General features: G+C 45.3%; 3 protein-coding genes and 1 long non-coding RNA gene across 7 annotated transcripts in view; 1 reads left to right on the forward strand and 3 right to left on the reverse strand.

The window, feature by feature from the left end:
* LOC133273104 (L-threonine 3-dehydrogenase, mitochondrial-like) overlaps window positions 1-4,782 on the reverse strand; it is a 17,949-nt gene extending 13,167 nt beyond the window's left edge. The window contains exons 1-2 of one of the 3 annotated variants that reach the window (XM_061461058.1): window positions 4,648-4,782; window positions 2,446-2,557 (exon numbers count right to left, since the gene is read on the reverse strand). Coding sequence is in view for 2 of the 3 variants with exons in the window: in XM_061461056.1 (XP_061317040.1) it covers window positions 2,446-2,557; window positions 3,281-3,351 (183 nt within the window). In the remaining variant the exon portion in view is untranslated. The other 2 variants (XM_061461057.1, XM_061461056.1) reach the window with 2 other exon arrangements.
* Window positions 4,783-18,173: 13,391 nt separating this feature from the next.
* Window positions 18,174-19,154, reverse strand: LOC133273484 (uncharacterized). The gene is made up of 2 exons (XR_009744836.1): window positions 18,713-19,154; window positions 18,174-18,400 (listed from the first exon to the last, which is right to left on the reverse strand). It is a non-coding gene; the product is annotated as an uncharacterized LOC133273484 (long non-coding RNA).
* Window positions 19,155-26,411: 7,257 nt separating this feature from the next.
* Window positions 26,412-51,244, reverse strand: MTMR9 (myotubularin related protein 9). Its single transcript, XM_061461126.1, has 11 exons — window positions 51,177-51,244; window positions 50,469-50,658; window positions 47,478-47,586; window positions 45,675-45,800; window positions 36,282-36,455; window positions 34,500-34,717; window positions 33,541-33,702; window positions 30,887-31,028; window positions 30,067-30,287; window positions 27,700-27,851; window positions 26,412-26,981 (listed from the first exon to the last, which is right to left on the reverse strand). The coding sequence occupies exons 2-11, from the start codon at window positions 50,651-50,653 to the stop codon at window positions 26,830-26,832; spliced, it is 1,641 nt and encodes a 546-aa protein (XP_061317110.1). The 5' UTR covers window positions 50,654-50,658; window positions 51,177-51,244; the 3' UTR covers window positions 26,412-26,829.
* A 14,390-nt stretch (window positions 51,245-65,634) lies between these two features.
* Window positions 65,635-67,825, forward strand: LOC133273485 (cygnin). 2 transcript variants are annotated; one of them, XM_061461828.1, is made up of 3 exons: window positions 65,635-65,756; window positions 66,431-66,518; window positions 67,615-67,825. In XM_061461828.1, exons 2-3 carry the CDS (start codon window positions 66,461-66,463, stop codon window positions 67,746-67,748), a joined length of 192 nt encoding a protein of 63 aa, XP_061317812.1. In that variant the 5' UTR covers window positions 65,635-65,756; window positions 66,431-66,460; the 3' UTR covers window positions 67,749-67,825. The 2 variants fall into 2 exon arrangements, with proteins under 2 accessions (XP_061317812.1, XP_061317811.1); XM_061461827.1 differs by lacking the exon at window positions 65,635-65,756 and having other exon boundaries at window positions 66,281-66,518.
* The last annotated feature ends 3,107 nt before the right edge of the window (window positions 67,826-70,932 follow it).

The following is a 70,932-nucleotide window of genomic DNA, read 5'->3' on the forward strand; positions in this document are numbered from 1 at the left end:
GCAACGAAGATGATTAAGGGAGTGGAGCATCTCCCTTATGAGGAAAGACTGAGGGAGCTGGGTCTCTATAGTTTGGAGAAGAGGAGACTGAGGGGTGACCTTATTAGTGTATGTAAATATATAAAGGGGGAGTGTCACGAGCATGGAGCCAGGCTCTACTCAGTGGCAAACAATGATAGGACAAGGGGTAATGGGTACAAACTGGAACACAAGAGGTTCCACTTAAACTTGAGAAGAAACTTCTTCTCAGTGAGGGTGACGGAACACTAGAACAGGCTGCCCAGGGAGGTTGTGGAGTCTCCTTCTCTGGAGACATTCAAAACCCACCTGGACACATCCCTGTGTAACCTTATCTAGGTGTTCCTGCTCCGGCAGGGGGATTGGGCTAGATGATCTTTTGAGGTCCCTTCCAATCTCTAACATACTGTGATACTGTGAGTCAGTCTCCCTGATTATAGGCTTGATCTATTAAAGCCATATCTCTCCTGTCACAGTGCCACAGAAGCAATCACTCTATCTTTGCTAGGCTTTGCACAAGTCTCTAGCAATTCCTTGCTACACACCAACCCTATATACCTGCATCTAACTCCACCTATAAAATAGAGCAAGCAAGCTATTCCTTGAGTGCTGAAAGTGAGAAAGCTCCATTTCCTGAGGGCTCAGTCTCAGAGGTTATGACATCTTTCTCCTATCTTGATCCTCTACCACTCATTAGTACAGTTCAGTTTATATTTCTGATGGACCACCAAGATGATGGACAGCAACATCTCTCCTATGAAAAGAGGCTGAGGACTGCTCAGCCTGGAGAACAGAAGGTTGCAAGGAAATACCAATGTATATAAATACGTGAAGGGATGGTGCAAAGGAGGAATCCAGGCTCTTTTCAGTGGTGTCCATTGCGAGGACCAGAGGCCATGGGCACAAACTGAAACACAGCAGATTCCTCTGAACATCAGGAAACACTTTTTTACTGTGAGGGTGACCAAGCATAGGCACAAGTTGCCCAAAGAGCTGATGGAGTCTCCATTCTTTGAGATCTTCAACAGCCATCTGGAGATGGTCCTGAGCAACCAGCTCTGGGTGGCCCTGCTTAAGCAGGGGGGGATGGATCAGATGATCTCCAGAGGTCCCCTCCAACCACAACCATCCTCTAATGCTCAGCCAAGGCACTAATGAGATTTCCTTCCCCTGCAAACCCATCTTCACAAAACAGATGTGTTTGAGACCCAGTCTCTGTCAAGCTTACTTGAAATTAGCCAATAGGTGCAAAAATAGTTATGTGTGCAGGGGCCGAAAGCAGCAGGCAGACATATCCAGACAATTCAACCTCATAAAACAAGTTTCTTCCTAGGAAACCCATGTGAAAGCGTTAAAGGGCAGTGAGAGCCTTTTAAAGAGCCATGATAAACCCTTCTTCTTTCAGAATGGGACAATAAACAGCTCTTACGGCAATAAGAGAGCCTCTCTGGCCTCTGCTGCAGAGAATTTCTGCTTGAAGTACCTGAAAAGGCATTTTGAGCTCTATAAACAAAGTACAAACTGAAGTTAGGTGTTACTGAAAATGCCACACTCATGGCTAGCTGTTTTCCCACCTACTGAACTGGTTTCTGCAAACATACCTGGAGTGAAATTCCCAGGCTTAAGCTGAGAATTTACGTGTAAGCCTAGGCTGACTCTAAAGAACAGTAAACACACTTTATACCAGATACTGAAAACCCCCCTCTCTCACCCAGCAGCACAACTGCATGCAAAAATCACCACCTACGACATGCATTTATTTCTATTTCAAATATGAAGGGGAGGGTGGGTGGGAAATGCTGTAACTACCTCTGAAATTCTAAAGTTGCCAACCAATGCACAGATCCATTAAGAAATTAACAACATGCCTTAAAAACATTCCCCCAAACCAACCATGAGATAAAGCTGGCCCCAACACAGTGATTAGCTCACAAAAGTAACTTGGACAGAAAAGCCCCTTCTGTTAGATCAGTTTCCCACTTAACTTCAAGGAGTTATTAACAGCTCTAAACACAAAAAGTATTCATTTAACTGATGTAAAAAAGAACATTCTTTTTTTTTTTTTTAATAGGTTTCTCTTTCTTGCTATCCCAAACTATAGGTTTCTTTATCCTACGTTACAGAGGAGTACTTCTGTACTGTTAGGAACTGGGGAGAGAACAATCATACCTATTTTCAAACACACTCTTCCCCCCCCCCCCCCCCCCCCCCTTATCTTCTGACTACTTTCTCAGACACTGGGTTTACTCACTGACAAAACCTGATATTCGAAACAAGCTCTTTCATTTCCTAGATCAAGGAAAATGAGCCATTTTTCTCCTGAAACATGGAATTTATTTCCCCTACCCCACTAATTTCAATTAACCACCAATGCTAATGTCAAGGATTAAGCGATACAGGCTGGAATCTTTCCTTTTCTGTACTCACCTGTCTGTAAGCTGGTGATAGAGCAGAAGCAGGTTGGCGAGGGCAATTTATAGGACACTGCCTCTTCTGAAAGCCAATCAAAACCAGACAGAAAGTAGGAGTTGTCCCACACCTTAAAAAAAAGAGAAGAAAAAAGAGCTTGCTCATGAGAGCAGCAGCCAGGGATATCACTCTGTTCACATTTGTTTGGCTCTGAAATGTCTGCACATTTGTGATAGGCAGAGGACACCAAAGCTATGCAACCAGCTCCTTTAACTAACAGCATCACACAACCTAGCGCCATCTCTGAAAGACAGGTCTGAAACTGATCGGTTGCTGCACAAAGGATTAGCATGAAGCAAACATATCTTGGAATGTAAAGCAATTATCTCCATTGATAGCAGGGAATTTCTGAGTTTTGTGAGAAGATTAAAGCACGGAGATAGAGAAAAGAGGGGAAAGAAAGAAACAAGCTCATAAAATGACATTTAGCGAGTTAAGTGCCAGCTACTGTTCCTTTGCAGGATTTCCAATGTGTTCTACAAGCAGCAATCACCTGCTGCTCATGCAAAAGACAAAAACATGTTTATTTAAGCTAGTAGTTTCTTATGTATTAGCTATTGATAGAACACTACAGTGACAAGAAAAATAAACTCATGGGTTAGGTCTGGGAAATCCCACAACAGTAAATGTCAAAGAAAATGGGTAAGAGGGAAGAGAGAGAGCTCAGAACCAAAACCCAAATCTCCCACTGTGTTCCAGGGGCTGCATAGCTGCTGAGATCCCATGGGATGCTCCTCCACAGAGCTAAGCAAAGAAGTCCAGAGCTTGCTTCTTTCAAAGAAAGTTAAGATACTCGCTGGGCACAGGATCCTGCAGATTCTCAACCATTGGTACTTCCAAAACAGCAAACAGCCGTGGGCACATGGCCCACACCAAGCACTGAACTCTCAGCTATTGTTCTCCACTCATGTCTCTCTCCAAAACCAGTTTCTGCTTTGACCCTAAAGAAGAAGGGCTTATGTGCTGGAAAGCTCCTCTGCTTCTTCCATCTGTATCAAGAACAGCTTGAGTGGCAAGATACCACCTGCCATGGGCATCCAGAAGACAAAGCACATGCCACCTTGTGTGTCCCATGGGAAAGCCTTACTCCCTGGTGCTGCCAACTGGGAAGTCCATCGGATCACCACATTTAGAGTGTTCAAGCTGCAACAACCGGGAGATCCTCTCAGCTCAACCAACAGTTGATGCAGCCTGGAAGGACATCACACACCCTTTGCTGGCATTTTCTCTGGCTTGGAAAGCCCCAGATTGACGTAAGGGAACACTGCATCCTTCCCTGTGTCCCCTGGCATGGTGGATGTGCCAGGGCAGAGGGATGGCCGTGCTTGTTCTGTTCTGTCTGGCAGGCAGGTGTTGGCTAACCTCAGTTAAAATAACCTTCACACACACACAACCTCCGCCGCTTGCTTTATAGAGGTGATGCAAGACCGTGGGACGACGCCGTATCCCTTGCACAGCCCGCCAAGAGATGATGTCAGCCTGAAACACCAAGGGAACAACTAGAAATCTGACCTCAGCAACCCCAAAATTATATACATCAGCTACTGAGCAGCATGGAATCACAGAACAGAATCATAGAACAGTTTGGGTTGGAAGTGACCTTCAAAGGTCATCTAGTCCAACCCCCCTGCAATGAGCAGGGACCTCTTCAATTAGATCAGGTTGCCCAGAACCACTTCCAGCCTGGCCTTGAATGTCTCCAGGGCTGGTATGTCTACCACACCTGGACAACATGTTCCAGTATTTAACCACCCACATTGCAAAGAATTTTTTCCTCACATCCAGCCTGAATCTGCCCTCTTTTAGAGAGAGGGACCATGATGCTCCTGGAGTGCATAAGAAAAGATCTACTTTACATGAGGCCTCCACAGATGAAGAAGAGGCGGGTGTGTGTCAGGCGCATGAAGAAAGCCGTATCAGGCCCCTGCCGAGAAGCCAAAGGGCCAGGAAAGGGATGGAAGAGCAACGCGACACTCCCGCCACCGGCCCCAAATGGCAGCAGCACCTCACGCCGTTACCCCGGGCAGGGTGGCGGAGGGAAGCCGGCGCAGAGCCCGCTGCCGGCGCTGCGGTGATGCAGGACGGCCAGCGCCGCTCCGGCCGCCCGCAGCCCTTCCACACCTCATTCATTCGGGCACAGCCCCGCAGCCCCGCGCTCACCGGCGGGCCCCGCCGAGCTCAGGCCGCCCTGCATCACCTCCCGCGGCGCTGGGTACCGCTCCCCGTCCCTGGGTACCGCTCTCCCGGCGACGGATACCGCTCCAGGGTAACCCCGGGGCTCTGGGGGAGGCGGGGCTGCAGCCTGATGTACCCGCCTGCCGGGGAGGGGCGTGATGTGACGTTAGAGTGATGCCACTCAGCCATGATGTCATGTCTTGCGAGGCTCACCCGTGTAAGGGGGGTGAGCATCCCACAGACCTGAGCCCAGCCTTGCGCTGCAGGTGGATGCTCCCTATCATCGGTGGGTCAGAGAGAACGCTGGAGAAGCACAAAGACACAAGGTCAGCAGTCATCAGCTGTGACTGCTGTCGTACCACAAGCTATGGCATGATAACACAGTGCAGGATGAGGCTCGGTTTGCAAAGAGGAATTCAGGACATGCTGCAGTCCGGAAGCTCTGAGGCAAGCGGAGCTGTGGGGGCAGGTGAAAGACTGCTGAGGCCCTGGCACAGGTTGCCCAGAGAAGCTGTGGCTGCCTCATCCCTGTCAGTGTTCAAGGACAGGCTGGATGGGGCTTGGAGCAACCTGGTCTAGTGGAAGTTGTCAGGGGATTGGTATTAGGTGATCTTAAGGTCCTTGCAACCCAACCCATTCCATGATACTGTGATTCTATGATTCTGCCCTGCCCTAGGGTCACCCCTTTGCAAATGCCAAAGGAAACAAATTTCTAACCAATAAGCATCCTCTATATTGGGCTGCAAGGTCAGAATGTCACAAAGCCTGCCTGGCTGTGAAAAATCAAGGTACGGTTAAGGAACAAATTCAAGATACGGTGAGTAAATCTCTCAGGACAGGGAGACCTGCTGCTCAACTGCTTGAGCAGGATGGGTGCTGGTGGTGGTGATCCCTCTGGGTGAGAAGGAGGACCATAAACCAGCACATTTTGCCAAAGGAAACCTTTTGATTTAACAGCTGTTGAAGATGGCCGGGCAAAATGGTGAGTTCTGCAGGATTGGTACACTTGGGAATAAGACTCTTCAATGATCAGCAATAGGCTGAAAATTCTTCTACCTCCAAGAAGGAATCCATACAGAGGTTCAAGAGCAGATACATTTATCAGAGTTAAAGTCACCAAAAGGCTTTTGAGTATTCCAACAGCAACAAAAAAAAGAAGAATCAGGAACTCCATCATGAAGAAGATGGAAGGGGATGATCTCTGAGACCATGGTAAGTGTCTTCTGTGGTGCTTAATGGCAGAACACTGGTGGCGAGACTTCAGGAATAAATAAACTATTAGACATTTGCCTTTCTACGTGGAGGAAGACAAAAAAAGCAAAAGCTTGAAGGTGTTTTAACTCTGCACTGTGAACGGTTTGAGACCTGTTTATGGGCAGAAGTTTGGCAAGATGGAAAGCCTGTCATCCACAAAACACTGAAATACCACAGACTTGGGAAAAAAATGCAATGTTTCCAAGTGAGATGTTTAAATGTGAAATCCAGGTCAAATGAGGAGCATGGTTTGCCTTCAGGAACGCCTTCAAACACAAGTAAGTGCTGCTGAGAGTGAAGATATACACGAGCCAACACTAATCATTTTTAAAACAGTAACTGAAAAGCTCAATCCCCCACAAAAAAGACACCATTGTATGAATAACAATCAAGTGGATCCAGCAGACAGAAATGACCCATACTTAACAAATGTAATTACTGCACTAAGCTTCCTTATGCCTCAATGTTCTGCTTATAATAAATTACCTTGAAAAACAGCATTTTTATATAAAATGAGCAGTTTTCAAAGCTCTGCGAGGTCCTTGTTTGCTCCTCATGGTGGTTAGGCAGGTATTGCTTATCACAAAGTGAACTGAACTAAGACGTAAAAGCAACCACATCAAATCAAGCAAAGACCATCCTAGTCCATTTTTTTCTCTCTAGCAGCAGCTCTTTCCCCACAATATTCTCACAGACCTCTGTGATTGACATCTGAAGGACTTTACGAACCAGACATGGTATCTGTACATTCAGTATATCTACAGTCACTCAACATGTTTTTCTCCTCCACAAACTCACCCATGTGCTTTTCAAATTCAGGTAAGCTTGTAGTATTCACACTGGATAATGTATCTGCTTCACACGTAATTTTGTTCCCTCTAATTATATGTAGCTAAGCTGTTACAGAACAATCCTCAACCTGTCTGCCAAGGGGTGAAATTCGTAAGCAGGAGGGAAGGGGAAAAAAAAGGCTTATAAATATCTCTGTGGCAAGCTAATCTTTTTTCCAAGACCTTGTTCTTCAGGATTGCTTAGGGAGTTAAAGTTCTTTAAGGTTGTGAAAGCTAGAAGTGCTTGGAATAAGCAGAGGGGGTAAAGTAGTGATGTTGACTGCTGGAAGTACATCTTAACAGAAGAAAGGAGAAGAGTCTTTGTACAAATGCTGCTGGCAACAAGAAGACTCGTGACAATCAGCTCAGTGAAAGGAGGATTCAGTTAACTTCTGTTGGAAAGCAGGCACTGCTGGCTGCATCTCTGTTTAAGACTTGCCATGGTCCATCAAGTCAATGATCTATCAAACACAGTGTCCTCCAGTAGCTTGTATCCTTTGTCCTTCAGAGGGCATCCTCCTGGTCCACTTAAAATGCTCCCCTATAAAGGGGAACGATACACAATCTTCCCCTGCTGGCAGCACCTTTTGCTGTCAGAAGCCACCTCCTTCCTCAGCCAAAAACAGGTGAAGAACCTTGATTTAGGAGTGGGTTTCCCATACCAAGCCCTGCTTCCTTGGCTGCAGGAACATCTAGCACACCAGGACTAAGAGTTTTAGGAAGTGTGACCCAGGATCAGATTTAAGCCCAAATATTTGCATAAGCTGCTCCAGTCTCTGTAACACATCTTGGCTGCTCATTAGGAAATTCCTGCTACATGCAGCTTTCCCAGTTGTCTAGGAAATGATGAGTGTCTGGACTGAACCATGACATAGAAACACAGAATCATAGAACAGTTTGGGTTGGAAGGGACCTTAAATCTCATATAGTTCCATGTTACAGGGTTTTTGCAGTTCTTGCCAACTGAGGCCCATTTCTAGAGGGGTGTTTGGCCAGTACCCCCCAGGAAAGGTGCAGCATTGTCTTCACTGCCCCATGTATCATCTCATCAGTTTGGGGAGTGTCTGCGTGTCAGCCCCAACAAATGGGATTGCCTTTCAGTGGGATGACTTGGAGACAAGAACAAACAGTTCAGGACATCTGCTCTAAGTAAACCATGCAGAGGCGGGCTGAGGAGGAGATGTACAAAAGATGGGGGAACAAATGGCACGTGATGGGCTGAGAAACAGAAGAGATGAGACTCACAGCCCTGGGGCAGGCAGAGGAGTGCAGAGCAGCTCTGGAGAGAAGGAGTTAAGGAGATCATTGGAGAAAATGCGCAGAACTAGTGTACTGAGGTCCCTGATGACTCTGTGAGCTGGCTGCTGTGTGCAGTTACTTCTTATGGGAGACTCAGCAGCCTTTCCAGAAGAGTTCACTGTAGGCTTTGCTCCATGGTTTTGCAGTCAGAGAAGTGCCAGCAGGGATCCTGGTGCCTCAGGTAACACACCTCCTGTGCAATCTGAGGTTCTCACATGGAATCCTTTTGGGCTCTCATTTTACCCCCAAGGGAGCCCTTTGCTCTAGCTACCTGCTCACCTCCCAGTCATGTGGGAAGAAGAAAAAACACCAGTGCAAAAATGCAACGGACATCAGCACTGCATGATGCAAACTGTAACCTGAGGCAACAGAGACAGTCCAGAACCCGTGCACACAGATGGCTATCAGTGTGGGACCAACTTGCATCACAGAATGGTTTGGATTGGAAAGGACCTTAAAGCTCATTCAGTTCCACCCCTCTGCCATGGGCAGGGACAACTTTCACTAGACCAGGTTGCTCCATGCCCTGTCCAACCTGGCCTTGAACACTGCCAGGGATGGGGCTTCCTCTGGAAGTTCTGGAACTTCTCTGATTAGGAGGGCATTTGACACCCCAGAGCCCACTTCACAGTGATTGAGGATAAGAAAAAGATGTGTAGGAGTTGTTTTCTTTGCCATTTGTGTGAAACACCTGGGCAGGTGCTTCAAACGAAGCTCATTTCCCCAGAAAAGAAACTGAAGGGGCAGAATTAGTAAACAAGAAGCACAGCTCCAGATCCTCAGCACAAATAGCTTTGGAAGACATGGGAAGGGAAGATGTAGAACTGCATTTTCTTCAAAGGGCTTGTCAGCTCACAGGGCACATCCCTGTGGTTGAGATCCAAGAATGCTGAACCTAGATTAATAACCAGGGAAGCGTGCAGTCTTGCACTCTTGTCCTGTATAGAAATCTACCAGTTGTGTTCCAAAACAGCATAAAATGTCTCCAATGAAGAGTGCTGTCCTGTCCCAGCTCAATGTACCTAATATCAAGCGAATTCTCTTCTTCAGACTGTTTTAGTTTTTACATGTAGAGTCTAACAATATATGAATGTTTGATTAATAGTAAGAATTATAATTGTTTAGCCTTAGCACAGTCTTAACACCCAATGGGATCCTTGCTGTGGACCTGAAGTTCCATTAACCTTACTCTCTACACAGACTCCTACTTAGAAGAGCATGTTGATAGGATGAATTTTCTTCTTGGAATAGCTATCCCCATCTCCTGACAAAATCAGCAGCAGACTCTCTCGCATGATATGCTGAAAGCTGCACAAGAGATTGCTGAACAGCTGTCAGCTGGGGCTCTAAATGTGAGTGTGTACTGATAGGGTGTATCTGCAGCTTTGAGCGTGGTGTCACAACCGTCAGGCTGTGCAGATAGCACAAACACAACAATTCCTACAGTCTCTGTTCCAGCAAAGATTCTCTTGACTTAACAAAGTCCCTCCTACATTGGTTTCTGTACCTAAGACCAACCAGGTGACTCATTCTACTGGGCTGTGGCTTCAGTGAGTGAAGCCAATGCATATACGTGAGACACTGGCCTTGATTGGGGAAGAGGGAGCTATTGTTCTTTCAGGAAGCATAACCTTGCTCAAAATGCTATAGAACCTAAGGGCCCTATCCTGTCACTGAGCTGGTGACTTCAGTAAGAGTGGGAACACTGGAAACCACAGTCTAGTGAAGAGAGAATAACTCTTAGCAGCTGTTCATGCAGACGAGCCACTGGAAGGATGCAAAGGTAGGAAAGACAGCAAAGACAGTTTGAAATATGAAGGTGACAATTAGAAACTGAAAGATCATTTATGTACTACAGACATCTCCAATGTCTGGGCAGTCAAGGACCTGGTGATATAGCCTGGGAGAACTAGTATCAATAATCAACTGCAGTCCTGACCAGGAATGCAGATGGTGTGGGACAGCCCATGAGCACATGGACTGAGCCAGGCAAAGCTCATGGGAAGCAGAAAGAACAAGATGCAGCCTTTCAGCAATCACAATATAGATGCTAGCAGATTCTTCCATGATTAAGTCACTCACTTGGATAAACCTAGGGAGCTATACTGATCTACGCTCACTGGGCAGGTGATTCACCATGTTTATTGGTGAATACTGATTTGGACTTTTGCCTTGATTTTATGTGTTCCTATGCCCCTCAGACTGTAGCAGCCAGTCCTACTGAGTGAATTGTCAATTCTAGAGTTGTTCCTGTTGTGTCCAAACATGCCAATGTAGCCACAAAGAGTCACCAAGGAGGGAGACTGAACTTCACTTTGATGACAGCTCAGCCACACAGAATGTGAGAAGAAGAAACATCTTTACCCTGTGGCACTGAACTGGTTTAACCCTGATGTTTATCATCCCCAACAGATCTGACATGGGCTGTGCTTGTGCACAAGAAGGTGTCACATTGTGTTGGCAGGCAAAGGAGAACCTCATCCCGATCAAAGTCAGTTGTACTCTTCCCTCTGTGAGTGATTGGCATTGCTTTTGCACCCAAACCTGTGTGTCACCATTTCTTTGGAAGAGAATAAATGGGGAAGGTGTTATTCAGAAGTCATTCTTCTAATTGAAAGAATAAGCTTGATGCTCTGGTTCAATTAGATGTGACTTGTCTTTTTTTCTTTTTCTTTAGGTGAGAGGGGAAGCACTGGGTGAACCACGGATGCCTTGTTTTCAAGATCTTTCACCTGCAAAGTTCCAGTTCTTGTGAGTTCCCACAAAGTGAAAACACAGATGTCAGCCCTTGATACAGGCTGAGGAGGTGCACACTGGCTGTTCAACGCCCTGTGTGAGATCACTGCCTGAAAGGTAATGTTTTATCCAGGCAGAGAAAGCCACAGTCTCTGCAGCAGGTTTAGCTCCAGCAGTGGGTGCACATGTCTTAGTGATTGCAGTCACATTTCTCTGCCTAAGAGGGGTGTACAGCATCTTGCACTGTAACTTACCAGGGTAAGCCCTTCACTGCTCCCCAGATGATTTGTGCTGCTGCCTTCTTACAGTCAACATCTTTTTGGGACACCGGATAGCAATCCCACAAGAGCAGCTCCTGTTAGAGACAGGTATTCCTCCACCACAATGCAAGACACATGAATACTGCTAATGCACTGATGGCAGATACTTTGCATGGTTTCTGTTATATCCATGATGCTAATTTCCCCCTTCATGGTGAGGGGTTTTACAAGAGAGATGAGACACCATTATCGCAGAAGCACAGAATGGTTTGAGTCATAAGGGACCTTAAATCTCATCTAGTTCTAACCCTGTAAAAGATGACTTGCAGAAGGAGCAGAGGTTCAGTTGCTAAGCAGGTTAGGTAAGCCCCATCAACACAGATGTACCTTTAGTGGATCCTGTCTCAGGGCAAAAAGAGAGGCTTAAAGACCTCCTCTCTTCATACTTCGCATCTGAATCTCTCCCCATTACTTGCTACTTCTACAGCTCTGAAGCCTTTGCCGTTTAGCTCTGTTTACTTATAAAGCTATCCTCCAGTTCTGGCGTTACCCACAGACCGGTTTGTGATTAAATATCCAAGAAACAGTAAGGGAACAGTTATTGATCCTCAAAATGTATCAATAAGGTCATTGATTCAAGTTTTGAATATTACATAATCCTCAAGGAGCCCTGCCCTGCACTGCAAGCAGCCCGGAGGAATTCCTAGATCTAGGAAAGAGATGTGCTTGTTATTTTGGGGAAGGAAACAGCTTCATTTGTTCCCTGAAGGCTTTCCTATACGGGCCCATTTACCCACTGTCCTGCGGCTTCACATCCAAGCAAACAAATGGATGAAGGATACATCACAGGTATAAGAACAATGATTTGAGATATATTTGCATGTATAGGTAACAATCCAGGCAGGGAAAAATCAGGGGCCCAGACATACCCTTCATGGATATTTGCCTGTACAAAGGCCATAATGTTGCTAAGAAACCCACATCAACCTGACTGCCCTTAAGCAGGGTTTTCACACCTCGGAGCGGATATGCAGAGATCTCAGGGGCCGGCAGGTGCACTAATTCAAAGTGACTTGCTTCTCTTTTGCTGACGTTCCTGGTTTTCCAGTCGAGCTCACATGGAAGGTTCAGGACACAAACAGTAAGCCCCAACCAATCTCCCTGCTCTTCACAGCTTCTGTAAAGGCCTAATGCATTCATCCTGTAACAAACGTGGGTGACCACAGCCAAAACCAAAGGCAGAATGGAAATGTTATATACCCTCCACAGCTGGTTTTGCAGAACTCAACCCACTGACAGTATCTGGGGTGCATGCAGCATCCAACAGTCTTCTTCCCTTACTGGTCTTGACAGTGCATTTCAAGTAGGCTATAGAAACAAGATGCAAAAATAGTGCAGTTCATGACAACTTTCCAGTCTAAACAGGAGCAGCACACCAAACAACGATCAGGCAAGTAGAAGAGAGTTTGTTCACAGTAAATCTTCTTTGTCCAGCAAATCATGGTCTGCTTTTCTAAAACCCACACAACCTGGTATGAAAACAAGCTCACGCAGGTCTCTGAGGTGAGCAGATGTTGCAATACAGTGTAAGGAATGTGCCCAGTGAGACATGAAAACCAGACTATCTTAAAAATTCAGACAAAGCCTCACACCAAATTTATCGCACAGCACAAAAAACAATGGTCATTCATGCCATGAATGCAATTGTTCTTTTCTATCAAGGTTCATCTGGACCTGGTCTTCCAGGGTAATAGCTGGGCTGTTCAGTGTGTACCTGAGGTAAAGCATACTGAAAAACACAGCAAGGTTTTAAGCCCCATCAGAAAGGGAAGGCTTCATTGGAAAGGACTTTCCAAACCAAACAGGGTCCATCTGAAGCTGGCAGCATCTGCTGTACCAATCTGAAATAACCACTGCAGTTGATGGGACATTCAGCTAAGCAAAAGCAATCTACCATTCATTGGGCTCATTTTCCGTAAGAAAGCAAAGCAGAGGAGAAAACCCGTGTAACCAAGTTGAAGGCACTTTCCCAATTCTATTTATTGAGAACATTCAGAGAATAAATAGTGGGTTTATGAAAAGCACTTGGGTTTTAACTGATAATGTAATGTAAAGCTTCCCTGACAGGGACTCAGATGCTCCAAAATCTGTGACTTGCCAGATCTGGAAGTAGTGGCACAACTGCGCAACATAGCTCACCAAAGTCCAGGGAACCACTGGGTTTCATTGGTCTTGCAGAGCGCAACCTCCATGAACTGACCTGCAAAAAGCCTGCTAAAAACATCAGTGGATTATCAGCACTGTTCTCAGACTGAAGTCAAAAACACAGCACTGCCTCAGCCACTACGAAGGAGAGAAAAAACTGTTACATCTGAACCCAGCACACCGTAGCAGTGCGTTTAATGAAATCTGCAAGGTCTACGACTTAAATCTCTTAAATCCCGCACCTCCGAAGCGCGGCTCAGTTAACCTCGAAACTTTCACTCTAAAACAAAGCTGACTTTTGGCTGAAGACCTTGGAGGGAAACTTCAGGGCAGACAAGTTGAAATGCATTTCAGATGGAATCTAAACCAGCCATCTCTGCAGAATGGAGCCACTACCACAGCTGCAGAATCATTTATCAAGTGCTAGGAGCGTGTTTGATTCATCTGAAGACAGGCAGACACCTTTCCCACAGACTCACCAACCTCTTGCAGCTGTTCAGACCGAGCAGAGCAGCCAGCAGCATGCAGATTGTCAGTGAAAAATCAGCTTAAGAACTTCTTGCCTTTGCTGGAGGGTAACGAGGCGCCGTGTTACGAGCGAGGGAGAGGCAAAAGGCATTTAAGAAACCCATTTTCCATAAAGAGCTATTAGATAATCTTTATAATCTAGCATGATGAGTCTAAAACCTTTGCTCTTGAAGATTAACAGTCCTTTGATTGAAAAAGAGGCTTTTCATTCCTTCTCAATTGATGTTTCTCAGGCAATGAGTGCTGTAGATCAACTTTTGGGGATCTTTCTGCGTTTACAGTAAAGTCCCCTCTAGGGTAGGTGATGGAGTTGGAATTACATCTTCATATTTTAATTAGTATAATTTTGTTGTCATTCCTGCAGGCTGAGCTAGAACTGACAACTTTCCACCCCCCTAAACTGGCAATATGGGGACTGTTGGAAGGGAGAAGGGAACTGCATGCTGCCTTCAGCTCTGTATTTATCCTCAGCTTTTTTTTCAAGGAAGATACAAATGTACGTCAGCATATGCTTTCGCTAAAAACAAGAGCTTGCCAACTCCAGCAGGTTGGGAATTTTCCATCCACAAAAAGAGCAATCTCAGCAAAAAAAAAAAGAAAAAAAGAAACAGAAATTAAAAAAGCAAAAAAGCATTAAAATTGTCCTGGGGTCAAAAAGGGGCTTTTGCCTAAATCATTCAACTTATTTTTTTTCATTCCCCTTAAATCAAAAGTCAGCATTTTCTTGAGCTAGATCCAAAGTGTTCAAGTCATGTCAGTGTTAAGCTGCATGACTTCAGGCCGCTGTTTGCCTGCTGGGACTGCAGCTTTGGGTGCTGTACACTTGTAGCCTTTCCAAATTAAACAAGAAAGCCAAGTGCTTGATCACCAAGCCCCAAAGGGAACATGGATTCAAGAAGCAATTTGCAGAGGATAGCTCCATAGTGAGTATTAAACGTGACAATCCAGATACAACTTCTGCCTCAAGCAGTCATTGAACTGCTTCTGACGGGAGTCTGGCAAACATCCCATTTCCTATATTCCCTCCTTACATATCCACTGATGCTGGTTGCTGGAGACCAAGCTTGGAGATGCTCATACCTCCACTCTGAGCAGCACGGTCATTCTTACATCCTTGCATTAAGCCAACTCAGCTGTTTCCCATGGCAGTAACCTGCTCTTGGGAGACATTGTCTGGGCAGGAGTCCAGAGCATGAAAATACAACATATAAAGTATCCCAGGCCCCTCTGAGCATATGGCTCACTGAGCTGGAACCTTTAGCTCAGCAGCCCAAAGAGAAATCCTGATACATTAAAATGCTTTTGTTAAAGGTACCTAAAGGAAATACTCTGTCAGGCTGAACTAAATGAAGGAAAAAAGGTGTCACACAAAACTATGTGTGTATGCTTTATTTTCAGGTCTTAATTTTCAGCCAGGACAAAGACCAGCATTAAAGTATCAGAAACAATTTCCTGAGAGAAAAACCTTTCACAGAGCTCTGCGAGCAAAAGAAAACCCTCCACTGCACACAGAGATCTCCCCAGCCTAGAGATCAGAGGCAGGCTCAACCACATGCAACAGCCATTAATCACATCATTGAATGCCTGGCTAGGCTGTACGTGGGCACAGCTACGGGGCATGAGCAGAAGACCCTACACAAAACACAGTACCCTGGTACACACTTGTAATAGAAGGAAAAAGCAGTGTATTTTCATTGTCCAGCCATTTCAAATAGGTGTTGTCAAGCCTGCCAAAAATGGTATTTGTTATAGATACAAGATTTAAGTGAGTTCAGGGGTGGGACAGAGCCTGAGTTTATTAATTCCACCCCCCTCCAAAGGGAAGTGATGAATGAAATTATTTCAGAGCATCACAAAGTTAGGAGAGCAAACAAAGCAGGACTGGCCACTCATTTCAAGGCCTTCATGCACTAAAAAATGGCCAGTTTTAAAAGCTTACCTCACAAAGCATAGAGGTCTTGGGAAAATAGTGTAACAGAGGCTGCAGGTGGGGAAAATCCTTTGCTGGGTATAGAAGCTGAGTGCTCACAACTCCTGGCTCCCAAGTGCCTAATTGAGTTTGAAAGAACTGTTAAATACCATTCACAAAACCAGCTGTCTCTAAAAGAGGGAAAGCAGCAGTAAGAAAATAAACACAAAGAGCTCTGTTGTTGGACTGCAGAGCCTCAAAAAAGGCATTGAAAGCCCTTGGGGAAGCAAAACTATGGGTATTTCAGCAGTATCACTCCACCTGCTGTAGACTGAGTGGTATTTTCAACAAACTAAAGGGTCATCTGATGCCTACATGCTGCTCAAAGGCCAGCAGCAGCCAGCCAGGGCACAGTACACCGAGGAAAACCTAAGAGTTGTGCTTCCCTGGCATCCTGATGCCGTATTGCTCCACGACTTCGGGTCACAGCTGATGTCTTTGTGTTAAATAACCCTTGATAGGTTTTTCTTTCCCTTGTTTAGCTCCTTTTTGAACCCATGTCATGCTTGGCATCTGCCACGTCCAATGGACATGAGCTCCCCAGCTGAACCACACACCCTGCCAAATGGCACCAGTGGTTGTTTCAAGTGCCACCTGTTAATTTCCTCTGGCGCACCTTAATTCTTGTGTGAGGCAAACTGTTGTCCTTTATTTGCTTCATGGCAACATATCTTAGACCTCCATACCGTCACCTCAACAATCACTTTTCCAGGCTAAAGAGTCTGCTACCAAATCAAAGGAGAGGGAAGAGCAAAGCTTCTAGCATGACTCCATGGCTGCTCTCAGGAAGGGCACCATGGATCCAGCCTTGCAGTGAGGGCAAACAGACCTCACCTTGCATGCTGGAGAGGTAAAAAGGAAAGATCCTGTTGTCCCCAAGGCCCTGATCTACACATGCAGTTGAGCCAAATGGCCTTATCCACTAAGGAAGGATAATGCATGGAGCAGTGGTGGGTTTGCTCTATCTGCTAGCCTGGCTCTATAAATTCCTCTTCTTGACCAGTATCATGCCAGGATGGTAGATCCATCAGACTGACAAAGAAGCAGGAATGATTTAATAACCCAGTTACCTCCTCCAGCACCGAGGCAACCATTTGGAGCATTAAACTGGGACAAACACAAGCTAGATAGAGCTTCCAGCAAGCTGGCCCTGAAACCACCCTGTCCTCCAGGTTCAGCTGTGTTCCAAGGCCTCCCTGATACAGCCCAGCTGGGTAACCTTGCCTCTGAGAACCGAGAAGACTGCCAGCTTGTGAGAAAGAGCACAGAGCCCTGCAAGATAACAAAGGTAAAACCGAGGACAGAGGTAGGATTGTCATAGATCTGATAGGTAGCAGCTCCAAGGTGCAAGAGGAAAAACCTCAACATGGGAAGGCAGAAAAGCCTGAAGGGGTGACTACGCAACCCCAGACAGATGATGGCATCTCAGCAGCATGGATATTCCATTCCAGCAAGCAGCTGAGGCTAACCCTCCTGCCTGATGAGCACCCATCAGCACAGCAAAGACACTTTGGGTGTCTTTCTCAGTGGTCAGCACAGCCTTGTAGCTCACTAGTCCTCACCTGCGCTGTATCCTGCTCACAGTCTCTGTTCATGATAAAAGATGCTGGTCGATGAGAAAATGAACATGAACCGGCTTCAGTGTGCACTCGCAGCCCAGAAAGCCAACCGTATCCTGGGCTGCATCAAAAGGAGCGTGGGCAGCAGGTCGAAGGAGGTGATCCTGCCCCTCTACTCTGCTCTTGTGAGACCTCACCTGGAGTATTGTGTGCAGTTCTGGTGTCCTCAACATAAAAAGTACACGGAACTGTTGGAACAAGTCCAGAGAAGGGCCACGAGGATGATCAGGGGACTGGAGCACCTCCTGTATGAAGATAGGCTGAGGAAGTTGGGGCTGTTCAGCCTGGAGAAGAGAAGGCTGCGTGGAGACCTCATAGCAGCCTTCCAGTATCTGAAGGGGGCCTATAGGGATGCTGGATAGGGACTCTTCATTAGGGACTGTAGTGATAGGACAAGGGGTAACAGGTTCAAACTTAAACAGGGGAAGTTTAGATTGGATATAAGGAGGAAATTCTTTCCTGTTAGGGTGGTGAGGGACTGGAATGGGTTGCCCAGGGAAGTTGTGAATGCTCCATCCCTGGCAGTGTTCAAGGCCAGGGTGGTTGAAGCCTTGGGTGATATGTTTTAGTGTGAGGTGTCCCTGCCCATGGCAGGGGGGTTGGAACTAGGTGATCTTAAGTTCCCTTCCAACCCTAACTATTCTATGATTCTATGTCCCAAAAGAACTCAAAGGAGAGAGGGAGAGTTACAAACTACTGAGACGCTTGTATGTTTTACATTTTTCATGGTACCTGGGTTTTTAGGTTTTGTGGGTTTGGGTTTTCTTGTTGGTTTTTTGTTTGGGGTTTGTGTTTATTTGTTGGTTTGGGGTTTTTAATCCATGTCCCTAAGACTGCCAACAAGAAAAGCCAGTCTGAAGTTCAGAAACATGAGAAAGGAGGAATATTGGAAATGCAAATTAAAAGACCCAAGGGGAAGAGAGTAGGACATGTTCCAAAAAGCTGCTCTGCCTCTCAAGGCCGTGATGACAGGGAAGGGAAAGTCAGATCAGGGCCAGGTGTTGAGGCAACATTCTCATTAGGAAGAAATTCATGGAGCTGAAGAAAGGGAGAGAGGACAGCAAAAGGTCGATTTTAACTTGGGAAGGGGGACAGCTTGGTCCTCATAGCACAGCACCCTGTCTTCCTCACTCATACAGGAGGTGCCATCCTGTAATGGCAGCTGAGTTACAGATTTAAGAATGCTTCCAATTTGGAGAACAATACACACACCAGCCCCATAAGGATCTGCTTCTTCAGTAGTTAATCCTACTTCTTTTCTTTCCCCCTTCAAGCTGTTCCAAAACAGAAACAATTTGAGCATGGTGTCACTCAGATACAATAAAAGCACAGCAATTGCAGCATACAAACCATTGCCTTCTTCTAGGGGAGCAGATTATTAAAACACAGAAGCTGGCAAGCTCTGGAGCATCCTTCGCACATTGTGTGGGGAGGCACTCCTCTGAGGTGGGACTGCCAAAAGGGCCAGGGCAAGGATCAGAGAATGACTTCTGCTGTTGGGAGTCTCCAGCAGCAAAAAACCATCCATCTTCTCCTAGGCAGCACAGTGCCATGGAACCAATGGCTCCACTAGTGCTCTTTTAACTCTCCCTGTTCTATTCTACCACAACCCGCTGTGCCTGGATAGCTGAGCACAGGAGCTTTTCCTGGCCTTGCAGGACACCCAGAGACGCAGTGGAGCTCTTGCTTTGGAGTCGTGCTATCCCTTTGGTTTGCTGCTCTGCATGATACAAAGCTTATGCCCACAGAGTATGGTAGTTCTGCAGACCAGATATCTTTAGTGCTGTTGACAATCATAAACACATGGCTTTCTGTAAGATGAGCAGTGAGCAAGGATGGAGGTATGCTCTCTCTTCTCCCCCCTTAGCTCTACCTTGGCTTTACTGAATGACTGATAGTGCAGAGGTGGGGCAGTGCCTAGAGCTTTGATCAAAACTATACAATAGCCAAGCAGTTTCTGTCCCAAAGAGTAAACAGAAAAGAGGCACATGAAAACAGGGAATTTTGCCTGCACTCAACTCAGAAAGTGCACTTCTTCAGCTAAGACTGATGCAGATAATGGTTCAAATGACACCAGCAATCTGTGGCAGTGGTAGGACCAGGACTTGGGTCTCACAAACCCCAGTCAAATGTCTAAGAAACTATAAAAAGAATAATAAAAGAAATAAAAATCAATCACCCTTCCAGTCTACATGAGGACACAGTTGCAGTGACAGAGCCTTAGATGACTGCTCATTAAGGCCCATTACACATCTTTCCTATGACTCAACTACTAAAAGCATCTAAATTGCAGTGTTTAACACTGCAGATGCTGACTCAGGCCGCAGGGCTTTTCCCTTTGGCTGGGCTCCTTACCAGTTTCTCCAATCCAATGTACCATGTGGAATCACAAACAGATGAACTGGCACAAGTGAGGAGGAAAAAGAGGTGGAGGAGAACAGCAGCATTTGAACTCAGCATTGCAAAAGCCTTTCCCATGGTGAAATGACAGCCTCGCCAATTGCTGGCAGGGCAGCCAGGGTACTTTGTGTATTTGATGTTGCGCAAGTATCCATTGAGAATCTGTGGAAGAAAGCCTTTTTCCCAGGAAGGCCTTTTATTTATTTATTTTCCTTCCCAAACGTAGGGAAATGTAGGAAGCAGAGCCTGCTGAAGTCTGGATTGCTGTTCTCTCCCTGAAACAACTGATTAAATAAGAAGTAGAGGTGTTGGTCAGTAAGAAGCTCACCATGACCCAGTAGTGTGCACCTGAGCACAGAAACCGACCATGTCCTGGGCTGCATCACCAACAGTGTGACCAGCAGGTTAAGGGAGGGGATTCTTCCCCTCTGCTCCACTCTGGTAAGACCCCTCCCTGCAGTCCTGTGTCCAGCTCTGGAGGCCCCAGCATAAGAAGGATGTGGAGCTGCTGGACTGACTCCAGAGAAGGCCACTAGGATGCTCTGAGGGCTGCAGCACCTCTGCTATGGAACCAGGCTGAGAGAGCTGGGCTTGTTCAGCCTGGAGAAGAGAACGCTCCGCGGAGACCTTAGAGCAGCTTCCAGTGCATAAAGGGACCAAAAAAATGCAGGAGAGGGGCTTTTGACAAGGGCCTGCAGGGACAGGACAAGGGGGAATGGCTTTAACCTGACAGAGGGGAGACTAGGATGAGCTTTTAGGCAGAAGTTCTTCCCTGTGAGGGTGCTGAGGCCCTGGCCCAGGTTGCCCAGAGAAGCTGTGGCTGCCCCATCCCTGGCAGTGTTCAAGGCCAGGTTGGACGGGGCTTGGAGAAACCTGGTCTAGTGGAAGGTGTCCCTGCCCATGGCAGGGGCTGGAAGTAGGTAAGCTTTAAAGTCCCTTCAAATGCAAACCATTCTGTGATTCTGTGCATTCTACCACAGTAAGTCAAGCAGTCCATTCAATGGACATTTTTCTTACAGCATCCCACATTTGCAGAGATCTCCTGCACACTGCACAGCAACAGAAAAACATTTAGCATTTGCAGCGGAGTGCTATGACAGCACAGCTATGACCCACAATGCTCAATATCTGGTAAAAGGTAAACAGCAGTATGAAAGAACTTCAACTCCTTTTGTGTAAACAAGAACAGAAGTACGTTCTGCCTAAAAACCAGCAGAAGCAAACACTGAATTTATGCAACCAACCCAGTGAATTCACAACAACTTTGTGTCTTTTTGTTCCCCCTAATTGTTTTATCCCAAGCAAGTTTTGCTTACTAGATTAGCAGCCAAAAATTGTCCAAACCCCCCAATATTTACAGCAGAAAGAAGTTTCCTTCTCTTCTGTGCAGGCTGTCTGCCAGTACTTTAAGATACTGAGGGAGCAGATTTTGAGCTTTAAGAGTAAGCCCCTCAGTTAGCATGACCTGCAGCATCAGATAAAATAATCTAAAGCCATCAGCAACACTCTTGCAACAGCGCATCAAAAGATCAGCATCTCAAGCTCTAACACACAAATGCCACAGGCTTGTCTTGACATTTACACAGCAGGAGAAACTGTGAGCAACCCAACATAGTCTGGCATCCTTGAGTTACGTTTAATGCACAACAGTAGTTTATTCTTACTGTTTACTTTCCTGCTTGGGTGAACAATTGGCAGCATGGAAGAGAGCCCTACAGCGGCATTAAGCAAAAACACCTGGGTTTTCAGTGGCCTCAGTCTGCTGAGTTTTAGCTTCCTCCAGATGTACTTGTGCCACAGCACGTACAAGATACTGTGATTTAGATGCTGCAAAGTCACCACCAGCCAGAAGAACACAGCACTTCACAAAATGAGCTCATGGACATTTCATCCACATGAAATGCGGACATGTGGGCATGGGTTCCCTGCCAGGCTGCTTTGTAGGAAGGTAATTATGTCCCTTACCCTGTAAAGCCTTGTCAAAGGTGGCAAACAAGTTACAAAGGGGGAAGATGGGGCAGAGCCAGTGCCAGATGACATAAGAAAGAAAGGCTTGGAAAGCCAGGCTAGAGCTCAAGTCAGTCACCGACCGGTCACCAAGCAGAGTCTGCCTCTGTCTTCCCCACTCCTTCCCATCAGGTGTTTCCATACATTGAATCAAAACATGGTGTTTTACAGGCAGATAATATGGGCTGAATAAATCCACCGCAGCTGCCCTGAGCCGCCTGTTTACACATACAAGCTCTCAAAGCCATTGTGTTTTCATGAGTGTCATCTCAACTGTAGTCTGAATCCAGCACATGGCTTTACATCCTTTTAAATATTCCAGAGCCTTTCTGTATTTGTTTTTAAACTGTTGGACTAGTGATGCCTTCTGACCCATGCTCAAATAAAAACATAAGAAGGAATGTTAAATTGAAAGAAATATCAACATGTGGGTCCATGACTTTCTTTCTTCTAAAAAGCACGATTACACGAAATCAGGCTGCTCTTAATAGTAGATAAAAATGTTTTAAAATAAACCCACTCTGTTTCAGCATGGACTTTTGCAAGCACTTTGCTGAAGTAGGGACTGAAATCAATCTTTTTACATCTAAACTTTCAGTATCCCTCACTGTGTTATTATAGAGGACTGCACATGTGCAGGGCAGCGCAAACGCACACATTTCCATCTGCTGAAATACCAAAACCCACAAGAATTCTTCACCTTCCAGAGGAGCTGCAGAGACCAAGAATGATGCCACAGGCAAACAGACAGCCCAGAGGTACACAGCCCCTGAGTCACCAGCCAGGAGAGATCCAGGAGATTCCACAGTTCACAGCCTCTGCTTCCCAAGAGCTGTTTGTCCTTTTTTTCACTCCTTCGCCTAGCAATTACACTAAAGCACCCCACCTCCCTTAAAAAAGCCATCGATAACCATGACCCCCTGCCTGCTGATGGACTTCTTGCAAAGTTTTGCTTCATTCCGAACCGCTCTCCCGTTGAAAACATCATCCTACCTCCCTTTAGAGAGTTCAATACAAGCATAAAGTCTTAGCTAATTGTTGATCCATCATGTGCATAGCTGGTGTCAAAGGACCAAATTCCTGTGAGCAGAGCTCTGCAAGCCGTGCAAAGCCTCAGGGTCTCAACCTTCTTCTTTCCATGCAGCCCTGCAGTACAAACCCCTCTTCTACCATCACGGCATAGGTTCAGCTGTAAAAGAGCACATCAGCTGAAAAGATGCCAAGTTTCAGGCAGAGCTTACATCCAAGTCACACACACATCCCTCCAATAGAAAGGAAAGGCAGTACTAATAAAGAAGATTCAGCACTGTAATTAAAGAGTTTTTTAGTCTTCAAGGTTTTAATTTGAACAGACATTTCTACTGTGTTCTCAAGATATCTACAGCAAACTTTACATCACTTTGTATCTGTTTTTCTGCCCCAATTTCAATCATGGTAGTTTTTTTTCTCATATTTGTGATTCTTTTTGCAATATGTTCCACACCACAGCAGCTGGGACTCTGCACACATACAGCATACATCTAATAATAGCACGCAACTCCCAGCCCTGTTACTTATTTCATGTAAAATGATATCAAGACTGATGCAGCAGCCAAGTCCAATTAGCAATTCCAGATGTCTGGACAGAAGTGCACTCATCACTGAAGTTTGTAGCAGTTAACAGATACATAGCACACATCACACAGTGCTATTCAGTGTCACACAGTTACAAAAAAAAGGGAGTGCTAGCAGAGATGTTTTCCCCTCATACAGGAACCTGTACATGGCAGCACTTCCCAAGGCTCTAGCAAAGCATACATTAGACGCCAATATGCTGTACAGTGCAATTTAAGTTATATCATATGCAACATGGACAATAGTGCACTTAAACCAGTCGCCACATTCAAGAGTTAGATCAATACAATCAAAATATTGAAGGTATATATTCCCTTATTAACACTGTGCAAGTTAGCTCCTTTTCCCTTTTACTTTTAATTTTGGTAAATGGCAGAGTGTCCACATTGATTTACCCCAGAATTTGGGGAAGGGGGCCCTCAGTGTCCAGCTTATTACACAGACAGCTATGTGCAAAAGAGCAGAAGCAGGGCTGTTAGCAAGAGTGTAAGGCAGTGTCAGGCTGCAGAGCCACAGTGCTTACGGCTCAGGAAGATGAGGTGACCTGCAAACAAGGTGTCAGTGACTTCAGGGGGCAGAGTTCAGATACGGCCCTCCAAGAGGAAGCAAGCTGATCATCAACATTAAATACGTGAATAAATGTGGTGGACACACGGGTAAGCAAAGCTCTGAAGTGCTCCACTGTGTATTACACCAGTAGCCACCAGACTGGAGCCTAGAAAGCACTGGGAACAGAAAGGTTAAAAGAGAACATGCAAGTAGCCTGGTACAAGAGGTCTGTGAACTGTCTTCTCCCAGTACCACCTGCAAGGGCCCACACATCATGTGCAATACCTTACAGGACTGCTCCAGGTAACACCTCAGGAAGGTGGTGACCTGCAGGTTAATTCAAGCCTCCAGCTCCTGCTGTTTGCAGTGCCTACAAGCACTACACTGCTGTTTGCAGTGCCAACACAGCAGAGGGAAGAAACTGCTGTGGCTGCTCAGACCGACACCAGCATTTTCACATGGAGGCTGTGAATCACATTAAGCTGAGGCAAGCACACAGCACTGGGGTGTGGATTCAGTCCTGATACACCCGTCGAGGATGAAATGCCAGCTCAGAGAGAATTTGCTGCCTTTTGTTAGCTGTCACAGCTGGTTACCCAATTTCCTCAGATGCCTGCAGTTTGCATGAGAGACTAGAGCAGCCAGGCAATTAGATCAAAAAAAACCCTCTTTGCTTCCCTATTATTTAGCTCAATACATAATTACTATGTTAGGAAATTGCATAACCTTTAAGTGTGCTTCATGTATAGCCTATTATGGGGAAAATAACGCCTTCTGAATCCTTCCCATCTGGTTAGCGAGAATGCATTTCACATGTACAGGAACAGTAGAAATCCTGAATTGGATATGGATACAGCACCCAGGCAGGTGCAGATCCCACAGACATAATTTTAAAGGGTGAGAAATAACTTTAGGGGCTTACATTTGAATTATAACCAGAAGGCAGCTCCAGAAGACAGCGTCTGGAGGAAAGCATGGCCAACTTGTGCCTCCCCTGTTACGCAGTACAGCTGCCCTGGGAAGCGTTCCCTATGTGCAGACTGCGTTTAGTGAGCAAGACTGTCACTCTTCAAAACTAAACAGAAATAGGCATTATAAGTAGTGGAATTACCCTTTTGCCTTAAGTGAACATCAGTTTAAAAGGGATCTTTTTATTTTTTAAGCCAGATGACTTTAGGCCTAGGTTTAGGTCAGTTGAGAAGAAAACAAGTAAAGAAATAAGGACTGAAGCAAAAGGCATTAACGCAGCACTTATACATAGCTTCTTGGTTATAGAACTTGTCTTGGAATATATTTAGTGGTTACATGATTCTTGCAATTACTCTCCAGATACTTCTATGACAGCTAAAGATGCTGCATTCTCACATATATCTATCTTTATATGAAGTGGCTTTTAAATAAAGGCAGCTTCATTCCAAAAGGAGATTAAACTGTCACAGAAGCTCATTTCCAAAGAGATCAATGCTGACCTGATGCAGCTCCATTCATTTCAGTAGAACAGGCTAACAGCAAGTGCCCTTTTAGACAGTCCCATGTGCACTTTCGTTAATTCAAGTCTTCTCAGTCATGTACAGCTACCAATGGAATCAAGCTGAACAAAAGCCTAGGTGAGTTAATATTTCAGACCCACTCTTATCTGTATTATTTTCTTAAGAGAAAAAACTCTCTAGCAAAACCTCTGATTTTATAAAAGCAGACTTCAGTCACAGAAACACAAAGACCAGCTACAAAATACAGTTACTTGGAAAAAAGCTTATCCCTAAAGTCTTCAAGCAGTTTTAGCAGCTACAAATGATCTAAATCATTAGTGTTTTTGTAGTGATGGCCCCTTCTTCTGCAGCAGCTACCTGGTGTGCCAGATCACCTTAACTTCTGACTTCTGCTTTTGATATTTCACAAATTTATTGCAAAAGCATGAAGGAAAAAGCACACCAGGTGGAGCAAAAGTGCTTTGCTGAGCTGCAGGTTAAGCCCTGCTCTTGCACCCCACCAATGCTGAGAAGCTGTTCAAGTGTAGAAAACCAGCCAGTGCAGTTCAAAGTTTCAAGAAGGCAGCTTGATTCTAGTTAAAAGGACAACTCTGAGCCACTGTCTTGCAAGTGAACACCTCTGCCAACTACTTAACCCTTTTGTTTTCCAGGTAGAATAAAGAAGTTTGTTATTCCTTACATAGTCGTCCATGCTGGACAATTCTACCTGAAGGTCATGGCTTAAACATTAGCAGCAGAATCCCTACTTCAGTTTTGTATTGCACTGAAATTTCTCACTCTGGTTTGGTATTCAATTTACTGCTCCCAAGCCAATACTAACACAAAAACCCCAGGTGTTAGATGTGAAGGCTACTGAGGGTATCATATAGACTAGTAGAACCTGTAGACAGTTTCCTGGAAAAACTAGAGAATGGTACAATCTAAGGAACTAAGCTGCCTTACCTACTCTTGGAGAAAACGTGCTTTCAGACAAAACGCCTTTACCTATCTATACATAACTTTGTACTTTCATCCTGCTGAGTGTCGAGAGAGTTCAACAAGACCAGAATAAGTCCAAAATAAATCTGAATCATCTGGTCTCTTGGCCCATCCTGGTCATCCACACAGTTGCTTGGAGGTAAGAGTTCCAGCTTCTGCTGACACTGTACACAATATTGAGACACAAAAGCTGCCAAGAGAGGAGGACGCTGTGCCCAGTCATGTAGTCTGCTGTAAACAAAACAAAATGCCCTCCCAAAAAGCAGAGAGGTACATAGTGTGAAGTGGAGGTTTCAGCAATGGGAGGACTGAGGGTCAGCTGTACCCAGAGGGCTCTGTAATACATGCACTTTCCATGTTCAGTCTTTAACATAAAGGGGACTGGAAAGGAAAGACCTGAGGCAAAGCCCTGCCAGCTCACAGGTTCTCCTACATCCTGTCATCTGTTCCCATCTCTGCTATCTGCCTCCTCAATGCATTAACCTTTGCCTGAAGTTGCTTGTTGTATTTTATGATGTTGATCATTTCTTCCTGGGCTTCATCCAGGAACTTGGAAGGCCTGTTCCATCGAAGAAAGACACCTGAAAGTCCAGAGACAGCACAAATCAGAAGGTTTCCCTGTTACAAAGAAGAATCATTACTCATATTCCATTAGCTCTCAAGTAATGTACATACAGTTTATGCATTTTACCCTCCCCTCCAAACAGCATTTAAAAATACTGACCAAGAAATACTCTCCAAATTCACTGCTCTATTAAACAAGCTTAATTAAAAAAAACAAAACAAAACCAAACCAAACTAAAGAGGTTATTTCATTCCCTTTTTCCTCATATATTGATCAGACCAATACATATTCAGATTCCACCCTGCCATGACAGCCTCCTTGTTTCTCTGTACCTGGGATGAAGAAAGTTTCTACAGCAGGGAACCCACTGCACATAGATTATCCTGGCCAACATGGCCAGTAACAGAGAAAGGCAAATCTTGGTTGATATAGAAGAAAACCATGAGGTCTGCAGAACATCTATGGATTAGGTACTGTAGAAACACTGTACTGTAAAATGGTACTTGTAAGGTTCCCTGGGAAAGAGTAGCATGTACCAAACCTCAGAAGGAAAAAGCATCATGCCTCTGGGGATGGCGCATGCCAAAACTACTTTGGAACAGACTTCAAAGACCTCCATCAGTTGAGACAGACTACGCACAGAGCAGAGACAACAGGAACAAACCCTTAAGAAGCTTTAGGAATAGCCACAAAATATATATTTGCCTGTAATAGAAAAAGCCAGCCTGGCTTACCTTCCCAGAGCTGCAGGCTCTGTGGGGCAACAGAGGGCCAGATGACAAGGCTGTTGGCCTCAAAAAGAGGATTCTGGAATTTTATCAGCTCTTCAGAACTGTTCACCCAGGACCACAGGGACATAGTCTTTTGTGGCAGCTTCAGCTTAGACCTAACAAAACCATAGGAACAAGTTAGTTTTCACTTCTGTACTGTAAAGACTCATTTTGTCAGAACCACGATGACCTAGAAGGCCTCAAGCTTCTCCATATGCTACTAGCCCAGGCAATTCAAGCTAATCCCTTCAATACCTCTCACCAACATGGCACAGGGTGTAAACCTAAAACAATTTATTCAACCTGGCCGATTACAATTAGTTTTGAAGAAAAGGATGGGGCAAGAACGTTTATAAGCTGGGTGGAAGTCAGCTGCCTTCTGTCCACATGAAGAAAGTCACCTCCCGAAGGTGGTTCAACTGCCAGGTTTGGAAAGCGGTTGAACTCCTGTGTTCAGCCACAGGATGAACACGCCTGTGTTCAACCACAGAGCTGGGGGATGTGACAGGTCTGCATCAGGGAAGGATGGTAGTGCAATTCTGAGTACATTAAAGCAGTGTTACTGCTGGAATTGTGCAATGGGCACGTCTGAGGAGGTCCCTCTGGTGGCAGGAAGCATCAGAGCACAGAGATGCTGCTCCTCTTGGTCAAACCCACTTCCAGGAGTTACACAGGGGTCTCTAATACTCAGATTCTGGTAGACCTCATTCTGCTTACGCTAGCAGGTTGAACTACCACCAGGCAGGAGATTCACCATCCCTATGAATGCTTCAGGCAGCACAAGCTTAACATCAGACTTCAAACATTTTCTGTCATCACAGGCTGACATGTTCAGATGTGACAGGCAGGTTATCATATGTAACATTCTAAACTCTTTCAAATTTCATCTTACTGGCTTCAAGTCTAACTTGGTTTTGCAGATGACCAGTTCAGCAGCCCTGCAGAAGACAGAAGAGTCTCTTCTCAGCAAAGATTTATTTTAAGGGCAGAAAGGTTGATAGGGAGTTTTAAATTGCCTTCTGTATCCATAATACCAGTTCTGCCTTTCCCTTCTACTCATTCAGTGGTCTTCAGTTCCATAGAACATGGCCTTCAGACCATAGAAACATAGAATCATAAAATAGTTAGAGTTGGAAAGGACCTTAAGATCATTAAGTTCCAGGCCCCCTGCCATGAGCAGGAATTCCTCACCCTAGATCATGTCACTCAAGGCACTGTCCAACCTGGCCTTGAACAATGCCAGGGATGGAGCATTCACAACTTCCCTGGGCAACCCATTCTAGTGCCTCACAACCCTCACAGTAGAGAATTTCCTCCTTATATCTAACCTGAACTTCCCCTGTTTAAGTTTTAACCCGTTACCCCTTGTCCTATCACTACAATCCCTAATGAATAGTCCCTCCCCACCATCCCTACAGGCCCCCTTCAGATACTGGAAGGCTGCTATGAGGTCTCCACGCAGCCTTCTCTTCTCCAGGCTGAACAGCCCCAACTTTCTCAGCCTGTCTTCATACAGGAGGTGCTCCAGTCCCCAGATCATCCTCGTGGCCCTCCTCTGGACTTGTTCCAACAGTTCCATGTCCTTTTTATGTTGATCACACCAGAACTGCACACAATACTCCAGGTGAGGTCTCACAAGAGCAGAGTAGAGAGGCAGGATCACCTCCTTCGACCTGCTGGTCACGCTCCTTTTGATGCAGCCCAGGATGCGTTTGGCTTTCTGGGCTGCAAGCGCACACTGAAGCCGGCTCATGTTCATTTTCTCATCCACCAACACCTCCAAGTCCTTCTCCTCAGGGCTGCTCTGAATCTCTTCTCTGCCCAACCTGTAGCTGTGCCTGGGATTGCTCCGACCCAGGTGTAGGACCTTGCACTTGGCATGGTTAAACTCCATGAGGTTGGCATCAGCCCACCTCACAAGCGTGTCAAGGTCCCTCTGGATGGCATTCCTTCCCTCCAGCGTATCAACCGAACCACACAGCTTGGTGACATCAGCAAACCTGCTGAGAGCACACTCAATCCCACTGTCTATGTCACAGACAAAGATGTTGAACAAGACCGATCCCAACACCAATCCCTGAGGGACGCCACTCGTTACTGGTCTCCGAGAAGACATTGAGCCACAGATTTCTTTAGTCACACTTAAACACTTGTAAGAGGGACAAGCTCTCTAATATTGCATCAGACTACATAACTGCAACACAAGAAGCTCACCTGTGCTAAGGGAGACCACACAAGCACCCTCACCCTTTTTCAAACTAAGAAACTTTTCTACTTTTGTCCAATACAGCCCAATATTTAAGGGCTTCAAAGCAAGCATCCTTAACCAACCTTTCATTTTCGTTGTTTCCCAGGAAAGTCCCAAACTGTGAAGCATAAGCATGTTCAAAGAGCATAATGAGGAACCGTTCGTTGAATTCAAAAGAGCAAGGGAACTGACGAAGGATTTGCCACACACAGTCCAAAAAGAGAAGAAACACCGGGGCCTCCCATTTCTGCTTGCTATTTGAATAGGCTGACTGGGCACAGCGCTGCTGAAAAGGGTGACCAGCCTGTAGGTAAGAATCAGAGAAAGCATCACAGACAAAGTACTGGGATGCGAGTACATGTAGCAAAAAAAACCTTTAAAGCTAGTTCTGTCCATGCAACTATACTACTGCTACTCTTTTCTACAATGGTAATTTCGCCAAGCATCCGGTAACAGACTGCTAGCAACCATGACCAACTTTGCTGCCTGTTTCAGGCTATGTAAATAGCCCTGTATTTGATCAGTTTACCAAGAACAAGCTGGTGTAGGTTCAAAGCACCAGGCTGAAAATATTAGCTGCAAAAGCACAAGGAGTCTTTTAGTTTCTTTGTACAATGAATACTAAGGTTTTGTAGTTTAGTCTGAACAGTGTTTTCTAAAGAGCTGTTCACCCTGAGCATGCAGAACAGGCAGCTCCCCCAAACCAAATCATCATGAGAGGCAGCAGCCCCATGGAGTGCCAAAGGTGCAAATGACTCAGTTAATGATGTTGCTCTTAGGACAAAGAGCCATTCACACTTAGCAAGCCTGCAACAAGGCCCAACCTGTCTGCTGCCTCTCAAGCTATTTCTCAATACAACCGTTACTGGAATAGATTGCCTTTTGTCCATAGGCATGTCTTACCTGCAGCCACTCCCTCACAACAAGAGATTCAAAGCCCCGTATGGTCCTGCACCTGGGATCCAAGATAATCTGTGCCAGAGAAGTTACCTGGAGTGTTGAATCTGTTCCTTCAGTCCCATGGACTAGTACTGACGCACCTTCCCTGGGAAGGAAAAAAGTGGTAAAGAATGAGTGAGCCCACCACATCCCAAGGACATATGCATCCCAATGGATGACATTACATCCCACAGACACCAGTGTTGCTACCCTGACAAAGCTGAGGTTTTGCTGGTTCTTTACCCAGTCTTCCTTCCCATAAGCTTACTCCCTGCCCTGCATAGAACTGTACCACCTTCTCCACCCAAGATCTTCGCCAACACTAACCAGCGCTCTGCATCACTTAAGTCTTAGTTTCTTGCTAAGCATCCTGGAAATCAAGGATTTGCCATGCTGACAGAAGATGCACAGCGAGATCTCTTCTGCGGTTCTCACCGTTTTGAATTGGTAACCCTTTGAGTTATAGCATTGAAACGCATCTCAGAATTTGCCTGTGTCATTTATTGTTTTGCTAAGTACTCTGAAATATTCCCATAAACATTGCAATGAAAACATATCATCCCCCAGGTGCAAAACAATACTATGAGATCCTTGCTTAAATCTTAATTGCATTTGGGTCTCAACTGGGTTTTACCAAAAAAAAAAATAAACCAATAACCCAAGTCAGGAGAAAGAAACAAAGAAAAGGCAGAGCTTGGCCTCCAGAAAGGCAGCAGAGTTAGTTTGCTGAGCAAGGAAGCTCATCAAAGAGGCAAGCCCAAAGGCTCACTATTCAGCACAAGTGAAGCAGAACAATGTGAAGGGCAAAAGGAGCCAAGACAGTTTGGGGCAGGAAGGTTTTGTGCGCTGCTAGGGCCCCACATTCCATCACTCCCTACAGTGGGGACTGTCCAGGACAACTGATTTCCTCCCTTCTTCTCTATCCTAGGCTGTATTTGGATGTAGTATCAGAATCTCATCTATATGCTCCGAAAGACAGAACTGGATGGCATTAAATGCCTTTCATCCCTCTTACTCTTCCTAAACTTTGACCCAGTATCTCAGTTCCACAAACATCCTTAAATCTAGAAAGGAAATTAATTGCAGATTGTATTTGTTTCTGTGCAGAGATCCAACATACGCAACAATGCATGGATAATAAAGATCTTTATACCAAGCAAGTAACCCTGCAGATATTACTTGCTTTTTGAAGTGAAAACCCTAAGAATCTATACCTTAAGGATTGAAACATCTTTGTCTATAGTCCTATGTCTAAAATAAACCCAGTGCCTTTAAGGTATAGATAATCTTCAGATATACTTTATCTCCTTCCCCAGGCAGTGGCAGATAGAGAGGCTGCTTAGCAGCCAAGCACAATTGCAAAGGCTAACTGCAAGCCTATGCTCTCCACAAAGTGGGGCACACCAGAATAACACTGTTTTCACCTTTCATCTTTCAGGCTTCAGACCTTTAAGATACTGCAAGATTTGTCCCAGTCATTCCCTCCCTGCAGCAAATATAAATGACCCATCCTTGTCAGCTCAGCTATGATCTCGAGGCTCTGAGTGAGGCAGGCCAGGCACCAGTGCTGACCTGGCCTGCCATAGCTCCAGGTAAACAGAAAAAGCAAAGCTGAGGTTAACAAAAATGATGAAATTGTCCACTGCCCAAAGAAACCAGATGAGTTCATCACCAGTCTTTCTCATTATACACAACTTCCATTACACACATGCAGGAAAGAATTACAGATAAAATTATTGATCAAGAGCAATCATTTTCTGACACAGTCAATAACTAAACAGGCACTGTCAGTGCTTTTAAAAAGCATGGCAGCTCCTATTTTATTGGTAAAACAGCAAGACTGCATTAACGATACTTTTCAGCCTATTTGTGTATCTGTATAGCACATTCCCTAGCTGGTACGAAAAGCTAAGTTTTCCCTGTATTTTGAGAAGGGCTTTCCCCTCAGAGCCACAAAGAAATCAACATTTAGAGCTCTACATTTGGTCTTAGAAACCCTGACACCTGACAGCTTTTGCTCTCCAGCCTGTGGTCTGAAGACAAGACAGCCAAGTCAGCAGTATTTATCAATGAAACATCAGGTAAAAGCACTTACAAAGGATGAACAGGATTGCTTAGATAAGACTGTGGGGATAAAAAAAATCAAGAGGAAAAAGTACTGGGCTAACTCCTGAGGAAAACAAGGAAACACCACTGTTTTCATCTCCAGAAGTCAGGTATTGGAAACTTTCAGCTAAAACCAGATTACTTTAAAAAAACAAACCCTCTGTGTTCTCACTTGACTAGGCTACCAAACAGCATTTCAGATGGGCACATTCTAACCAAAACCTTCATTAAACTAACTAAATTAGACTGGTTGCATCAGACATAGGAACACTCCTTAACTCGATTATCTATATTTATATGTTTAGTCAATATTTCCTCCCTCAGGCTTGTACTTCTAAAAATGCAAGCAGGATTTATTGGAGGAACATTCCTGAACCATGACGAAACAGCATCTTGCATGGGTACAAGGCAGTTCATGGTGGTCATCACTAGTATTTAAAGTGGAAATAAGGATATTTAACAAGCAATCTGTATTGAGTGAATGAGAAACTCAAGGCTTTCTGAAGATGTACCTATCAATACACTGAGCAGCTAGGCAAGCTGCAGTTAGTATCTCCTTGATGTGAGTCAGCCAGTTGGATGCTTCCAGTTTACTGAGCCAGCGGTCCATGTTGTGCGACTGGTCATTACAAGCTTCCACAAGTTTGATGAGGCTTTCCTGCAGAATGTTAAACCTTTGGGAAAAGCAAAATATTACTGAAAATGTAAGCAGTAACATAGCCATCAGGACAATGTGCTTAACTGATCTCTAAATAAAGCACTATGATTTTATACAGTTATTTCAGACTGACCCTATATAGAAGTCGTATCTCCTCATTCAGCAAACCTGCTCTTGCTGGTAAAGCCTCACCGTGGCTAGCTGCCAGCAGAACACTACTCTTTGGACATAAGCAGCCTCTTACCTTTCAGAACAAATTGTTTCATAAGGCATTACAACACTAGGGCCTTTCAACAGCTCCAGTAATATTAATGCATGACTGTGTAGAAGGATTCACCAGAACTAAGAGCAGTTGAACAAAGTCAGATTAAAAGTCTATTTAACTTAGTATCTTGTCCCAAAATGACTAAACAAAACTAGACGTCCAGAGAAAATTACTGGATAAGAGGAAGGTGACTGCCACAGAGCAAATCCTCACCTGCAGAAGTTTTCTGACAAGGTACTTGCTCATTCCTGTGCACTACTGCAAAGTGGAACACAGGAAGGCTGGAGTGCAGCTACAGATGGTCAGAGAAAAAGATGGCATGAGGAAATTACCTAATGTCTGAAACCTGCAGCAGGCTGATCAGAACAAGGAACCAAACACAGCTTTGAAGCTAAATACTTCAATCATCCACATACCCCGATTTTGCAAAAAAAAAAAATCAGGAATCAGGATTCAGAGCTACTTCTTACAGAAGCAAATACTTTATGGAGCTAGCATGGATCTGCCAATATAACCCTACAAAGCCAAGACTGCGTGATTTCACCCACCTCTCAATACATTTGTGAATCCTCCTCCACTGGGGATAGTGAGCTTCTTGTTCAAAGCCCCCTCCTTTGGCCCTGGCCTGCTGGGCAACATTCAGGGACCTGGTATCAATGATGTAGCCACGTTTGCCAGGCCGTAGGGTGGCATTAATAAGCTTCTCGTCTTCTTTACACCGTCTCCCATTCGTACCTGTAAGAGGCTGGCTACTTCGCATCATGACCTGCAGAGACAAAGAACCATGAATCAGGCACTGGAAATGGAGAGACTTAAGACTGAAAGAAATTGATCAATTGGGCTCCAAGCCAAAAATAGAGATTTACGCTCACTACACAAAGGGCACCCCTTCACCAGAGGATTTCTTAGGGGTCTGTAAATGTAGACTGCAAACTGATGAAATACCTCACCAAATCTCCATTCCAGGCATGGAGAACAGCTCTAGAGAGGCTTGCTGCCAAAATTCATACAGCATGCTCCTGTTTTCCTTTACAACTCAGACCATTGTAATAATGCTTATAGGAGTGAGATAGATCAATCTTAAAAAAAGCTTCCTCCATCAGTTCAGAGGTAAAATCCAAGTGGGGTCCTCCTGGATGTCCAGCATTTCTTTGTGGAGTTGCACCAGCAAGTGCAGCTCTCACCCCACTGCACCTCCTGCTTCCATCTGCTTCAAGTTCAATCCACCAGACAAGTGGATTGGACACAGACAAGTGAACACCATGATCTGCACTGACTGCTGCACAGAAAATGTCCCTCTAGCTCTTCCTAGAGTTGCTGTTCTCCCTTGCCCTGAATCCTTCAGTTTTTTTAAGCACAACCCTTGCAGGGCCGGAAGCATTACTGTCACAGGTTCAAGCACTTCTAGCCAAATTCTATTATATTCCTCATAACTTGAGAAGTACACAATCCAGAGAGATAATGGAATAAATCTTCCTTTAATGGTTTTCAGTCAGGCTGAGAAAAAGCAGAAAGCACAACTTATGAAACTGGTGAAAGGCTGATTTTAAAGCAAAGTAAAAAAAGCACAAAGGTACTGCTAGGTCAGACTACATGTCTTCTAATTCAGAGCTTAACAATTTTGGCAACAGGAGGAGAGAAGACATTAGAGTATTTGACTCAGAAGCCTGGATCAAGTTTATAAGCCGCAGGCTGGACATCCTAACATCCTCAGAACTGGGCACCTCAGCAGAAGATACACAGAATTACTCAACAATTTCATAAAGTGCATTTCCTAATTATAGCGTATCAGACACTCAATTACATTTTGGCTTGTCGGAAGGTGGTGAAGTCTGTGCAACAACAAGAGTTTGATACTCCTGAAACATGTTATACTGACAGGCTCAGGAACAGATTGTACTGATCACAGCAGAAGCGGTGCTGGCTGTGGGCACGCTCGCTGTCATCATGACTATTACGAAGGAGACAGCCCACCACCCCGCGACAGGACAATGTGGTTTCTGCCATCCTTTCAGCATGAAGCCTCTTGGCAGACAAAACAAGTAAGGGTGCCAGCGGTAGCTTTACAAGTCTCATCTTGCTCTTCCTGCTGTGAGCAAGCTCATGCCACATACGCTCCATAAGTAAGTAGATTAAGAGCTATTACTAGGATGGAGATTACTCATTCCATCACCCAGAACCAGTTTCACTGCAAACACCTAGTAACTTGGAAAATAAACTAAGTGAACATCTCATGAACTATATTAAGTCTAGAGCATAAGTTTGCTTTTATTAAACAAAGAGATTCACATACTTCCTTCTGGTAGAATCGTTACTCAAATGCAGCTTACCATCCCATTCTTCTTATGGTAATAGCTGAGGACTGGGAAGCGACTGCCATGGCGGAACATGGCAACTTTCCAAAGCGCTTCATCATCGATGGATTTGGGGACAATGACAACTGGAGGGTAGGATGGACAGACAGAGAAATCCTTATTGATGCAGCTTAGACGCCATTCATCTGTCTGAAAGAAATCAGAATACACAAGACTTTGGGTCAGAAATATTATGACAGCATTGCATACTAGGGAATTGGACCTTCCATGTTCACAGTTTTATCACCTACCTATTCCACTTGCACCACAGATGAAAGTTCAATTGTCACTACTGGCATAACCATGTTTGTTCTTGCAGGAATCTGGATCCCCTTTAATACCATAACCACCCTAACCGGTCAGATCAAACCCAGCACCGTTATCCTGTCTCCAACAAAAAAACTGGCAAAAGAGAAGCTATTCAAGAACAAAGAAGCCCACCCACTCTCTGCGGTGCACTCATCCCCTATCTCTCAGATGCCGTATTATAGATATTAGAAGGTATATTCCTGCCTAATCCTTTTAGTATCCATTTATAGGTCTGTTGAGTAATTATTTTCCCCACACTTCCTGATGCTGGCTGCAATCACATTATCTTGTTGCAGCAGCTCCCAGAAGCTCATTACCCAGTGTGCAGATAACTTCTTCTGTTGCTTTTGAGCTTCATCAGGTGGCTCTACTCCTTGAGGTGCAGGACTTGTTGAACAATGGCTCATTCCCCATCTGGTTTATCCACATCCTCAACAAACAGCACAAAATAAGCCCACGTGGTCAGAAATGCGTGATTGTGGCTTTTAATTCTTTCAGACACAGCAGGCAGCCTGTCTGCAGTGCACACTACAACATAACTGCATTTGCAGATAGCTTCAATCTCATAGGAATTAAGAACATGGCATGCCTATCTCTCAGCAAACCCAGAACAGAAATGTATTGCCACATAAGCAGATTTAGACTGGGGTAACATGGGCTCAAACCTCTACCTGTGCTGAAAGCAGAGTTGGTAACACTATCCACAAGACAAAGATAGCAAAAAAAGGCAAGAATGTCCACCAATTCCAGATGATTGAAGCTGCTTGGAGATTAAAATTTCAGTTAAACATTCCTAGCTTGGTTCTTTTCTATGGGCTCTGCTTTATGTAAAGCATTATGGCTCTTCATCCAAAAGCACTTCCTGGCACCAAGCACAGCATCTAAGTACACAGGTCTCATCATAAACTCTCGCATAATTTTTCAATTTCCAACAGTCAAACACTTGTGAAAGAAGTGAATATTGGTACCCTGCACCCTAAGAAGCACTTGGCATGAGAACTCAGGTTACTTGATACCCAGGGTCAGACACAAGACTTTGCCCCATCTCAGGCAAAACCAGAGGTCAGTCAGTAGCCTCACTGATAGGGAGTCCTCACTTACTGAGGTACAAGTGGGAAGAGCTGCCCTAACTTGCATCCTCAGACAGGCCCAGCCTTCGTGGAGGGCTTGCTCCTTCTGGGCTGGTACCACACCACTGCCTCCTGCATTAAGGACATCATTCAAGTACATCAGATGGCCACAGGCATATATTTTTCCCAGGGGAGCATATTACACAGCAAAACCTTGCCTAAAGTTTGGCACAAACTTTGCTCATGGTCCTTAATAGCAGGACAGCGGGTTGGCTGGGCTGCATCAGTCAGTGCATCCTTATCAGGTATTTCTTAAGGCAAACAGAACCTGCTAGCAGAAGCTTTGGTGAGGAAAATGACCCAGAAGCCTCTACAGCATGTTTTGATTTTAACAGCAGCATTAAATTCTTAAAAGTAGCAGCAGAATAGCAGTCAAATTTACCTATAAAAGTTCCAGAACAATGAAGCTTAAAGGAAACAAAAATCTTTTGAAAAGGGAACAGGCAGCTATTTTCAACGCAGTTGGGTTATTTTCCTCTTAGTTCCTGTGCTTTAACATGACACAAGTGTGACAGAGTAAACAAGACCTTAACTCACTCCTCAGCTGAAGTGTTTTTGGTACAGACCAGAAAACATTGACATGCCACTGCAGTAGGCAGAGACTTCAGTTCTCATAAAAAACTCTGCTCAGTTGTGTTCAAAGAAAGTTTCAGTTAGACAAAAAGGTAGGAGGATAAAGCAGATATCACAGAAAGTAAGAGAAGAGCGTAACAGTTAAATTATGTGGCAACAGAATACACAAAACCCCACATGAATTCAGGAAGGTTGGTTTAGCAGGCATTAATTACATAGCTTGATCACAAATATGTGTGTATCTTCCTCCTTCCTTTCTTCTAGAGCCTTACAACCTCTTGCCTTATAGCTCCTAACTGGTACCTAGTTGTATAAATATGACTTGGTCACTGGCCCATTGGAGAACTAGGATCAACTTGGAAAGGTCTGCTGGCAATGAAGTCCTTCCATCAGATGGACAAGCTGATGCGATTCACAATACTTTCATCATCAGTAGATGCAACACATGGAATGTGTGGCATAGGAGACAGCAGAAGTGTACCTTTTGGCAGCAGTCTAAGAAAAAGATGCTGAGAAAGGCACACGCTGTGTGCATTACAGTCATCAAGAATCATAGAATCATAGAATAGTTAGGGCTGGAAAGGACCTTAAGATAATCTAGTTCCAGGCCCCCTGCCATGGGCTCCTCCCACTATAGAGTGTCATGCAAGGCTCTGTCCAACCTGGCCTTGAACAACGAAAGGGATGGAGCATTCACAATTTCCCTGGGCAACCCATTCCAGTGCCTCACCACCCTCACAATAAAGAACTTCCTCTTTATATCTAACCTGAACTTCCCCTGTTTAAATTTTAAACCGTCACCCCTTGTTCTATCACTACAATCCCTAATGAAGAGTCCCTCCCCACCATCCCTATAGGCCCCCTTCAGATACTGGAAGGCTGCTATGAGGTCTCCACGCAGCCTTCTCTTCTCCAGGCTGAACAGCCCCAACTTTCTCAGCCTATCTTCATACAGGAGGTGCTCCAGTCCCCTGACCATTCCTCGTGGCCCTTCTCTGGCCTTGTTCCAACACTTCCATGTCCTTTTTATGTTGAGGACACCAGAACTGCACACAATACTCCAGGTGAGGTCTCACAAGAGCAGAGTAGAGAGGCAGGATCAACTCCTTCGACCTGCTGCTCACGCTCCTTTTGATGCGGCCCAGGACACGGTTGGCTTTCTGGGCTGCAAGTGCACACTGAAGCCGGCTCATGTTCATTTTCTCATCCACCAACACCCCCAAGTCCATCTCCACAGGGCTGCTCTGAATCTCTTCTCTGCCCAACCTGTAGCTGTGCCTGGGATTGCTCTGACCCAGACGTAGGAGCTTGCACTTGGCATGGTTAAACTCCATGAGGTTGGCATCAGCCCAACTCACAAGCATGTCAAGGTCCCTCTGGATGGCATTCCTTCCCTCCAGGGTATCAACTGAACCACACAGCTTGGTGTCATCGGCAAACTTGCTGAGAGCACACTCAATCCCACTGTCCATGTCACCAACAAAGATGTTGAAGAACACCAATCCCAACACTGATCCCTGAGGGACACCACTCATTACTGGTCTCCAGCTGGACATTGAGCCATTGACCACAACTCTTTGCTTGTGGCCATCCAGCCAGAACATATGTTGCTACCTCTGTTCAGGAGCCTATCTAGGGAGTTTTGCATTGTCCCTGTTGTAAGTTTATTTAATTATTCAAAAGACTCAAAACAGCTTCCCTGGACATCTATGTTTTATAAAAAGTAGAGGTTCTCCCAGATGCAAAGTTAAATTGCCTTTGGCAATCATGTCATAGCTGGAGATGAAAGTAGTTCTGGATCACATAAGGGAGGCTGATTGGTCCTATATTAAGAGCTCATACTTTTAATTCACCAGTAATATTTTTTATAGCTTTTTAGGGTGTTTATGTTAAATTACAGCAAATTTCATACAATGGTGTGCATTTTCTTTTTTTTTTTTACAATGGAAAAAATATGCATGGATATAGAACTGATAAATACCTCACTGCTACATAGGAGGTAGAGAAGGGAAAAATCGCAGCTCTGAGGTATGCTTTTTGAGACACTGGCAGCCAATGATATGACTAGCATAAGAAGAAATTCTTGCGAGACCCTAACTGCAGTCCTGCATCCAGCTCCAGGGCCCTCAACACAAGAGGGACATGGACCTGTTGGAGTGGGTTCAGAGGAGGCCATGAAGACAGTAAGAGGGCTGGAACACCTCTGCTATGGAGACAGATCGGGTTGTTCTGCCCAGAGAAAAGATCCAGGGAGACCTTAGAGCAGCTTCCAGGGCTTAAAAGGGGCCAACAAGAAATCTGGAGAGGGGCTTTTGACAATGGCCTGTAGGGACAAAACAAGGGGGAATGGCTTTAAACTGACAGAGGGGAGATTCAGGTTAAATACAAAGAAGTTCTTCCCTGTGAGGCTGGTGAGGCCCTGGCACAGGTTGCCCAGCGAAACTGTGGCTGCCCCATCCCTGGCAGTGTTCAAGGCCAGGCTGGATGGGGCTTGGAGCAACCTGGTCTAGTGGAAGATGTCCCTGCCTGTGGCATGAGATTGGAACTGGATGAGCTTTAAGATCCCTTCCAACCCAAACCATTCTGTGAATGGAAGAGTATCATCCTGATTTATTCCCATTTTGGTAATTCAACTCTGCCCATAACCTACCCTCTTCACCATTTATAACTACAGGACAGATGACTGTTATGTCACCCAAGGATAGTTTACTGTTACATAGGAAGGAGGAAAAGCACAGCAACAATCAGCACCATTTATCTTCTGTATCACAGCTACTTTTGCAGAGACCCAGTTAACCTTGCCAGCTTCAGACTGCTATAATACACTACAACACACATCAGATGACAGTAAAACCTCATAGTCCAAGTCACTTCTTGGCTTTTGCTTGGGGGTTTGTCTTGCAACTTGAAAGCAAAAATTGCCATTACTAACTGGAAGAGCAAGGCAACAGCAATCCAGCTACATGCAGTAGATGCAGATATGAGAAGCAGTAAGGACTGCAGTGAAGCAGAAGAGGTGGACCTCATCTTCAGGTATCACCAGTATGCTGTGGGAAACTCTAAGCACACAGTTAACATTTACTTCTCCCAGAAAGAAATCTGTACTTTACGGGATCAGAAAAAATTAATTCCAGTTAAGACTGGAAGCAGCAAAGAACTGGGGCAGAGTAGAAAGGAGAGAGGGTTTCAAAGAAAAAAGAAAGTAGCCTCAAGTATTTTCTTAAACACAGTGAAAAATTAACTCTTGCATTTCTGCTTTTCTTGTCCTAGTACTTGTTTAAATATATAGATTTTCAAACATTACTGAAAGGCTAAACCAGTTATCCTTCCTTCTAAAAGCTGAAATTGCTAGGAGAGGTCATTTTCCACAAAACAGTGTGAAACCCAGTCAGGTAACTCGTTCACTCACACCCCCCCCCTACTCCCAGAGGGACAGAGAGGAGAATCGAAAAGAATGCAACTCCCACGGGTTGAGATAAGAACAGTTTAGTAACTAAGGTATAACACAAATCGCTACTGCTACCACCGATAATAATAATGATAAAGGAAATAACAAGGGAAGAGAATACAACACCTCAGCACCAGCCGACCGATAACTTGCCCCCCTCAGCCCAACCAAGCACCGACCCATACCTCCTCCAACCCTGCAGACTCCCCAGCCCTTCCGGCTAACTCCCAGTTACATCCAGGGCATGACGTGCTGTGGTATGGAATACCTCTTTGGTCAGTTTGGGTCAGGTGTCCTGTCTCTGCTTCCTCCTGGCTTCCCCTCCTCCCTGGCAGAGCATGAGGCTCACAAAGTCCTTGGCCAAACCAAAACATCGCTATCAGCTCTGTTCCCGAGCTGAAAGTCAAAACACTGCACTGCACCAGCTACCAAGGAGGAGAAAAATGACTGCTACTGCTGAACCCAGGACACTCTACTAGTAAGCCTTAAAAGAAGGGTTGGGAAAGAAGATACCTTGAAGGATCCTGCAGAACAGAAATGAGAGAGGCTATTTTCAAGGAACAGGCAGAAGGCAACAAGACCTATTAGCAACAGATTGTGCATGCACGGGAAACATAACAGAGGCAAGCAGAGATTGATGCTTGTCTTCTAAGAGACAAAATAAGAAGCTCCAGTGCAGCAGAGCACAGCTGAACTGAACTGTCCAGGAAGAGCTGCCATACCTATAATGAATCCAGATCTGATGTGCTACCCAGTACCTCAAGAAAAACAGAACACAATATAAAGCTGTATGAGCAAACATGAACTATCCCATGCATCTTTTACTCCATTCATGTATTTGTCTGTAGTGTCATTAAAGTCTCATCTCACAGTACAATAACTTGGAGCCTGCATGCTTGGTAGAGTTTTGCTGTGACATTTAGTAAAGCATTGAGCCAATTTCTTAATATGACTTACTTCTCAGCTGAACGACTCTATTGATATGTTGGATTTACCCAAAGAGCAGTTCATGGAAAGTCACTTGACAAAAGCCCTGTTGACCTGTGCTGCAGGTTATTCCCAAGAAAATAAACATGTAGCACACATGCTAACAGCTATCAGCAAGTGACAGCCCACTGAAATTTAATTAATCCGATTCCTTTAGACCAAAGACAGCCTTACAGTTCTTAACACCTTCATGCACTAAATGCAAGAATTTTGCGATAGTACAGCAGCGTCCCTAATGCCAGAGGTAAGCACAGGGACAAAGTGCTCAAGTGTTTGCTATCAAATTCTAGAGACAACACTAGATGACACTTTGTCAGATCAATGCAATGGAGTGAAATTGTGCAAGGGGTACATATGCTGTATGAAAAACACATTTGGCACAACATATGCCAAGATAATCATAGAATCAAAGCATGGTTTTGGTTGGAAAGGATCTTAAAGCTCATTCAGTTCCAACCCCCTGATACAGGCAGGGACACCTTCCACTAGAACAGGCTGGTCAAAGCCCTGTCCAGCCTGGCCTTGAACACTGCCAGGGATGGGGCAGCCACAGTTTCTCTGGGCAGCCTGTGCCAGCTCCTCACCACCCTCACAGGGAAAAACTTCCTAAGATCTCACCTAAATCTTTTCTCTGTCAGATTAAAGCCATTCCCCTTTGTCTATCACTACTTATTATGAGTCCCTCTCAAGCTTTCTTGTAAGCTCCCTTTAGGTAACACAAGGCATAAACATTTAAATTATGGTAATAAATTATAACAACATAATATATTGTCTGATTTTTAATGTACTACTGAACTTTTTTAGATTTTAATTTTTATAGTTTTACTTTGTCATTATAGAATGTGTCAGTTTAAAAACAACTCTTCTGTAGCAGACAAATTGGAATAACTATATTACTACAGTTGCAGTGTGGCTGAAACGCTGTTTTTAAGAAGTTGTTAACATATTGGGGAAGGTAAGGAATAACAGATCCAGACAGATGATTTAATGGAGAGGGAAGTAACCTTCTGTATCCTACTCATCTGACTTATGGGATAAAAAAGATAAATCAACCATTTACTTGTTCTAGCTTGTCACATATGACAGTTTAATTACAGAAGAAGAAATATTTGGTCAACAATACATTTATCTGTTGCTCAGGAAACATAAATCATTTGAACATGCCCCATCCCTGGCAGTGTTCAAGGACAGGTTGGACAGGGCTTTGACCAGCCTGCTCTAGTGGAAGGTGTCCCTCCCTGTGGCAGGGGGCTGGAACTGGATGAGCTTTAAGGTCTCTTCCAACCCAAACCATTCTATGACAGCTGTTGTCACCATTTTGTTAAAAAGGGAGTTACAGCTGAAGTTTGGGTTAAAAGCCAGGAATTAACCAACATCCATCAGACACACATATTTTAAAATTATTGCCCTTGAAATGCAGAGCTATAGAGTAATCAGGTTTCTAAATGCAAGCCTTCCAAGGAATGTATGTACAGAAAGCCAAGACATTTACGAATAAGGTGCCCATGCATTTTTAAGCCATGCTACCCCTGGTATCATGCTAGTAAATGCAGCCATGAGAAGTGATTGGATCCCTAAAATCTAAGAACTATTTCAGCTACGCACAGAAAACAAAACACAAACAGAAGCAGAACCATCTCCTGCAATCTTCCCTTGAGCTCTGAAGGATTTCCTTCTGGTGCCTCCAATCCTGCTCTCATACTCCTCCCTTCTCACCAGATAGCACTCCAGTTTCTGGCCTTTTGATTCTCATTGAAATGCCTGCAAGCTTCCTCTGCTGAGCTGGGAAAGCATCTGCCGCTTCTAGATCAGGATACACTGATCACATTTGACTTCCCCAGCTGAAATTAAAGCTGAAACTGTGGTGCTAGTTATTTTAACAGGTCAGTTTGCATGTCTTTTGACAGCAGGTGAAGATAGGCCATGTGAGAGTACTCTAATTATGAGCCAAAAATAGAAACATCTCTCAATTCCTTTAATTTTCTAGTGATCTCATCATATGAATCTGGTCAAGCTAATCATATTATTCAGTTATTAGTCATAAACAGGAAATGATAAATGCTGCAGACAAGCTGGGTTGCAGATAAAAGAAAAGGAAAATCAATGTTCTTTGGTGCTGTACTAATGGACATGGTCTCAGAAACCTAAGATGATGCAGCAAGTGCACATATTTAACGTGAAACAAAGACCTGGAACATAAAGATGCTAACCCAAAGCGCTATTAAAACAGATTGGCTCCTACACTCAGTCAACTCCCACTACACCGAATTTAGCATCCTAGAATGAAAGTTTGAATAACAGATACAACAGGCAATGCCACAAGAACAATTCCTACCCTACAGGTACCAAAATAATACCAGCAACTGCTTACAGCACCTGGAAGAACAGGACTGGAAATTTCCTGCTTTCTAAACCCTCCCAGTATTTCCCCAGCATGAAGCAGAGCTGAGAGTGTTTCAAATTAGGCATCTTCCTAGAAAGCCAAGAAATCCTTAGTGATTTTTTTAAGAACAGCCTCATATCAACTAAGGGGTTGACAAAGACTGCATCTGAAGCAGAGTGGGATGAAAGCTAAGTACAACAAACCCAGGCCAGAGGTGCTTAATTTCTTCTCACAATAAGGAGAGCCATCCCCAAAGGACAAAAACATTTACCTGGGAGGACATGAAGGCTGGAACTTTAAAATAGGCCTCAAAACTCCATTTGTACAAGGTGAAACACAAGTGCTAAACAGGAATATTCAGCACATAAACAGAAGCGTCTGATGTTTACAGAGTATTTGAACAACACACATTTCACCCAGACACCAGACAGCTATTTTTAACATCCACAATTTCCAGTTCAGACACTACTGAGTGAAAAACTTCACTGCTTGCACAAGCATATCCTAGTACCTACACATACCCTTAAGATCCAACTTACTACTGAACTGAGAAGCTCAAATTCTTGGTCAGGCAGAAAAGAGCGCCAGCCATCTTCAATGATTTCAAACATGGGCCGGTAGAAGAAGGGATACATGAGAGTGACAGAGTCCAGGGTGGAAAGTGCCTGTGCAGGGAAGAGAAATAAACAGCTACTTAATTCATTCAATCTGCTATCTTATTTAAAAAAAAAAAAACCATACATCAAATAGTATTTTCCTCTAATATCAGTGATACAAACTTAAGACACCCAAAAGCATACAGCCATTAAGCTTGAGTTATTAAATTACCAGCAAGGTACTTTAAAACACATAAAACTTAGTAGCACAAACAAAAGCAGGTTATAGCAATCTAACTGCAATTGGAGGTCTGTACAGGATATAATTTTTGTAGGCTTCACTATGTAACAACACCCCAAAGGATGAGAAAGATATACACTGAACAAGTATGAAACACATCCTACATGACATTTACCTGATTACTTAAATAATCAGAGCTTAAACTCAGGAAATCACCTAACATTGAGACACATGAAACTCAACTGGTCTGATTTGAGTTTGCGTCCTCATGCTCCAACGTAAAAAAGTTGAGCTTCATTTTACCAAATGTTACAGCAAAATATTTGATCAAGAAAAGTAGGGTTGGGGCTTTTGGGGTGACTGTTTTCTTTATGGGGTGTTTTGTGCTGTTTTCTCATTTTGCTTCCAGAACATCAGTAAAAGCCTTCCTAAATGGAAAAAAAGTTCATGGAATCATAGATGTCCTGGTTTCAGCAGGGATAGAGTTAATTTTCTGCCTAGCAGCTGGTGCAGTGCCGTGTTTTGGCTTTAGTCTAGGAATAACGCTGATAACAACACCGTTTTTGCTCGGTAGCACTTACCCTGATCAAGGACTTTTCAGTCTCTCATGCTCTGGCAGTGAGGAGGGCCACAAGAAACTGGATGGGAGCAGAGACAGGACACCTGACCCAAACTAGCCAAAAGGATATTCCACACCAGAGAGCATCATGCTCAGTTTAGAAAATAGGGAGAGCTGGCTGGAAGGAGCCAATCACTGCTCAGGAATGAGCTGGGCATCGATCAGCAGGTGGTGAGCAATTGTACTGTGCATCATTTATTTATTCCTTTATATATTTCCTATGATTATTATTATATTTTACTACTATTTCAATTATTAAACTTTTATTATCTCAAACCATGGATTTTATTTTTTTTTTGATTCTCCTCCCCATCCCACTGGGGATTGGGCAGAAAGTGAGTGAATGGCTGTGTGGTACTTAGTTGCCAGCTGGGCTTAACCTACGACAAGAGAATTCCGTGTTGGAAGAAATCTCGGGGAACACCTGGTCCAACCTTTCTCGGTAAAGCATGAGCTCAACAAGATGGCCCAGCACCATGTCAAGCTGGATCTTAGATAGGTCCAGGGTCGGACAGTCCACCTGGGGAGATTATTCCAATGGTTGATTGTTCCCATTATGAAAAATTGTCCTCTTTTGTCCAAGCGGAATCTCCTCAGGAGTAACTTGGGCCCATCACCCTTCATCTTTTCTATGTGACTCCTTATAAAAAGGAGTCTCCATCTTCCTTGTAGCCACCTTTCAAATACTGGAACATGGGGATAAGGTCTCCCCTGAGCCTTCTTTTCTCCACGCTGAACAAGCTCAGCTCTCTCAGCCTTTCCTCATACAGCTGCCCAATGCTTGTGGCCCTTCTCAGGAGCCTCTCCAGCCTGTGCTACGCTGTTAAGGTTGAGGTCAGACCAGGATCTGAGAACCCAGATGTTATTTAATATTTTGAATTCTTACCTCAATAGAGCTTGCAATATTCAAACACTCCTCCATTCCAGGTATATCCAGCTGAATAATCCGCAGATCTTTGCATTTTATAACAATGGTACCCAATGAGCCCACAAACCTATAGCAAGACACAAAGAAAGCATCTCTTGAGAACAGGATCATCTAAGGTAAGATGAGGTATTACAGATCTTCCTACAACATGCGTCTACAAGACAAAATTCCGTTAGTACTAATTTGCCTGCAATATAATCTTTCAAAAAATAAACAAAACCACCTCTTTATTTGGTATTTGCAAGGGTTTTTTTGGGGGGGGAAATTCTATCCTTTGATGCAGCAGTGAGTGCAAGTGTAAGTATTATGAGATAAAAGGAGGTTTTCCTACCAGCTTTTCTTTAAAAGATGAAAGAGAAAAGGTGTGTTGTTATTTTCTGGTAATACTGTAAGCTTCAGCTGGCAGTTTCCAGTTTCATTAAAGTAATGCACTGAAACTCTGAGGATTGCTAGAAACATCTGAGTTTAGTTTTATGTTCAAGATAACATTTCAGTCTGGCTACATTACACTCCGATGTCTTTAACAAGAAAATCTGGTTTCTGATACACCTGCAGTACTATGGAGACCTCAGAGACGTTAAGGTCACTGCTGGTTACAAAACAAGTTTCCCAGAAAAAGCTCTATGTTACAGAGCAAACACAGCTTACAGATGCTCTCACCAGTCTTCCTTACAAACCAGAAAGGACGATGCCCAATCATCAGTGTTTTGTTTACATTAACTAGCTACCAGCATTCACAGGAAAGATGTAGCTTTTAGTTCATAAAGCAATGAACTGAGGAAAAGGACCAGAGTCTCCCAGACATCACAGCAGTGCTTGCAGCAGCCAGGATGATGCAAGAGGCAAAAGCAGGCAAGACCTGAAGGACAAAGTTTCAGTCCTTCATGGCCTGACCCTCAGCACAAGGAAAGGCAGGGCTGTGCATGCTTCAAGAGACCTGTTGCTAAGCTTTGGGTTGCTTCACCTGTACTACAGAAGATGCCTGTAATTTATTCTGGAATTGTTATTACAGCTGAAAGGTTATTACCTATCCTGTGCAGGCAAAGGTTAACATGCAGAACCAACTATAATTTGGGTAGTGCTGAAGGAAGAACTACAGGCCTTTTGACAGAAGGGTTCTGCCGCTCTAGCAGAGCCAGTCTGTACATGGCTTGCCCTTGCTTCAGCTCTCTTTAACACATCTCCAAGGAAATAACACAGTGAAGCTACAACACACCAACAGGGCTGTGTTTCCGTCAAGCAAAACCACTATAGGAAATCACCAGAGACTGCTCCACTCCTCAATAAACCCTACAGGTCATATTTGTTTAAAAAGCTACAAACATTTAAGAAGCAGTTTGATGACCATCTGATAATCAGGGAAAACATTGTTTTGTACAAAAGACTCATAATGTGAAAGTGGGAGAAGGTATTTTTATGAATCTGGCACAACATCGCAGTTGTTGTGCACTAATAACCTGAAGTAGTGCCAAACTGGACCATTCTACAACATTTATTAGTTTAAGAGTCTTGTTATTCTACCCTCCCCAGCACCAAGAATATATTCTAATCCTTTTATATAGGAAAGCTTCATTGCGGTTACACACAATGCTCCTCTCAAGGAGGCAGATGTCTACTCTGGAAACCTTCTAGAAACCAGGGCTGGTAATAAAGGCTGTGAGTATCTGCAGGCATAGCTAATCTTGCTATAAATCATATACTGAACTAGCAGTGTGCTGCTCCCTCACCATGACTTACAAGTGTTATCTGCTTATTCAGTATTAACTCACATTACTACCGTAACTAAGCTCATACAAAAATAAAAACAAAAGAAAAGCTTGGCCATAATAATTTTCAAAACAACAGCTGGTTTAGTACCAGCAGGAAGAAGGATGAGGCCAAACCACGCTGATGACTGAGCAGCACCAGACAGGAACAGATTCCCCAAGGCTTCCACCGCTCTGCTTCTCTCCACCCTCAGGCCAAGACGCAGCATTTCTCAGAAATGCACCGAGATATCAGGAACACTGGAACAAATTTAATCAGCACCCAGTACTTCACCCATTCCCAGATTCTGAGGCAACCTGATATTTTTAATTGCTGCTGCTTGATTTTTCCCCATCCCTGGCAGTGTTCAAGGCCAGGCTGGATAGGACTTGGAGCAACCTGGTCAAGTGGAAGGTGTCCCTGCCCATGGCAGGGGTTTGGAAATGGATGACGTCTCTTCCAACTCAAACCATTCTGTGATTCTGTGAAACTGAAAAAAGACCACGACAAGGAAGCAGAAGACAATGACCGGGTGGGGTGGGACTGCTACTCAACAACATAAGCACAATGGGGCAACACTACATGTAAAGCAGGCAGAAGTGATGGGAAGATTAATCCATAAGTGCCTGCAACAAAAGGGGATGGGCAAGGAAAAGAATAGAGTGCTGCAGCTACAACTCGGCTCTCCCACACTGTTCCCACAAGGAATATGCTGTTCAAGCATTACTGATTTCCATGAGCAGTTGGAGAAGTAAGGGGATAATGCTGTTGAGCAGCAGGAGGCTGATCTCGGGCTGGGAAAGTTCAGAGTCCGCTTCAGCCATCAGCTGCGGTGAGTGACCCAAGGAAATCACTTCATCAGTGCCTCAGCTTCCACCTCCGTTGAACAGTGGCAAAGATGCATCTTTTATCAAGTGTTTCAAGATCTACTGATGAAATCCACTAAACAATTAACACAGAAAACTGTTGACAAAGGTGTTTAAGCATAAAAATTCTGACTCTGTGACCAAAAAAAACTGTCAAGCAACAATACCCCAAAATAAGAATTAATTAACTGCCCATGCCAGTATTCTGGCCTGTGCTCTGATCGTCCTTTTTTCTCTCTAAACCTCGATTCGAGACAGCCAAGGTGCAGGCCAGTCCTGACAACCACTTTTCAGCCCCGAGACACAAACGATCTGGCAGGAAAACGAGCAATCATACCTTTTTTCGATAGAATCAATGTTGGAGTGCAACAGCCACAGCTCCTCAGCGTTATCATGACGCCGCGAAGAAAAGATGAGGTGATGGCCAGTCAAACACAGAGTCCCCTCCACCGCCAAGTAGAACGGGCGGTGCAGGACCACGTTGTCCGCTCGGGGGGTCTTGATCAGCTCCGCAAACTCCATGCTTGCTGGCAAACGGTAAGCCACAAAAACGTGCTGGGGAGAATGGGGGTAACCTCAGCAGCACGCAGAGGAGCAGAAGGGAGAACAGGGTCACGGCGCAGCGCTATGCCACCGCGGGCAGGCACCGGCACTACCCGCAGGGCGATCCCATCTCGCAGGGTGGGGAAACGCTGCGGGGAGAAGGAAGCGCGGAGCGAGGGACAGCTCCGAGCCCGCTCGGAGGAGGCCGGCGCTCTCCCAGGGCCACTTTCCCCGTGGGCGGCGCAGCGCCGAACCGAGAGCGGGGGCTGTGGGGTCCCGCAGCCGCTCGGCGCCCGGAAGGCAGCGGCAGGGGAGCGTGCGGGCAGGCCGAGGTGGGAGCGCAGCCCCAGAGTCGCCCCGCGACCCCCTCGCCCCGCCGCGCTCCGGTACGTGCCCCCTCAGCGGCACAGCCCGGAACACCACGGGCCGTCGCCGGATGTTGAGAGCTCACGTGATGCACCGGAGCCAATCCCCGCCCTCCGATGGGGCCCGTCCGCCTTACCGGAAAGGGCGCTGCCGCTAAAAGCCCGTCGCGCCCCGCGGCACCACCGCAACCGTTCCGCGGGATCACCGGGCGTGTGGGGAGGAGCGGCGCCGGAGGCGGGGTGGGGCCTCATCGGAGAGCAGCCAATGGGGATGGGGAAGCGGGGAGGAATGGGCGGGGCGGTGAGGGCGGGCAGCAGTGAGGGGCAGCGGGGAAGCGGTGGTGGAGGCAGGGAGAGGGCAGAGGAGCGGAGCCAGCGTTGGCGGAGGGCAGCGCGGACGCCGGCAAGGAGCGGGCAGCCGCGCAGAGCCGGGGTGTCTCTGCCGCTGAAGCGCCCTGGTGACAGTGGCTGCACACGAAGGCAGTCGGCAGAACCTGCCTGGAGCGACGCGCGGCCTGTGCAGAGGTGCCCGCCGCGGCTCCTCGCTTGCTCGTAGAACAGGTCCCAAATTCAGAGCTGCCGCCCCAGCCCCGCGTGTCCTAAATGCCCTCAGCAGCACAGGCGGCTCTCCTCCAGGAGCACCCGGCAGTAGCGGTGTTCCACTCAAGCTGCCTGCCCCCCGCTCTGCGGGGGAGCCCCCTCCATGTGGGCATCACCCGGGATCTTCCGTTTATAGACAGCAGCGGGTGAAAGGCGGCAGCCCAGCTCCCAGGGGAGGCCCAGCAGCGCACCGAGGATCCCAGTTACCGTTGTGTCGGGTCTTGCACCTGGGTAAGCACAACCCAGGAGTGCAGCACAGGTTGCGTTCTGCCCGGCTGGGGAGCAGCTCTTTAAAATGGGACATGGGGGTCCCCTGCCACGGGCAGGGACACCTACCAGACCAGGTTGCTCCAACCCCCTTCCAACCTGGCCTTGAACACTGCCAGGGACGGGGCAGCCACAGCTTCTCGGGGCAGCCACAGCTTCTCAGGGCACCCTGTGCCAGTGCCTCACCACCCTCACAGGGAACAACTTCTTTCTTCCTAAGATCTAACCTGAACTTCCCTTGTGACACTGCCACCATCCCACAGGCAGGGGTGAGGCGGCAGAGAATCAGTATAAGCTCGACAGCTTGTCCCTGGGTTATCACTGTAAAGCCCATCCCTGTTAGGAAAGCCGCAGAGCTTGGGCACAGCTGAAACTCCAGTGTCCACACTGAATTTGTTGGCGGAGATGCAGGCAGGGATGTGGTCTGCAGCAGGCAGTACTGACCCAGGCAATGCCAGGGAGCAGCTCACATCGCCAGACTAAGTTGGGGTCCAGAGAACAGATCCTGGCATAGGGCTACAAAGATGCTCCGAGGGCTGGAGCCCCCCTGCTATGGAGACAGGCTGAGAGAGCTGGGCGTGTCCAGCCCGGAGAAGGGAAGGCTCTGGGGAGGCCTTAGAGCAGCTCCCAGTGCCTAAAGGGGCTGACAAGAACCTTGGAGAGGGGCTTTTGACAAGGGCCTGTAAGGACAGGACAAGGGGGAATGGCTTTAACCTGACAGAAGGGAGATTGGGATGAGCTCTTTGGCAGAAGTTCTTCCCTGTAAGGGAGGTGAGGCCCTGGCAGAGGTTGCCCAGAGAAGCTGTGGCTGCCCCATCCCTGGCAGTGTTCAAGGCCAGGTTGGATGGGGCTTGGAGCAACCTGGTCTAGTGGAAGGTGTCCCTGCCCATGGCAGGGGATTGGAACTGGATGAGCTTTAAGGTCCCTTCCAACCCAAACTCTGTGGTTCACTAGCAGGGGGTTTTCCCCAAACCAGTAAGTTAGCAAGATTAAAAACTAAATTCAAAGCTGTAATGCTGAAATGCAGCATTTACCCTGAGAGTGTTGGTGAGACTGTGAAGGGCTACCTGAGAATCCCTGTGCTTTGAGAAAAATCAAACTTCTAAGCAGTGGTGAGAAGATGAAGGACTCTTCATGCTGACAGCAAATACCAGACATGTCCTGAAGAGGGGCTCTGTCAGCTGCGCTGGCCACGACTACCCCCGAAAGGGGACACTGCACCGGGAGGCAGATGTGGGCTCTGATGCAGAACCCCAGGTCTTGCTCACCTGTAGAAACTGATTCCTTATCCTCCATCTGCTTTATCTCTGAAGAAGAACAAAGCATGAAAATCAGGTCATCGGACAATTTTAGGGCTCTTTCTGGAAGAGATGAATAGCTGTTTGGTGCTGTCCTGCCCATGATTGTTTTGATGGTGCAAGTTCAAGATTGTTCAGTCCCTGCATGATGGAAACAGCCTGGAACTATCTGTGCAGATGCAAAGAGGCTGCTTTTCATGACATCCTGTTCTAAGCAATTGCACAAGAGAAGGATTAAATAGGTGTTTAGGTACAGTGACCTGAATTATTATACTCACCTCTGGCGGTGAGTTCATTTGGAGCTTGTCTAAGTTGTTACTTTTATGTCTTATTAATGCTGGCAGTTTAGGTGATTTCAATATCTGAGAATGATTTGAAAGTCTAATTAATGACATTTTATTCTCACAGATACATGCAAAGATTCATAATAAGGAAGATTAATTCCCCCCTTACAGCAGCTTGCACTGATCCATATCATCAACCCCTCCAAAGGAGAAGAGAGGTCTCCCCTAGGTCTGGAGCTGCCAGGGCATGAGAGTCCCATATGTAACTTACAATAAAAACATGTCTACATTTCTACATTGCTGTTTTCACTCAAGTGTTGGGATATCCTGGAAGCAGCACAGGACTCTGCATTTTGCCATTCAGACTGGAAAGCCTTTGGTATGAACCCAGAACTAAATACAAACTCACACCTTTGGGGCATGAGCAGGACTGTTAAAGTGCTGGCTGAAGATGAAAAGCGTTTCACTGCCCCTCACCATGCACAATGGTGCTGGACATCCATCTGAGATTGCATAGGGAAGGCTGGTGCTTTAGGATGTTGCCTGGAGTCTCCATACAGCTCCCTTGTGATCAACTTACGGGTATTAACCACACACTGAACCTCTTAGGAGACACTGCCTGGACTCTCGTGGTTCACCCCGTTCATCCCCAGGGTACCACAGCCACAATCCTCATGAGGCAGTCAGACCCCACAGACTGAGGAGCAACTTCTTTCTGTGAGGGGTGGCCTCCATCTCACCGATGGTGCTGTGGGGAGTTATATTTATTAAGAGCATCCTCAATAGAATCACAGAATGGTTTGGGTTGGAAGGGACCTTTAAAGATCATCTAGTTCAAGCCCACCCCCACAGTAAGCAGGGACATGTTCTACCAGATCAGGTTGCTCAGAGCCCTGTCCAGCCTGGCCTTGAATGTTTTCAGGGGTGCGGTATACTTAGCTGAAGAGTGGCTGTAAAGGAAAGCAAAGGCTTCAGCCTTGTGGCCAGCAGGGAAATGTCACTGTTGCCTCTGTGAAGGAGGGGAAAGGAAATTTTGGGCAGTGGCTGCACACTGCAGGACTAATTACAAACCTGGCGGTTTCCTGTGTTAGTCCTGATGACACTGCAACCCCCGGGCCATGTGTGGAAGTGGATCATCTCTCTACCAGCTCAGAGGAAAAAAAAGCATTAGAAATAGTCCTCCAATTGAGGGCATATCAGACATCACACTGAGAGAAAGGAATAAGGGGTGCCTAAGACAAAAAGCGACTGGCACTCAGATGGGCTTCAGTGCCTGCCTTTTCTGTCTTCCTGCCATGTGCTTTAGGGAAAATGAACTGCTCTGTGGCAAAGATGAAGAGCTTGTATTCAAAAAAAAAAATTGGCTCAAATCTCATCTCTTCCAAAGGAACCTCTGAATATTGCAGTGGGAGTCATCCTGCTCTTCTGGAGTCATTTTTCCTCCTGTAAAATAAGGATCAGTAATGCTTGGAGCAGGCTCCTTCCCTTCCTGTATTTCAACACTGCCTGGCACAATACAGCCCTGATATCAGTCAGTAAACACTACTACAGTCTTCTGAGGAACACAAGATGTACAGGACATCATGAAGAGTACAACATGCCTCTTGTGCAATAAAACCACACTGGCCTGACAACTTTTTCTGTTGATCCTGCACAAATTATCCTGTCCTGCATTCCCATTCCAAAACCCACAGCTGCCACTGCAACATTTTTAATATAACCTTACAGCAAGGGGTACAGACCTCCCTGCACAAGGGAGAGAAGTTATATGGGTATTTGTGAGGATGTATTTGATTCATGATAACAGATGACAGGTTAATGAAGGTTTGTCAGCTTCTGGAAGGTAACTCCATGCACTGTATGCTTTTATTTGCTCTGGTAAAGTCTCCTAAGAAACAATGTCCTTGTCAAGCAAAAGTAGTATGCAGGAGTGTCCAAGCAGAAGGGAATGCTGCTAAATCAGTGCTCTTTGCCAAATGCCCAGAGATTCCTCCTGCCAGACCCCTAAATGCCTGTCCATCTGCTTTCCTCTGCCCCATAACGTGTCCTGAAGAGGTTTGCCAAGATGTTTGTCTGGCCTCGGCAGGAGAAGGGCCTCTTCCCAAGTCTTCGTTTCCCGGCTGGAGAGCAGGATCAGAAACTGTCTGGGTCTCTGGCTGCTCTTCCTGCATCACCCTGAAGGATCCCAGGCCATGGTTTCCTCTCTCTGGTTGTATGTAATTGATCTCAACTCCCTGATGAGTCCACATCTCCCAAATCCGAAGTGGTTAATAGGATTTTAGGCTTTTTATCAAGCAAGCTCTCCTCCACCCCATGCATTCACACCAGCAGGGTTTTGTCTGTGATATCCAAGAAGTAATTGGCTGCAGAATAGCAGAGAATCACCCTCCATATGCTGCAGTCCCATGACCATTTGTCTCTTGGACAAGCACTAGGATTTTTTAGGGCTCTTTATTTGCTTGGTTTTGTTCCTGAAATAGATTGTGATCTTATTATCCAACACCCAGCTGCTTTACCCTCTGATATTTTCCTAGGGAAGGGAGTGAAAGAGCCGCAAGCACAAGGTAAAAGATGCTGTTTGTAGCTGAAAATCATCTGTAATTGCAGTGACAAATGCAAGGCAGCCATGAGGCCAGCTGGCATGGCCAAGCCATACACAGGGTATTAAGATCTCCTGGCTTCCCAAAAAGGGATCTGCAGTGGGCAGCTTCCTGGGTATTAGGAAGCTAATATATATATAATAGATACGTAATAATATATATAATATGTATGTTAATGTGCTAATTCTTGAGCTCTGCCTAGTAGCCAAGCTTGCGCAGACCAAGCATGCCAGGGACTGTGCTATATTTTATGTCTTGGCCTGGTCCTGGCAGTGCTTCATTTACTGGTGTGGATGTAGCCATGGGGTCTGGAAGAGAAAGAGGTGGAGAGTAAAACCCTCCCATAAAGAATCAGATTAATTTCTCTATTTACACAAAATCTGCTACAATAGCAGAGGAGTCAGCTATGTTGTTTTCCACTAATATCTGTCAGTGTATCTGAGCACACAGCACTTTTCAAGAGCTACCATGCACACTTCTTCACTAAACCCTATCCAAAACACATGGTTTCCTGCAAACCAGCTTCATCCTCTTGACAGCTGGAAAGAGGGAGCCTGCAGGTGTGGGAGAGCTTCCCAATTAGCTGTACTGAAACCAAAGCAGCATCAAACTGGGGATTGATCAACCAGAGAGTGAGTGGGCAAGTCTGAAGTCAGATCACAGGAAGAAGGAGGCCGGCAGGATGTGATAGAGCAGATGTGATATGTACCCAGCACTGCAGACACAAGTGTTCCTCAGGCCTGAGTTTCCATAATCAATTGTTTTTAGCAGAATACGTATTTTTGTTTTGTTTTGCAGGGAATAGCTGGTTTCTGGTGAACGCTTTCCATTTTGTCATAAGAAATGGTGGGACACTGTATAATATCCAGACCATATTTTGCAGAGCTTTTCCATCTCAAATTTGGGTGGTTTTTTTTTAGTTTTTATTTGTCAAGCTGGGAGAAGTTTGAACAATGAAAAGGAAACTCTGGGTTTCTTTTCTCCTCACTTTGGGAAAATCGTTATTTTGCCATGGAATTAGCCAAGCATTCACTAAGGGCAAACCTACAGGTCTCTCTGCTCTTGGAGTTTCTTTAGTGCTGGCCACCTGAAGCACACAGACAGCTCGATACCAAAGCAGTGCAATTATTCTGAGTGAGAGCAATCACTAAGGTACAAATTGTTCCCCAAACTAGCCCTAGCACCCATTACTACCTGTGTGGGGAGGGCAGGATATCTGATACTGTCTGCATTTGTCTTTTCCAGAAACTGCTGGGAGAAAACCCAACCTTTTTCATAGACTCAAAAATACTGAATTCTGAAGAAAACATCAACTTAGGCCACTGCATAGCTGTCTGATAACTAATTCAAGTGCTGATGTGCCATGACCTGATTTATTAGGTGGAAGTATGAATGGTTTTGCAAGTTTAGCTCTGGATGTGATTTAATGTTTGAGGGACCCCAAGGTCTGTCACTGTGTGTGTGTGGAAATAGAGTGAAAGAGGTTTTAGTGACAGATAAAGAGAAACCCCTGCTGTTATAAGGGTTCTCCATTTGACAGCAGCATAGAAAAAGGGGGCATTAATGAAATTATCTTGACCAGCACATAGAATCATAGAATTGTAGAGTCATAGAATAGTTAGGGTTGGAAAGGACCTTAAGACCATCAAGTTCCAACCCCCCTGCCATGGGCAGGGACACCTCACACTAAACCATATCACCCAAGACTCTGTCCAACCTGGCCTTGAACACTGCCAGGGATGGAGCATTCACAACTTCTCTGGGCAGCCAATTCCGGTGCCTCACCACCCTTACAGTAATAAACTTCTTCCTTATATCCAATCTAAACTTCCCCTGTTTAAGTTTTAACATGGTTTTAAATGGACAAAGAATCATACAGACATTTATACAGTGACTGCAGTTTGCAATTGAGACAACTATGATTTCTCTGGAACCCACAAGAAAGCATTATTGTCATCCAAGTGAACAGAGCTTTTCTTCCAACTATCATCTGAAGGGAAAATGAGGATAATGTGAGGTGGTGAAACAAATTGTTTACAAACTGATTTTTTATTATTACTATTTAAAAGCTGTGGTGCTCTGAAAATACAGTTCTGGGTGTTTTTCCATAGGATGTGGGTTGGGTTCTCTGTGTCTTAGGAGGTGCTTACATTGGGTAATTCTTTATGAATTCAAAGCTCAACTCTTGGGGTCTGACCAAATTTAGGAAATTATCAGATCATTCCTGAGAAAGCTGCATCATGAAAGATGAAGAATATAAATTAATCATAGAATATTTTGGGTCAGAAGGGACCTTAGAGATCATTTAGTTCCAACCCCCTGCCATGGGCAGGGACACCTTTCACTAGACCAGGTTGCTGCAAGCCCCGTCCAACCTGGCCTTGAACACTGCCAGGGATGGGGCAGATGTAGCTTCTCTGGACAACCTCTGGGCAAATTAATATATTTTCAAAACCAACCCCCCTGGACTTGATGGAGACTTGATCGAGGCTTCTGCTTCAAAAACCCAAAGGGTTTTATGCAGGAAGATCAAAACTGGTGAAACCTGGCAAGTTGCCCCATAAATAATTGCAGCCTGTGTACCTATTAGTTCATCCCTACACAGTGAACAGGCTTGTCATGGTTGTGTAAAGGGACTTTAGAATTCATTTCTTCCCTATTTATATTCTCGGTGTATCCAGCGCTGTGGTTATGCTGCAGATACATCTGATGTAGCAGTGGTTCTTCATCACAGCGCTGATGAACAGAGAGGGAAGTCTCCAACTAAAGTGTTTTCTGCAGACCACATTTCACGGTCAGCTAAACATGCAACACCAATAGGACCTGAGGAACCATTTAACCAATTCCAGGATGCCCTTTTGATGCTGAAAACCCACTGCATGAAAGTATGAATCAAAGGCGTATAAAGTTTTGGGTGATTAGGCTGGGGACTTGAAGAGCTACGGGTTTCATAGACCCATATGAGCCTCCCCAAAGAGAGGGAACAGAGATATAAGGCAGCTTATGTCTAATGCAGAAAGACCAGTGAACAATCTGTTTTGGAAAACAAGGGCAGAGCAGCATCAGCAGCCAACCACCTTCTTCCTCTGTGGACTCTCCTTGGCCACCAAGCCAGCCTGAGGCAGTATTTCTGTATATCAGCCATGCTTCCCACAGCTGCATTTCCCTACAAAATGCATAGATTTGTGCACACTGGGTTACAATAGGCACCTCTGTACTCTTCACTGTGTGTCTACAGGTCCCATGAACCTCTCAATCATGGAAAATGGTTTTAAATGTGAGGAGCTGGTACCACATGCCAGTGTTGTCAGTTCGGCAGTGACTGCTTAGGTTGTGCTGGGTATTTAAGATCAAATATGAATAGGCTGAATTAGGGTTTGCTAGGCTGAGTGTCTAGAGTAGCTTGAGGTTATGCCTAAAGCGTTGCTTGCGAGGGAAAAAAGGGTGCTCAGCATGTGAGTAAGTGTTCTCTCTGTTGGACATTCAGAAGTGAAAATCTCTTCCTTCAGAATCCAGTTAGTGGCTCCAGTTAATAAAGAACAAATGGCCAGAGTACCCATGCTTATATGTGACTAAGAGATTAGAGATAGGATAGCCCAGTAGGGTCAAACATGCTCCTGCGCATGCTTTTGTTCCACTCTGTGCTGTACATAGTGGTATAAATTTAAAGCAATCATTTCTCATGTCAGAAATCAAAAAGGACACAAAGAAAGGCAGCACTGGAAAAAAGTCAAACTGTGCTATAACCAACCAACTGTGCTGAAGCAGAGTAAAAGTCTCTTTTGCAGTAAGATTAGAAGCAAAGCAGAGCTGCTGTTGTAATACAATGGCTTTGTGGAGAGCATTGACACAGCCAACAGATGAATATTTTGCTGTGGTGCTCAGGAATAAGTAGGGTCAGAAAATCTAAAATAACTGGGAATGGTCGCAGTGGAAGCCAGTCACACAGAAGGGAAGAGCCTTATTCCATGCCATCCTTCCCCAGATACAGAGAAGTGTCCATAAACGTGGGACACTTTATAAGAATAACAAGAACTTCTCAGGAATCTTTCCAGTCGGTGACTCCACTGTCAAATTTGAGAACAGCAAACACAGTGTTATAGTTCAGAGAGAGGATTAAACCAAAATCACCCAGGTGAGTATGATCTGATCTCAGTACCATGCAAGGCTTTGAGAACAAACAGGTGAGCAAGAACACAGAAGAAAATGCATTGTGAGTTCTGTGCTGAATAGATTTCAACAGACCAACCTGATGAAATAGGATTTCTTAGTGAAGAGAAAGCATCAGTTATCATCAAACGCACTTCAGTAAAGAGCAGCTCAGCAGAAAAACAGACAGCAAAATGAACCAATGCTGCGAATGTCCTTGCCTCCACAGCTGAGCTAAGTTATACGTTTGACATCTCCTTGCTTCACAGCACAAGGTTCAGCTGACTGAGACATGCCAAGGACTTGGCTTCACATTTTCAACTGCAAAGAGCCAGAGGAGTCAGGAGGTCTCCCTTTCCTTTGCTGGCTCACTGTCTGAGTCATTCACTCTGTTGTCTTTCCCCCTTCTGGATGAACCAAGAGCAGTGGAAAAGGGAGGTCCTCTGGGCACCATAAGGCACAAAACCAAAATGTATCTTGGAAGAACTAAGTGAGGACTTCTGTCTGCTTGTATGAAAATTTATAATGGAAGTTTCACAGATAGCTCATAGTTATCTGAATCACTTGAAAGGCAATAGGATATGGGGTACGACAAGGCAGTTTCCTTACTGCATTTTTTCCCCCTCCAGAATGTGCCCAACATAATTTAATATAGGTGAAAAATCAGCAAAGACCATAATTATTTACCTTGCTGGATAATTTATCTCTTGTTTAGTTGCCAAGGTACCACCTTCTACAGCTGCATCCATTGCATGTCCCTTTCCTGGAGCACCTCATTAGCAGTATCATGAGTGTAATTCATATGGCAGTTACCATTGCTGTGAAGTAGAAATCCTTCATACCTGATACTATGAAGTAGGCGAGACCAAGTCTATGTTCATTGCTAAGCATACTGGGAAAGATTTGCAAAAACTGGTAATTGCAAGGTAACAAATAAGGGAAAATAAATCCAGATTTATATCATGATGATGGACTGTTCATTTCTTATTACCTATCTTGAAAATGTTTAATGTGCTGGGGGGCAGCCTGGGTAAACAGCACAAGGATCACAAAGGTCTCTTCAGGGAAAAGCTGGAAAGAAATAAGCCCCATGAAAACATCTGTGAAAGGTGACAGATCTGCTTGGGAACAAATGGCTCTAGAATTTCTGGGGGAAAAAAGGTAAATACATCAAGGGTAGATCATACCAATTCAAAAATACAGTAAAAAATACGTTTTGTGAAGAGACAGAAAAGATCCTTCCCCCCTCTCCTGGCATTTCTCCAGCTCTGCTGTTTCTCCTGTGGTGCAGAGTGCTTCAGCATCTCCCGGCACTGGTTTCTTTCGTGTGTCTGCAGACACATCCAAGCTCATCCTTTCTGATCCTTGTGCCTTAACTCAAAGGAGTAAATTATAGCTGTTGGTTTTGCATCCAGAAAAGAAATAATCCACACAAACACTGCAGCTCTTCATGCTGAGCCAACATTAGCAATGAGTGGTGGTGTTTGTTTGAATTCAAATGTGAATAGCTTGAACGAGGGATTCCCTGTTGAACATTTATAGAAGCATGCACATTCAATAGCTATAAAATAAACTCTGCAGCTGCAAAAAAACTGGTTGCTTGTCAAGAATGAAGATGCTTAGTGTAACAGTTTATTTTCTTTCAAAATTCAAGTAAATTGATTTATTGAGTTTAAAAGGTTGTGAATGGTCAATTGCAGGAATGACCTCCCTGTAGTGGTCATGGGAAGCAAGAAAAGACAAAGTAAAGAGCAAAGGAAAAAAACAAACAACCAAAGAATGAAGGAGGGGACTCGGGGGAGTATAAATGTAGTGGCAAATAGTTAGGAAGAAGAACAAAAAAGAGAGAAGAAATGGAGAAATCTGGAAAGGGGGAAAATGAGTGACAGATGAGAGACTAGGAAGAGTCTTTCTCCGGTTTACTCTTCAGAAATCTGAACATACATACAATATTTAAGGCCATTGGAGTCTCTATTCAAAATTGTCCCACTGCAGGCTGTCCAGGAAAAGACTCTGAAGGTGGCATTTTCTGATTTTAACATTCTAGTTCTTTCTGTCCTCTATGGCTTCCTAGCTGCCATGTATCCTGGGTGGCCATGGATCAAGAGAGCAGCAATACTGTAGAAAATGATCATGTCTGAGACCAGGGAAGATCTTGGTGTGCAGGAACAAAGAACAATGCTCATCCAAAACGAAGATAGAGACATTGGTGCTTAGAGATGGACTCCTGGCAGGAGAAGCTTGAGGAAACCCATCTCCTAGGAGGTGTTGCTTGCTGGCTGGTGTGTGCAATGTCACCCCGACCCACTGGTCCTGCTCACAAAGGCACCTGGCAGCCAGGTCCATGCTCCAGTGGCTTCTCCTCACAACTTGCCAGCCACGTTCAGCAACCCGGACACACGGGATAGCTCCCCCTTGTCCAGATCCGGCTGCCGGGACTCCACTGCCAGCACACAGAGCCACCAGGCTCAGCTTTGCTTAACCCAGTGCCAGCCGGGGCTGCCCACAGCAGAGCTGCTGCCCAGGGGTGAAGAAATTCAGTCTGGGCACCTTCCTGATAAGCCCTGGACACTGTCTGCCAGGCACAGACACAATGGACAATACCGGGAATAGATCCATCATGGGAATAGTTTTCAGGGTGCATCTGTCCCTGACTAGTGACAGTGAGGTTCCTCAAGGGTCCACCCCAAATGTTGTGCTCTGCAACATTTTCATCACATTCATTTGGTATTTTCTCTCAGTTTTGGTTTTCTTTTCAGTATTGATCATGGCCTAAAGGAAATGAAGGAAAAAATGGTTTATGAACAAGATTTAATAAATTTCCAGTTACCATGGTGATGGTAGAAGGACATGTTAGAAGGCTGTTCTGAGTTCTGAACTATCCAGGGTTTTCATTAACAAATTGCATAATGGAATAAAGACTGTTGTTTACTGCATTTGTAAGTAGGAGGCTGAAAGGGACTGCGGCATTTGGGGGGACACTTGGAGATTGGCATTTATTTTGCAAAAGACAGGAACAATTGGTGAAGGTGGAGTAAGCAATATCTGGCAATGCAGAGATTCTGCAGGAAAGGTATGGGGCTGCAGCGGGCAGCAAGGTGCACATAATGGTACAATGTCATTCTGTTATGGAAAAGGCAGAAATCATTCTTTCTAAAAAACAAAGCAAACAACGGCTAATCACTTGTCAGGCACTTAAATTAATTCATTTATTGCTCCATACTGCTAGACTTTCAGGTAGCGTGGTGTTTACAGCTTAGGGCAACATACTTCAAGATGATGGTTGGGGAGAGCCTGGAGCTGAGATTGTTAAGAGACCAATAAAATATGATCAATAACAAAAATCTGGTAGATTTGAGATGTTGGGGAGGGGAAGGGGGACCCATGATGCCCCACAAATCTGGAGTAAAGAGTACATGGGGAGGGAATAATATGTTCCCCATGACTAGGGAGGTTCCGAGTGAGAAACAGTGGCTTGAAACCGCAACAGTGAAGTTCAGTGTTGTTTATAGGATGGTGTTTCAAGTGGATGGAGAATGGTATCTTGAAGAAGGTGGAATGATATGGAGAAGACCAGTTATTGGTGGTATTCCTCAAGAGGTTTAACATTTCTGAGATGGGTGATTTATGATTGTAAGGAGCTGTGCCTTAGGGATGTGGAGAAGTGACTGAGGACTGCGGCATCTGTAAAGAAAGAGGCTAAACATGCACACACACTGCTTTCACAACTAGTTCTAGTTCCAGTTCTTTATTTGCTATAACATGGTAATATATAGCATACAGATACAGGTCTGAGCTATGAAGCCAAACAGAGACCACATCAGTCACAGAGACTGTCTGCAGTCACTATACATTCTGTTCTATAAACAATCATTCCCCAGGCTGTTTCCCAGCCTGACCTTGCACCCATGCACACAAATACTCCCTGGCTTGCTCAAGACCCAGGTGTCCCATGAGCAATTCTTCTTCTTCTTCTTCAATTATCCACATAGCGGGAACAGGACAGCTTGCAGTTCCCACAAGGGCATCTACAGTTCCCTGCATTTTTGGTGACAACACAGAATAAATCATTATGGTTGTGTTTTTGCTGGTAAACTGAATGGTACAAGGGCCCACTCTATGGTCCTGAGGCCAGTGGGCATAATTGGCCACATCCCTAGTGTTAAACTCCACTCTACTCTTCACCACTGCCCTGGCCAGCTTGTTCCAGTGCTTGACAACCCTTTCATTGAAGAAATCTTTCCTAATATGCAACTGAAACTTCCTCTCATACAACTTGAGGCCGTTTCCTCTCAACCTATGCTTGTTACCTGGGAGAAGAGACTGACCCCCACCTTACTGCAACCTCCTGTCAGGTAGTTGAAGAGAGCAATAAAGTTTCCACTGAGCCTCCTTTTCTCCAGGGTAAACAACCCTGGTTCCCTCAGCCGTTCCTCATAGGCCTTGTGCCCTAGACCCTTTACCAACTTTGTTGCTCCCTGTGTAGCAGGGACCCATCTAGCCAAGTGTCTTTAATCTGACAGTGGTGAAGATCTGATGCTTAGAAGAGTAGAAGAACATGGCAAACATGCAGTAGCATGTGTTCGGAAGTGCATCCAGTTCCAGCAGTCTGAGGTTTGGGTGTTGTTGAGTTGGAGATGGATCCATATCATTGTGCTGAATGCCCCTCATTTAATTTTATGGCTTCCATGGAAGTATACAATAATAGAAGGTGGAGGAGAGCTCTGGAGGTCATCTGGTCCAGCCAGCTGTTCAGAGCAGGGCAAACTTCATAGATTGACTGCCTTTCTTGCATTTGGAACACCTTTACAATTTCTTCCTCCACAGTATCCATGGCAATGAATTGCACCATCTTGTATGCAGTATGAAAGAATAATTTCTTTGTTCAATGCATCATACTTTTGTATGTCATCTCATAGTTCTGTCTTCATCAGGACATTTACAGTTTTGATATCGCTGTCACTTATCTCCACACACTCATCTCCACCAACAGTGGAACAGTCCCAGCATAATTACTATCTCATTGTCTGAAAATAGGTCCCCAGCTTTCACCATCCTTGCTACCATCCTTTGTACCTCTTCTTGCCCTGCTTATGTGTGTGGAGACAGGGACACCAGCAGCATGTGCAATACACAGCATGAAGTACCCTCAAAACTGCTACAGCGACCCACTGATTTTGTCAGTGCCCATTCTAGCAAATCCTAATACTCAGTTTTCCTTCCCAGCTGCTTCTGTACAGAGAGGTGATTTTTTGTCTGAAGTGCTCTTTGGGAGCACCTCTTTCCTGGAAGGTGAAAGTAAGCTTGCCATCACTGGGTCTTATTTGCCGTCTGCTTATGCAGCCACTCAGTGCTGAGATCCTTTTGCCTTGCAGATTCAGTGCAGTCAGGTTTCATTTCACTGAATAACCTTCTGTCAGTACCAGAGCTCCCCAGGCAGCAGGGATCAGCCTATCTCCAACCCAGAAATTAAGCACTCTTGAGACCCCAGGTCTGTCTGGAGAGTTTATGAAGAAGAGGTGATGATCAAAGTGTCTGCAAGTGGTTGGCTCATCCAGGCTCCTGGGAAAAGGCTCTCAGCTCCCCAGTGGCATGAGAGGGGATGACAGAACAGGCCACATTGAACATGGTGTTTGATAAATTTATCAGGGAGATTTTTCAGTCATGGTTCCCAAAAGGGTGATGCGTGGACTCCAGGTCCATCCCAAGCCAAGGCTGCTCACACCAGGGCCCCTCTCAGCTTGTCCAGCCCCTCATGGAGACAGGCCTAAGCAACAAAGGAAGAGTTTATCGGTGCGCTGTGTCCATGGCTCAGCTCTATTGCATGCAGTTGCATCCCTGCCAAAGATTGAGAAAGGCCTGAAGCCGTTTGATATTGATCTTGTTTCCTAAGAGGTCCCTCTGCCCCAGCACATCTGTTCTATCTACTCACGGTTCGCTCCTGTCACACTCAATGGTTTTCATTTGAATTGGGTATTGATACCAGACGTGGGGAGAGCAGAATTTTGCCAACATACCCAGGTGCAGGGTGGAGGGGCTGGGGGGTGTGCAGTGAACCATGAGAGGTCCCTTGTGCAACAGGACCTCCCCCAGCACCATCCTCTGCTCAGAAGCACACTATAAATGTGAGGATCCCCAGCCTTGCCACTCAGCAGAGTCCAGCTCAGGCTCTCTCCAACCCTCCTCTCTCCAGCCTCGCTGAGATCCTGCATCAACTCCAGCCATGAAGTTCCTCTGCCTTGTCTTCGCTGTCTTCCTGCTGGTCTCCCTGGCTGTCCCAGGTAAGGGGGTGAATTGCATTGGAAGGTGAGATGGACAAGGGTGGGAGAACCAGAGTGATGGGGGTCAGAGTGGGACACATTCAATAGGCAGCTTCAAGAAACCTGGTCTTTGTTGCTTTTAAAGGCTGTGATTTTATTGCCTGTATAAATGTGTCTAGACCTTTCTGTATGCAGATGGGTGCTGGCCTCCTGCAAATGTGCAGATGACTTGGTTACTCACAGGTTATCTTACATTGGGCTCTATGCTTATGTGCAGAAAATGAATCTTTAAAGAAAAAAAATAACTTTAAAATACTGTCAGAGGTACATTTAGGATGTTTTAGAAGTTTTTTACACCTCTAGGTCAAGGTGAGCTGAGCCCTAGTGAAGTGATTTTAGCCATGGAGCATCAAGTGAGAACCAGGTGTTTTATAGACATGTCTCTTGGATGTTTCAATCCAGTTCCTAGTAATTTTAAAGTGCAGAGCTGACAAATAGCCCTCCACTTCTGGTTCTCACCTCCCTCTTCAATGGACAAAAGGGAGATTTGGGACTCAGAATGGTCCCCAATCCAATATCCATTCACACTGGGCATCATTTCTCAGCAACAGTTTCTTACCTGGTGCCTCGTGTTTGACACTTGCGCCTCTTTCAACACGTGCAGGTCAGATTTCTGGTTCCACAGGAACTGCCATCTGAGACACCCTCCATACATTTTGGATCACCAATTCAGTTTTTTGAAACTATTTTGGTGTTGGTTTTGCTGCTTTGCTCTAATCCTGTCTCTGAAAGAGAGGTGCAAGACATCTGTGCAGCCTTGCATAGATGAGCATCCCTATGAACTTTGGTTTGGGGCTGTCTCTCAGGAGAGGAATGAATGCACTCTCCTTGGGAGCATCTCTTTCCCAAACAACATATGTGTTATCAACCAGCCCCTAGTCACCAGCTGCAGGGAGAGGGACGCACCAGGAGTTTCTCAGACTTGTGCTCTTTGAGGTCCTTTCCTGCTTTGGGGTTGGGCTTGTGCCACACCTATACCCAAAGGTGACAGGAGGGCAAGATAGTGACACAGAAGCACTTCTGACTCAACCACTCTCCTTCTGTCTCCCCCTTGCAGGCTATGGGCAGATCAGGAAGTACTGCCCCAAGGTGGGCTACTGCTCCAGCAAGTGCTCCAAGGTGGACGTGTGGTCCTTCTCCTCTGACTGCAAGTACTACTGCTGCCTCCCACCCGGCTGGAAGGCGAAATAGGAGCTGCAAAGGAAGCCCCTGGGGAAGAGGAGGCACGGCGGTGGCTTTGGGAGCAGCTTCTCACCTGTCCAACACAATTGTCACCCCCTCCTCTCTATAAATAAAAAGAGAAAAAAAGGAGATGGCACTTCTGTGTGTGGTGTGGTTACTGGTGTGCTGTGATCCCATAGAAAGCTTTAGCACAGATTCTTCAAGCACAGCCCAAGAGGCCCATTAGCACCACATTTCATTATTCTTTTTGCACAGAATCCATCAGAAAGGTGCTAAACAGATAGAGTTCTCCTCTGGTTCTCAGAGTGGATTCTGTCAATGGTGGTTGAAAAAGGTCTGGTTGGAAAAACACCCCTGAGCCTCATAGCAAAACCCAAGGGTCTCATATGTGGGAAGAAGCCTGGTTTAGAGCTGGGTCTCAAGAAACCGGTATCCATCTGAGATCCAGGCAAGACACTTGTTACCATGTCTGGGTAATGAGCAGGAAGGGATGGCTGCAGTGCTTACATGTTCCCTTCAGAATCTTCCAAAGGTCTTCTCTAGAAAAATCTCTGGGAGAACATAATTCCTGTCCCGTAGTTGCCAAATACTTCTCTGTTGAGACCACCTACAACAGCATCTCTTGGAGTCATTTACAGGTGCCTATGAATACAGCAGCCATAGCTGGGCCTGTAAAGGGGCTATCTGCAGCAGCCTTTTCTGCTGTGATGATTATGTGCATCCTCATCTGTCTTGGCCACAGGTCCTGCCAGGAGCCTGCTCCACAGCGGGCTTCCTACAGGGTCACAGTTTCTTTTGAACATGCTCCTGCTCCTGCATGTGGTCCTCCAGGGGCTGCAGGGGGATATCTACTCCACTATGGACCTCCATGGGCTGCCATGGCACAGCTGCCTCACCGTGGGCTGCACCATGGGCTGCAGGGGCATCTCTGTTCCAGGACTTGAAACAGCTTCTCCCCTCCTTCCTCACTGACCTTGGTGTCTGCAGGGCTGCAGCTCTCACGTATTCTCACTCCTCTCTTCAGCTGCTGTTGCACAGCATGTTTTTCCCCCCTTTTTAAACACATTATCCCAGAGGCCCTAGCACTGATGTGCTCAGCCTTGGGCAGCAGTGGCTCTGTCCTGGAGCCGACTGCATTGGTTCTGTTGGTCATGGGGGAAGCTTCTGCCAACTTCTCATAGAAGCCACCCTTGTAGCACCCCCCACTACCAAAATATCACTACACAAACCCAGTACAACCTTGCATATAGATAATGTGGTGATTGTCATTCGAGTGATGTCCTGTTTCATGTTCCTATGTCCTAGCTGTGGTCTTGTGAGTGCTGGTAATGATAGGATCTACTGAAATCTTGTAGCATCTGAAGTGTCCCTGGATTGTGGGGAGAAAGACCCACAGGGTTGGAGAAACTCAAGAATTATAAGGGAACACAGTGCAACAAAGCAGGGAATAGTAAAAGTGAAAAAATGTAGATAGAGAGATCCAAAAGGGAGCACTGAAAGACCACTCAATAATGACCCGCAGTAGCAGAAGGCATTCAAGGAGCTACCTGCAAGCATGATAAACCCACACTGGCCTGCGGCAAGCTTCCATCTCCTTCTCTTCCAGTAAACACATAGCCAGCCTGAATAAAGCAAATACCATTAATGGTTAACTCTCTGGACCTTGGGTGCAGAATGAATAAATGGGAAGGTGAAGAGAAGCACGTAACCAAAATCTCTGCAGCAGATTAGAAGAGAGGCTGCAAGCTGCCTGCTTTGTTTTTCCTAGAAAAGGAACAATTTGGTGAAGGGAACACATCTCTGAGAGCATCAGCTCTGACCTCCTGGTGAATGTCGGTGTTGTCAAAATACCTTCTCACCAGCTCTGGAGAAATGTAGTTCTCTGTGTTGGACAATGAGGCCACTGTTAATAATGTCTTTTAGGGTGTTCTGTATGCCAGTGGTCTAGGGCTTGATTCGGTGTTAAGTGAGCCCAAGTATTTTACAAGACGCCTGTGTGTGTTGGTACACTGAAGTCATTGTGGAAATGCTCACTCTTTCAGCAGAGGATCCTTCCTCAGTCATCATCTGAATTTCCCTTCTCATACATTTACCTTGACCAGTGAATTTAATAAGTAAATTTACTTTAGAAGAGTGGAAAAAAAGTGAGAGACCTTAAGACTTGGGGTTCACAAGGATGCAGACAAATCTGGAAAAGAAACCATATTTTTCAGTGAGAAAGCAGAGGCACCCTCATATTTATAGACTGCAACAGAACATGTGCAGGAGCGGAATAATGAAGTGAACATGAATTGCTCATGTTTTTCACCTAAAATCATGTCACTTTAATGCGGTGGTGTCACTTATTCACCCCTCTCATGTGATACTTTCATGGCACTCCACATCTTGAAAGACAGGTATTGGGGGAAAAAACCTCTTTGTCTTTCATATATCTTTCAGCTAGAGTAACTTGAGGAATTATGGCAAGTACCAATCAAAATGGCACCATAAATTGCAGATCCAAAAGAAAGGGTGCTTTTCTGAGGCCCTCTTATAGAAGCTGCAGGTGATAATAGATGGGATCCTGGTTGTAAGAATTCTTTTTTTCCCACTGCTTTCCTCTATATCTTATTTTGAGTGAAATATGACTTCCACAGAAGCATTTTAAAGGAAACAAGCTGCATAGAGCAGCAAAACCCCACTTTCCACACAAATCTGGAGTTACCATATTGTCTGGTGCTATAGATTTTAAAGATGTCTCTTCTTGTAGTGACAGTCAGTACATCTGCCCTGGAAGAAAGAGGAATGCCAGGCATAATAAAAAGTCTGGTCCAATGATTCGTGTTAATATGCCCATCTGCTTCTCTGTCACTCTTACCTACCTATAATCACAGACAGCAATCGGGGCAGAGCCTTTGCTGGCTTTTCTTGCATCAGGACATGGACCTTTCTGCTTGAATAAAACTTGTATAAATAGCAAAGCAGTGACCCATCAGGGCTTTTTCTGGTTGATGCTTCCCTTATATAAGGGAGGCTGAAGGAACACCAGATCTGAGGTTTCACTCTTGGAATGGGACACAGAAGTCTCAGTGCTTCTGCCTCTTCCCTCTTCTTGAACGGGGACATTAGCTATCATTAAAATGAGATAAACACTTTCTCCCTGAAATGGGATAATCATTAAAGAGCAAATAAAGGGTCCCAAAATGAGTGCCTG

This window comes from Pezoporus flaviventris, unplaced genomic scaffold (assembly GCF_033815535.1).
Source record: "Pezoporus flaviventris isolate CSIRO_AGI_PZ_B2104156 unplaced genomic scaffold, CSIRO_AGI_Pfla_v1 ptg000031l, whole genome shotgun sequence".
NCBI lineage: Eukaryota > Metazoa > Chordata > Aves > Psittaciformes > Psittacidae > Pezoporus > Pezoporus flaviventris.

Excerpts from the sequence above, each read along its gene's own strand:
- MTMR9 (XM_061461126.1), bottom strand. The coding sequence starts at position 50,653 with ATGGAGTTTGCGGAGCTGATCAAGACCCCCCGAGCGGACAACGTGGTC. Across the intron at positions 36,456-45,674 it reads TTGAGCTTCTCAGTTCAGTA|ACAGATGAATGGCGTCTAAG; the intron begins GTAAGTTGGATC and ends GATTTCTTTCAG. Across the intron at positions 34,718-36,281 it reads ACCATAAGAAGAATGGGATG|GTCATGATGCGAAGTAGCCA; the intron begins GTAAGCTGCATT and ends TTGTCTCTGCAG.
- LOC133273485 (XM_061461828.1), top strand. The coding sequence starts at position 66,461 with ATGAAGTTCCTCTGCCTTGTCTTCGCTGTCTTCCTGCTGGTCTCCCTG. Across the intron at positions 66,519-67,614 it reads GGTCTCCCTGGCTGTCCCAG|GCTATGGGCAGATCAGGAAG; the intron begins GTAAGGGGGTGA and ends TCCCCCTTGCAG.